General features: G+C 31.7%; 3 protein-coding genes across 3 annotated transcripts; 2 read left to right on the top strand and 1 right to left on the bottom strand.

Annotated features, from left to right (window-relative positions):
* Nucleotides 1–25809: 25809 nt before the first annotated feature.
* Nucleotides 25810–27690, top strand: LOC112714306 (large ribosomal subunit protein eL20). Its single transcript, XM_025765878.3, has 4 exons — nucleotides 25810–25978; nucleotides 26060–26175; nucleotides 26325–26388; nucleotides 27063–27690. The coding sequence occupies exons 1-4, from the start codon at nucleotides 25964–25966 to the stop codon at nucleotides 27402–27404; spliced, it is 537 nt and encodes a 178-aa protein (XP_025621663.1). The 5' UTR covers nucleotides 25810–25963; the 3' UTR covers nucleotides 27405–27690.
* Nucleotides 27691–36714: 9024 nt separating this feature from the next.
* Nucleotides 36715–43512, top strand: LOC112714305 (zinc finger CCCH domain-containing protein 58). Its single transcript, XM_025765877.3, has 7 exons — nucleotides 36715–37239; nucleotides 37425–37570; nucleotides 37836–37904; nucleotides 38130–38249; nucleotides 38433–38747; nucleotides 39005–39325; nucleotides 42289–43512. Exons 1-7 carry the CDS (start codon nucleotides 37164–37166, stop codon nucleotides 42697–42699), a joined length of 1458 nt encoding a protein of 485 aa, XP_025621662.1. The 5' UTR covers nucleotides 36715–37163; the 3' UTR covers nucleotides 42700–43512.
* An 8874-nt stretch (nucleotides 43513–52386) lies between these two features.
* LOC112718099 (uncharacterized) lies at nucleotides 52387–53460 on the bottom strand. Its single transcript, XM_025770000.2, has one exon. It carries the CDS (start codon nucleotides 53458–53460, stop codon nucleotides 52387–52389), a length of 1074 nt encoding a protein of 357 aa, XP_025625785.1.
* Nucleotides 53461–69520: the final 16060 nt, after the last annotated feature.

The raw sequence follows: 69520 nt of genomic DNA, 5'->3' as shown, positions 1-69520 counted from the left end.
CCTTGTTAGCAAAATGCTAGAAACCTCTTGTTGGTCCTTTTTTATTTGGTATCTCGGTTGGCTCTGTTATTTGTATTTTTCGGTTGGGTCCCTCTTGTTCCGTGACCACTTCATATTTAAAGCATGCATCCGTCCATACACGTACAAATACGCTACGCACATTTAACATTTTATGATTTTTACCATTAATATACTTTCTTCCTTAGTTGCTTATTGATACCGATTTGCAATATATTATTCTTAATTTCGTCTTGTCATGCTAAGTTGGTACCGCAATCATCAAGTTGCAAATTAAATTTCCTCAACTCCGTCGAAAATATGCAGTGTAATCTTCTTACGCTTTTAGGTTTGATCATTAATTAATTAATTATTGTTGTTACTGAACACACACAGTAGATACTGGCTAGCTTGTAGAAAGTATTTACTTTTTTAAAAATAGTTTATTAAAATTAATCTTTTAAAAATTATAATAATTATGTTTCATAAATTAAAACAAAAGTGAATTTTACTAAGTATAAGCTACAAAAAAAAATAATTTTCTAAAATAATTTTTAAAATTTATAATTATTTTAATTGGCATAAATATAATAAAAAGTAAGATTAAATATAAATAACTATTAATATATAAATTTATATTAGATTTTTTAATTTAAAAATATAAATATACATACATGATTTTTTTATTTATCAAATACAAAATGATGTGTTTCTCTTTTTCAAAAGCACAAATATATTTCTAAAGAACTCTTTTAAATTTTATCTATTTCGTAATTTATAAGTGCATTTTTATATGTATTTTTTTATTATACGTTCTTTATTTGATTGCATAATCATTATTTATAATTCTTTTTGTATAATTGAAGTTTATTTTTTTAAAAAAATATATATTTCTTTTAAATGATAACATGTTATAGTAAATAATGCTAGAGATAAATACTTTTAGTAAAAAACTAGGATATTATCTAGGGTTGACTAGCTAAAATGTAAGGTAATGAAAATGTTAGGTATGATAGATGTTATAATAGATAACAAAAAATAAGAATTTTTTTCATAAATTGTAAACCTTTATGAATCTTACATTAAAAAAAAACGAATCTTAACGTTAGCCTTTCTTTGTTAATATATTGAAAGTATTGGATTTAATGGAAATATAATAAAAATTATGTTATCGTATAGCTAGAAAACACCTTGTGTGATCATTATAAAAATCTATCTGTATCCTAATAGATAATTATGTTTGGACACATCTATCTTTTATTTATTTATTTAAGTTGAATTCATCTAGAAAAATTATGAATATTTTTACTTAATGTCATCACATTAAAGTGTAAAACCTATGTATTTAGTTTGTATTTTTATTTTTAATATTTTTTATTTTTTAAAATTTTATTAAAAGTTAAAAATTAAAATTATAATTTTCTTATTTTTAATGTTTCTTTTTTTTTCTATAAAATCCAAACAAAAAAATAATAAAAATAATACCAGAAAATGAGAACACAAACGTGCGATATATGATGTATATAGTAAGGGAAAACTTGAAGTAGTTTTGAATCGGGGGATTTTTTTTTTCAAAACGATGTAGTTTTAAGGTTTCGATGAATGAAAAATGTTTCAGGGACTACTATAAATTTTGGAGTGCAATTTCGGAGATGAATTTGAGTAATTATTAACTTCAGGAATTATTTTGAGACTTGAGTGTAACTTTAGAGACTACTTTGAGACTTAACTCAATATAAAATATATTAAACTCATAATAAATTATCAAATAACAGCTTATCTATTTTGTATGTTAAAGACACAAATTAAAATTATAAATTAAAATTTTTATTTGTTGAAAATATAAAAAAAATTTAAATTTTGAATACATTTGTTTTATATTTATTAAACATAAAAATTTAAAACATTTCACTAATAAAAAATTTATCACGTGTCTTTAGACTGCATTTGGAAGATAAACCGAGGCTGAGAGACAAAAATTAAAAAATAGAGACTAAATTAAATTTTTGTATTGTATTTAGTGTAAAGTATACAGGATGATTATGTCCCTATTTGGTTTAAGGTAAAAATAGAAATTGAAATACATGAAGTTACTAAAATAACCCTAACAACATTATTTTATGTCAATCCTTTCCAAGTTTTCAATTTCGCTTTCTGAAGCTGCCCTTCTTCTCTGAGCCCGCCGCCATCACCATCTTCTTCAGTTTTACCCCTCTTCCAGTCGTCCGTTTTTTCATTCTTCCTCTCCTTGAGCTTAAAGAAGCCAAGAAACTACAATTTCACTCCCGTCCATGAGCTCCATTGTCATCATCACTGCCTTTACCTTATGCTCGTCGCCAGCTTTACGCTCGCCTTCTAGTTGCAGTCATCGTGCTCGTGACATCGAAGAAGGCCGCCGTTGCCACCATTGGGTTAAATGATGCAGGAGAAACAGAAAGAAGGAGGTCGCCAAGAAAAGCTTCTTTGTTGCCACTATCGTCGTTACTGTGACCTTCATTGTCATCGAGATGCTTCACTACTGTGCTGCCGTCGAAGAAGGAGAGCTCACAGACTATCTGGACTAAATCAATTTTGTTTTGTCCTCTGTTTTGAAAAAAAAAAGATAGTGTTGGATATTAAAAAGTTAGATAGTGGTATTTTTGGAAATAAATGTTATTAAAGTTTCAGTTTCAGTTTTAAAAAAAATTAGTTCCTTATTTTTTTTACTTTATATTGAAGGGACTGAAATTTTGTGTCCTGAAACTGAAACTTTGGTTTTAATCTATAACCACCAAATACTATTGAGTCTCAATCCTCTAGTCTCAATTCTAATATCCTATACCAAACGTAGCTTTAGAATACATGTTTGTTAAATCCTCAACCATTATTAAAAAGATGACTATAGAACAACCACCTAATTAATTGTAATTGACTAAATGAGATCGTTAAATTTTGAAAGGAAACTTGTAAATTAAAATATTTCCACTTCTTAATTTATTTCACTATAATTTTTTTTATAGTATTCTTCAGTTTTTTTTGTGTCTGTAACAAAAACTAGAACAAACAGAAAAACAACCCAAAAAATTACATAGCAGAATCTTTTAACAAAATCTGCTTAAGGTCATCATTTGGCTGAATCCACACTGAATGAGAATAAACACTCTTAGCCCCTATCTTAGCCAGATAATTCGCAGCAACATTAGCTTCTCTTCTAATCCAAGTGAATGACACCTCCCACTTTTTACTTAACAACTCCATAATCTTCTCTATAATATCCATATTTTCTCCTGCAACATGGTTGATAATATTGTTCAACAAAAGATACACCTCCATAGAATCAGTTTCACAAATAAGGGAATCACAACCAACTTCCCATGCAATCATAAGACCATTTCAGACTGCCAATAATTCATTCCTGAAAATTGAATCAAAAGGCAAGCATCCCGAGCTACCCAACATCCAAGTGCCATAATGATCACGGATAACACACCTAAAGCCCGCAACAAGAGAGTCTGAGAGAACACTAGCATCATAGTTGACCTTAAGAACATTCTGGGGGGGTGGCTGCCACAAAAAATTCTGGACTGCATAATCCCAAAAGTTTCTATCCTTCTTCACCCTTTTTAACTCATTCACCAAGGTTCTTGCAAGGCAAAAGATTTTTCTCCTATACCAAGGTTCATTCGGGTTGAATAAATCATTACATCTATTCCGCCAAATCCACCAAATTCCAATGGCCACTATTTCCTCTTTACCATTAATAACGCTAGTAATCCAGGATCGGAAGTCAGAAGCATTAGCATATTCGACAATAGAAGGATCTAAAGAATTTCATACATGACGAGCAGTGGAACAATCCCAAAGGCAATGTAACACAGATTCAGACGCATGACCACATTTATTACAAAGGTCACTTACCGCTAAGCCCCTTTTATGACGGAAGACTTAGTGGGAATGGCATCATGCAATGCAAGCCAAAAGAGAAATCTGACCTTTTCCGGAATGAAAAGCTTCCATAGCCACTTCCAATTTCCGTCACCTCTCCAATGAAATTTCATATTTGCAAGCCAAGTGTACCCGCTTTTGGTAGTATAACCCTTCGACGCAGCTGGTTTTCAAATCCAACCTGATTTATTCACACTCCTTTCAGGAGGAAGAATAGTCCCCAAAAAGGATTTAATATCCTCAGGAATTGGGGTGGACAAGTTTTTAAAATTTCAAGTCCCATCATAGTAAACATCATCCAACTTAAGCAATAAATCAGAGACATGAACAAACGGAAGAAAGTCTGCAAGAATACCTAAAGGACTCCAAGGATCAAACCACAAGGACTGAAGGAAACTCCCTGTCTGCCACCCAAGACCCTCTTTGATGGTCATATAAACTTTGAAGATGCTTTTTCACACCAAGGAACCATGTTTAGCCGATTCCCAATCCCTATTTTGCTTCAGATATTTGTGAGAAAGAAGTTTCACCCACAACCGCTCCTTATCCTTCAACATTTGCCAAAACCAATTTACCAATAAGCGCCACATTAACACACTGTGAGTCTCTAACTGCAAGCCCTCCTAGATTTTTGGGAGCCACAACTTTCTCCCACTTCACTAAAGGAAGACCTTTGCTATCCGCATTACCTTTCCACAAGAATTGGTGCATCATAGAGTCAATCTTGTCATGAGCATAGGAAGGAAAAAGAGAAGTTTGCATTTGATAAAACCGGAATTGAAGATAGAACTAATTTTACCAAACACAATCTCCCAGCCTTGTTTAGCATGCACCATTTCCAACTAGCCAATCTAGCACGAATTTTCTCAATCACCTCTTGAACCGTCTTACGCGCAGCTTTATCATGGTCAATATTCACCCCCAAATATCTTCCCAAGTGTTGAGTGAAGTGAATGCTAGAAACACCAGATAAAAGATCCTTCCTTCTCTGAGAAACATTTTTAGAGCATTGAGCTTTTGACTTGGACAAATTCACCTTGAGCCCAGATGCCTTTGTAAAGATGTCCAAAGCTTCCATGACTATTTCAACTTGATTCTTAGTGGCCTTACAAAAGAGCAATAAGTCATCAGCAAACATAAGATGGGAGACTCTAGGCCCTCCTTTCGAAACAGCCACCGGAATCCAAGAACCACTAGAGACAAGGTGAGAAATAAGACAAGCAAGTATTTCCATGCAAATCACAAAAAGATATGGCGACATTGGATCACCTTGTCTTAGACCCCTCAGAGGCTTGAAACTTTGAAGCCTTTCCCCATTCCATAGAATGAACAAGGAAGAAGAGCACACACAACGCATAATAAGTCTGACAGTTGTAGCTGGAAATCCAAAATTCTTCAACGAATGCTCCAAAAAACGTCAATCAACTCGGTCATACGCCTTCTCAAGATCAATCTTGAAAGAAATTGTTCCTTTCTTGGATTTTGTCTTCTGCATGAAATAAAGAATTTCTTGAGCAATAATAATATTTTCACTAGTTCCTCTTTCAGTAATAAATCCACCTTGCAACGGGCCAATCACCTCAGAAAGGAATGGGCGAAAACTATTCACTAGAACCTTAGTTACAATTTTATAGATAACATTGCATAAGCTAATTGGCCTAAATTCCTTCATATTTGTTGGATTATCCACCTTTGGAATAAGAACAATCAAAGCCTCAAAGAAATGATCATCAATACAACCACCTACGAAGGCTTGCCTCACAATCTTCCACACATCTATCCCCACTACATCCCAATACTCTTTAAAGAAGATTATTTGGAAACCATTCGGGCCAGGAGCTTTAAATGAACTCATCTCCATGACCACTCTTCTAACTTCTTCCAAAGTGACATCCTCTTGTAATCTAAAGCAGCCATCTTGACTAAGCTGCGGAAGAGGGATATCCATCAGACCATCAATCCTCACCTCCTCTTTGGAACAGAACAACCGCTGAAAATACATGTTAGCTTCCGCTTTAAAGACATTCACATCTTCTAACCAAGTACCATCTTCAAGCATCAAACTATGAATCTTATTCCTCTTCCTCCTCACAATTGTTTCAAGATAGAAGAAACTAGTATTTCTGTCTCCAAACTTGACCCACTGATCTCTCGATTTCTGGAACCACAATAGCTCTTCTCTCAAAAGAATAATATTAAGCTCATTTTGAAGGTCTTTCTCCTCCTCCATTAATAAAACATTATCCGACTGCTCCAAAAGACTCTGCACTCTGTTAATGCGGATCTCCAATTCTCTTTTTTTAACAAAGATATTTTCAAAGATATCCGAATTAAATCTGAACCACATCACGAAATTGAAGATGAGTAATCCAAGCTGCTTGAAATCTAAAGGGACGACATTTATCTTCTTACTATGATTAACTGGCCTGCAACGAACCAAAATGGGCGAGTGGTCTGAGTGAAATCTCCCCAAAATCTCACAAAAAGCTTCAGGAAAAAGCAATCACCAGTCCTTACAAACAAAAACTCTATCCAGCTTTTTTTGAGACATTTGTTCCTCCCCGAACTTTTCTAAACCAAAAAAATTCCTTCCTTTAGTTTCCATGTCCATTAATCCACAAGAATTCATAGCATTCCCAAAAGCCTCTGCTCTATTCTTTTTGAAAATACCCCCTTGACTTCATTAGAATAAAGTACTTCATGAAAATCCCCAAGAGCAATCCAAGGGCCGTGAAAATGAGCAGCAATACCACTAAGATAATTCCAAGTCTCATCACAAAGATGCGCTTGTGGAGGCACATACACTGCACTACACATCCACCGAGAAGAACCATCAACAACTTCAAAGGTGATACAATGATTTTAACATCCAGGATTCTACACTGACCCTAATTTTTTTCAACCAACACCCAAATACCTTCACTCTGCCCTCTAGCCTTTGATATACCAATCTCACAGTAGCCCAAATCATCCCAAAAGAATTTCATCCTCTCAAAACAAACATGGGTTTCAAGAAGATTAGAAATTATGGGGTGAAACTTTCTAACGATTTCCTTACAATGAACTCGGGCTAATTTATTAGAAGCCCCTCTAACATTCCAAGATAAAATGCTAAAATCCATAAAAAAATAAGCAGATAAAGACAAGGCACCAATCAAAACTTATCTCAAATCGTGCCCTGCTTCTCACCCATTACCTCCTTTCCCTTGTCGCTCTCCTTTGCCGTGAACTCCTCTGATTTAACAAAAAGAACTTGAAGCCTTCCATTTTGCGGTAAATTTTGCAACGAGTTTGGCCTAACTCTCTTTCTCGCTGATATGGTTGCTGTTCTGCCATTATTCCCATCTTCTCCAATTGAAGCCAAAAGAGGAGAAGTCACAAGTTTCATTGGATATGAAGCTTTTGCATATTTATTCCAAGACTAATTAGCTACATGATCCACCTTCACACTTGGCCCACTTTTGTTTCTTTGGAAGAATACCTATGTTCTTTTTTATGGACATTTTTTGCTTAGGCCCAACAGCCTTCTTCACACTCTCCTTCTCTACTTTCTTTTTTCCTTTTTTTGACACTACTTGGGTCCACCCCTCATTAGCCTCCCCTTCTCCAACTGCATGAGTTTCGAAAAAGTCATGCAACGTTACAGGCTTGGATATCTCTTTAGATATCGCCTTTCCTTACTCTTTGTCATGTGCAATATCCGCAACCTTCAGATTCTCCTTCTTGGTTGCGACATTCTCGCCGAAAACAAACATAGCAGGTCCACTGTCGTCCGTTGCCGTATCTCCCTTTTGCTCCCCCTCCGATGCACTCCCCACCTCCACCATTATAGACACTCCCACCTTGCTTTTGCAGTCTACCGCAAGATGTCCATAACATCTACATTTCTCACAAATTTAGGCCAAACTCTCATACTCAACTTTATACACAAGATCGTCCACCTCAATCTCGTCAATGACTGGAGATCTTAGATCAATAAGAACGCAAGCTCTTGCAAATTTACCCCTCTCCGCCTCTTTAGTGGCAACGTCAACTTTGATAGGGTCTCCCACTATAGTTGCAATTCTACGCATGACTTTCTCTTGATAATAATGGATATTTAATCCTGTAATGCAAATCCAAACCAAAGTGTTTCCAAAGGATTCTTCAGCGGGTCGAAAAGAGATCATCCATGGCTTGACGGCCAAATAATGACCATCAATCATCCACGGTCCCTCGAGCTAGATCTTTTCTCGGTCCTCTTTCAAATCACACTTTACAAGAAAGTATCCAAAGCCAACATCGAGAACCTCGTACCCTCCCTTCAGTCTCCATACAAACTTAAGCCTATGGATGATAGCTGTGTAACTCACACGCTTACCCAAGACTTTGATAACAATAGAATTAATGTATGGCTCGGAAAATACTTTCTTACCTTCAGCAGTGAATGTAACCTTTGGTCGGGACGCTCCACCGTCTCTTCTTGTAACCACTGCCAAACGATCCCCATCAAGAGAATCATCTACAATCAGCGGTTTTGGTGCCACACCTCCAACCACCTTGTCTCGGAGTGAAATTTTCATTCCTTTATTTTCGAAATTACTACTGCAACCCTGATCAGCATGACCATGAGCATCACTCTCAAACTCCTTTCCTCCCGCAGAAGAACCTTTCAAAACATTCTGATCTCTTCCCGTCTCAACCCTCAGCTTCCCTTGTTCCCTCAACCCTTCAACTCCACTCCCTCTTTGCACTAACGTCTAGGCAACCCCACTCGCATCCTCTGCAACTCCGCTCACACCCTCTCTCATTTCTATTATTATTCTTCAGTTTGATAAGTCAAAGATTAATTCATCGCAAATTTAAGTTTATTGTTGACTAATAAATTGTTATATGTACAAGACAAAATTCAAATTCCTGAGACTTACTTAAACCGATTAATAAACTAATTACTAAACCAATTCAAGTTAGTTAATAGTTAATATATTTCACTATATAGAAACCTCTTTTATGTCATCTAAATTGTTAAGAATCATCATATCCAAATTAATAAATAGCAAATTAATGGTGCATTACAAAAATACAAAAATACAATAATAATTCCAACAGATTGCTAGTTTTAACCATTTTTTTTATCATGGTAGAGACTTATTTATAATAGTATAAGGAATAAAATGAAAAAATATATAAAAATTCAATAAAATTATAAAAATTAGTAAAATAATTAAATATAAAAAAACATTGATTTTTGTATTTTGAAAATCACAATTAAAAATGACCAGTTGCTTACACATCATTGTTATTCTTTTGTTATCAATTATTTTACAGTCTCCCCTGAAAGGGAAACAAAAAGATTATAGCCCCTTTGTGTATGAATATATGAATGGCTATATCACATGATGACCAATGGCTTAAAGTATTCAAAATGACAATTCACAACTCACCCTGAAAATGCAAAACAATTTCAGTCCCTTAATTAAGATAGAGGTTTTGCATGCAAATATGGCCATATTATGAGAGGATTAATTCTTCATTCACCAAATCCTCATTGTGTTCCGAAAGAAGCAACTAATGACTTTCACGCATCAGCAACATGTTATTAGCCAGTCACCAGCATTCTTACAATTGAAGGGACATACTCATACAAGTGCTTATGAAGATTTTGAATTCAAATAATGCAAATTATTGAAACACATAATAATATTATTGAAAGCGAGGGCTGCATGGTATTATATTTTATTCTTCCTTGTTTGTTCCATGTGAGGAACAACTATTTGCCAAGGCATACAATCTTTCGTTTGCATATTTAGACATATAATTCTTTATTTTATTTATTTTTACAATAACGAGTATTTGAGTATATTATAGGTTTAACTATTCTGTTGGTTTCTATAGTTTTGCAAAATTTTTAATTAAGTCTCTATACTTTTTTTCAAATTGAGTCTTTGCACTTTTTTTTAATTGAGTCCCTATACAATTAAACCAAATATTGTCAAGAGAGACCTAATTAAAAAATAAATTTGATCCAGGGACCAAATAAAAAAAAAAAGTATAAGGACCTAATTGAAAATTTTGCGAAACTATAGGACCAACCGAGTAATTAAACCTATATTTTATATGTAATGCTCTCTTTTGACAATACATGACTTATCATGTTCAGCCAACTTGTTTGTAATATTGGAAAATAGAATATATATTAAAATTTATTAAAATTTACACCATTAATATAAAAAAACTAAATATTTATTAAAAAATATGTAATCTATCTATTTATATTTATATATAATGAAAATATTGAAAAGATTGGTATCCAATTTTTTTTAAATACTTTTCATTATATATAATCATACAAAAATTATTATTTTCAATATTTGAAACCAAGACTTTTTAGTTAAATTATAAACTATTTACCATTTTAACTAATTCAATGTTTATTATTTTTATAAATATTTAGTAAATAAAAGAATAAATTAATTAATATGTTAGTACTTATTAATACACTAGCTAGTATATATAATAGAATTACAAATTGAATAACTATTCAAGTACTCTAACTAATTTTTTAACGAGATAGAAAATAATAATCTCAATCGACTGAGATCCGAATTGAATAACAACTCTATTTTTATTCAAATTTTTACTGAAATATATAAATTGGTAATTAGTGAACCACTTTACTCAAACTAAATTCTAGTAGCAGAATACAAAAGGTCAATTGCAACATTTCATCCAAAATCAAATTCTAAATCCACTTATAAATTATAATACATTCAACGTAATACAAATTGGAGATACAAAAATAGACACATTTTCTACAACAAAAGAATCAAAGTGAGTAATTACTTAATACATAAAGCAAATGTAGAAGTACCTTCAAAATTCTAACTTGGAGAATTCTAAATAGTAGAGTTTCCTAACTAAACTATGGCTTTCTAACCCCATTACTGGACCTTGTCCATTACTGATGTGAATTAGTCGGCAAAAAAATTTAACCCACCTATGCAAATGAACACAGGGTCCCAACTTGTGACATGTTTGGCAAGTTAAACAACTTTGATTTGATCTTTCTTCGTTTGACCAGGTTCAAACTCCGTATGTTTGGTAGTATTTAAAGATAAGTCATCTATTTTCAACGTATCTACATTGTTCTTTTAATTATTTGCGACTTGAACTTCCTTTAGCTTATTTTATCAACCTTTGAACTTCCTTAACTATGAATCTTTCTTCAAACATCTACCATTTATATATAGTCATAATTTAATCAACTTGCATTTAATTTGATTTTGATTTCTTCACAATTTTCACCTTAAAATCAAATTGACATTACTTTAAAATTTTTCTTTATAAAATTTCGCCTAAAATAAATGGTGGATACACTCAATCTAATATAAAGATAAAATACAAAAAATACAACAGTCTTTTTCTAACAAAAAAAGTAACTAATGATTTGATAAAGAAAAAAAAGTAACTAAAGAATGAGAGTGGTACGTGCAAAGACACTCCGATGCTTAAGTTAGCAGGGGGCTAAGCAGGTTTAAAGGTATTGGAACTTAGGAATACCTGAGGGGTGTCCGTGTATTTATAGTGGTGATCCAATAACCACCGTTGGAGTAGTTCCCCTTCTAAAGGTGGATAACCGCCCCATTATCTTAAGGTGGTTGGGATATTGCTTCTGAAAGTGGGTTGAGAGATTTTAGGGGCAGTTACTTATTTAAATAAGTGTTATCTGCTAGCTCATGTCTAGCCCGACCTCTTTGGAGAGGAGCCCATGTCAAGCTCGACCTCTTTAGACGAGGTCGGGTGGGTGGTGGAGGCCAATCTTTGAATTGGACTTTTTTCACTTATTTTAGACCTGGGCCATAGTGTTGGGTCAGGGTATGAACAGTGTCCCTACTCGAATTCGATCTCTTTGATTATGAGTCGGATTCGAGTACTAATTGAACTCGGGGTTGTTCAAGTCAGGAACCGACGTGATTTTTAGTTTGAAACCGATGTGATTCTAGGCTTCTCAATCGTCGTGTCTAATCAAACGTCGCGTCCATTTGGGGTTTCGCATTTACACATGGGGGCAGTTACATTGGTAACAGCGCATTTCTTTAGTGATTGCGTCTTTTTACAGTTGTGCCCCTAGCATGACTTTTCCCTCTTTTTTCTCTATTTTCTTTCGTCTTCGAAGTTTCTTGCTTGCACTTCTCACTCATTCAAAAGAAATTCCTTTAACCTTCCTTCTTTGGATGTTTCGTTGTTGCTGTGACTACTTCTCCTCAAGTCTACAGAGAAAGGTTAGTCTTTTCTTTATCTTCCTTTATTATTTGTGTAATGCTCTATCTCTGTGCTTTGTGTGTTTTAAGGAGATTTTCATAGTTTTTGCTACTTCCTTATTTGCATTATGAGGCGTTGGCGTTTGTTGTCGTCGTAATCTGGTGGTTCTTTTTTCTTGCTTTGTTTTTGGGGAAAAAACTGCTTTGTCTTTGGAAGCCCTGTTTTTGATTTTTTTTTATTTTTCTTTGTAGGTCTTATCACTTTTATATCTGCTTCCTACTTGTCGGAAAAAATGTCTTTCCGTGTCACTGAGACCCTTTCGAGATAGGTAGACAATTCTGTTCTTGATGAGAAATCTTTAGTAGACACTGACTACCTTACTGAACTTCGCATTCACCATAGGATCTGTAGTTTAGAGACCGATGAGCCTAAATACGAGTTGGTGGCCCCGGGTCCTGAAGACCGGGTTTGTTGCGGGAGGATTGCTGATTCTGACCCTCACTTTTTTTATGTATGATTGTCTTTTTACCTGTTTGGGAGTTTACTTCCCCTTTTCTGATTTTGAAATAGAGGTACTATCGCACTGTCGAGTTGCTCCTTCTTAGCCCCACCCCAACTCTTAAGGATTCATGAAAATTTACCAACTTGTCAGCCGAGAAATAGACTTCTCGACTTCTTTAAAGATATTTTTCTATCTTTTCCATCTGACCAAACCATTTAGTTCTCAAAATAATAAACAACAGTAGGTTTCCTTCCGAGCTATTCAGGGTCGGAAGCTCTTTTCGGTCTTTGATGAATCCTTCTATGACTTCAAAATTTTTTTTCTTGGGGTGTAGAGGGCCACCATCCTTTTTTCTTGAGTGATAACCATGATCCCCGATTTTTTCTTTATTGGTTGGAGGCCTCCCCTGTTGAGAAGTATGGTGTAGAGGATTTGGACGAGGTTGAGGAGACCATTGTGAAATTTTTTCAAGAGGTTTGGGAGAGGGCCCCCATATGGATACTAAGAAGTTTCTTATGGGTTCTCCGAGTTTTGTGCGTATCCAACTATGTAATTTTTCTTTGTTGTACTTGTTTCTGAAGATTTCCGACTTGTTGTGTTTTCCGATTTGTTAGTTGATTGCTTTTTATCTTTTCTTTTCAGAGATGGTGAAGAGTGAATCCAGTGCTTCCCACCAGAAAGTCCAGGACGCCAAGAGAAGGGCTCGCGGCTAGAGTCGGGGTTGCTGGCGTTCCTCCTCTCCTTCCTCATGATTCGGGAACCTCCTCTCGCCTTATTTTGGTAACCTCTGCCTCTGCTTCTCCTCTTCTTCCTCCTATCCCCCAGTCCGACCTTCCTCCGAACCTAAAAAAAAGAAACGCAAGACCTCGGAGTCTGGCTCTTCTCCTTCTGGAGAGGCCAATTTTGATGGTTCCAAATTCGTTCGGAAGCACATCTTTCCTCATAGCCAGATTGTTATGGATGATGCTTCCCTTCAAAATCATCTTGAAATTTTGGTTCGGGGGGTGTTCGGACTGCTGGAGTCTGCACTGCTCTTCTTCATATTTTGGACAAAACTCCTTTGAGTTCTTTCAGCTCTACCCAAAAAAACTGTGGAGGAGTTTTAGGGGAGGAAGGGATTAAGAGGAATTTGGATCTCTAAATTTTAGATTTTCACTTTGGAGGATAAAGTAAGATCTCCCACCATTGAATGCTTTCTCTCTTATGTTTTCTCTTGGTCCCATCTATGAAATAAACGATGATAGATCATATTTTACCTTCTAAAGTAAAATTCAAAATTTAGAGAATCCAAATCCGATTAAGAGAGGGAAAAAAATTCTTCTCATTGTTGAAAAAAAATGAAAAATTCCCTTAGAAAATATTTGTTGAGTTATTACACCTTATATACTATGTACTCTCTATGTACTCTCACTAAGTAAACCTATTATTGATAAAAAAAATAATCTAGGTAATAATTAAACAAATTTTTGTGTATTTAGTTGTTTTTCAATATCACTTCCAAAATAGGCGATCACAATATCAAAGAGAATAATGCTGAATTTGTAGTGTTTGTTCATCCGATGAGGCCTTATTTTTGATTGCACAAGTTACCATCAGGATCGTCAATATACCATGGTAACATTCCAAAAATGATAAAGTATGCTCCTCAACACGGTAGAATACCACCGGGTTTTTTTTGAATCATTTTCCATCTCAGGTTATGTCTTTGCTTCTTTCTTTGGTCCTTAAAGAATGATCATATTCCAAAATTTTGTTATGCTCTACAGGTTTTAGTACTGATTCACCCCAAATGAATGTCCAAGTCTCCCATTGCCGATTTCATCGTTTCTTTAAGGTTTATATTGCTTTCTCTAGTTTTTTTTTTCTCTATTTGGTTCATTGCTCCTCAATACGGTAAAGCACCACCAAAAATTCCAACACAACAAATAAAAACAAGGCTGTTGCTACTTGCGGTCAAACACGTCACCGTTTAAATAATGTCTCATGGTAATAATAAAGAAGTTTTGTGGTCCACAAATTTAATTTAACAGAATATACAAATTCATTTATAATTTTAGTTTTTATCTTTATTTTATCTTTATTTACTTTATCTTTACGTATTCTTTATGTACGCTTTTCGTTTTATTAAAATTTTTAGACAAACTCTCAACAAACTGTACAACTTTTAAGAAACACTCTTTCTAACATTTGTTGTTTGTGTTAGTGTTGTTATATCGCGAAAGCGTATTAATAGTTTTTTGGTAAATTTTGAGTCCATTCAACGAATCATGATTATATATGAGCTTGATTGAAAGTCATGATTTGACCGTCAATTAAATATTCAATCAATCAATTTCATCTTTTAAATTCATAACTATGATTCAACCCCAACTCTATACACTTCACTGTTTTCTATTAACCCATCTATGTCCTAAATAACAAGGTTACATGTAAGTTGGATTTGCTTTTTTTTTTTTAAGTTTTCCCCTCAAACTAGTTCTTTTTTCCTATATATTCAAAAATTAATATTTTTAGATACATTTTTGTTTTAAATGCATTATTATTTTTAATAACATTAAAAAAATAAAATAGACAATTAATTTTTTAAATATAATGTCTAATTTAGTAATTAATTTTCTTATGTACATAATATTTTTATATTTTTTTATATTATTTCTAATATAATTTTATTAATATTAAATAAAAACTAATATGTTTGATATTGCGAATGATTGTATTACCATAGTAGGAGTACGTACTCCTCGTTTAGTGCCCGACATTCTGCTAGGATTTTACTGCGTCGCCTTCATGGTTACACATTTCTTTGTCTTTTCTTTGTCAAACTCTTTTCCATCTTCTTCTGCTTTCTTTTCTTAATTTCTTTTCCACTTAACTACCTAATTTTCGTTTTCTCTCCCAATTCATTCCTCTTTTAATTCATTCCGTTTTCTAATTCACTCATTCTATATATCTTATTTCTCTTTTGAATCATTAAATACCAATTCTGATTTTTTCTACATGAGCAACAAATCACAGACTCAGAACCCTCATATACTTGCTATGATGGTGGATGATGCCAGCCTTCAAGTGGCACCCAAAGAAATATGAAACTGCGGAATTGTCGGGGTTTGGGGAGATCCTGACAATCCACAATCTTAAAGGGATTTGCAAATCCTACTCCCCCAATGTTGGTTTTATCTGTGAAATAAAAAATCAATTTCGACAAGTTGAAGGAAAACTAAGATCTTGTGGTTTCAAGGAATGGTTTATTGTGGATCCGGATGGATTATCAGGGGGGTTTGGCAATGGCATGAAGGGATGGTTGCACTGTTCAGATTTTACAGCATGGTAGATTCTTTATTGTGGCATCAGTTTTGACAGCTGGTTCTAATGATCCCTATGGTATTCTAGGTGTTTATTTCAATTCAAATGATCAACATAGAATGGCTCAATTTGCTGAATTAACTTCAGTCTCCCAACAGTTGGATAGTAAGGTTGTTTTAATGGGGGATTTTAATGCCATTTCTAATCAATTAGAGAAAGAAGGTGGGGGTGCTAAATCTCCTTCTTCTATTGAAACCTTTAACAGTTTTATTGATGATAATTTTCTTATTGATATTGGTATGGTCGGAAGACCATTCACTTGGTCAAATAGACGGAGGGGTGATGAGTTGATACAGGAAAGACTTGACCGATTCCTGGTAGGAGTTGATTGGCAGTAACTCTATCCCAATGCAACGGTTCTTAGACTGTCAGAATCAGGCTCGGATCACGCCCATCTTCTCTTAGACTCTAATCCGAAAACTGAGAGATCTAAATGCCGATTCAAATTCCAAGAAAGATGGTGTTCTAATGATGAAATAAGGCATATTGTTAGAGAGATTTGGTATGAACAGATTGATGATTCAGCCATGTATATCCTAGCTCAAAAAATAAAGCGTTGTCGGCATAAGATTGTCAGATGGTAGCAAGAATACAGCTTTGTTATCTAATTCGAAGGTGGAGATTGATTTACTACAGTCGGAATTAGAGAAACTTCGTTTAGTAGGAATTCATGGAGGCAACATCATTTCAGAAATAGAGGACAAACTTGAAAAAGCATTACAAAATGAGAAATCTTATTGGAAAGATAAGTCTAGAGTCAAATGGCTCAAATCTGGTGATCAGAATACAGCTTTCTTCCATCAAAAATTTAGAAAACCCAAAGGAATAGAATTTGGCAACTAACTGTCAGTGATGGTGAAGTGGCTACTTCAAATGCTGGTATTGCTTCTGTTGCTGAATCTTATTTCAAGGACATCTTTTTCTCTACTTGTCATGAGAACCCTGAACCTCTGTTTACTGATTTTGAACCTAAGGTTACAGCTCACATGAACCGTAGGCTTCAAAGACCAGTGACTATGAAGGAAGTGAAACGCGCAACATTTAGCATTCATCCTCAAAGTGCTCCAGGAGATGATGGTATGACAGCAAAATTTTTTCAAAGCTTCTGGAACATACTTAATGGTGATGTGTTTCGAGCAGTTAAGAGCTTCTTTTCAGGGGGCAGAATCTTGAAGGGTTTTAACCACACTCAGATCTATCTTATTCCCAAGATTTCTGATGCTAAAGATATGACTCAGGTAAGACCAATAAGCCTATCTTTAGTCTTTTACAAGATTATCTCCAAAGTATTTGTACATAGGCTTCAGGGTACGATGAATAGACTAATTAGCCCTACGCATAGTGCTTTTATTAAAGGCAGATTAATCTCTGATAATATCCTAATTGCTCACGAGTGTATGCATTACTTGAAGAACAAAAAAAGGGGAGTCGAAAATAAAATGGCGCTAAAATTAGATACGAGTAAGGTATATGATAGGGTGTAATGGCACTTTCTTTGGTTTATATTGGAGAAGTTTGGTTTTGACTCCCGGTGGATCATGTGGATTCAAGAATTAGTGACAACTGTTTTTTATTCTGTTATTGTGGAAGGACAACATTATGGTTTCTTCAAACCAAATAGAGGTATTCGACAAGGAGATCCTCTATCCCCCTATCTTTTTCTTTTCTGTGCAGAAGGTCTCTCCTTCTTGCTACACAAGGCAGAACAAAACAGACTAATTCAGGGTCTTCAGATACATAGGCGATGTCCCAAGGTCAACCACCTCCTGTTTGCTGATGATTCCATCTTATTCTGTAAGGCTAATCCTAAAGCATATTCAAATATCCTGCATTTATTGAATTCTTATGAAAGCATCAGTGGCCAGAGGGTAAATCTTAATAAATCTGCTGTATTCTTTAGCCACAACACTCCCTTTACTACTCGTATACTACTGGCTAACTCTATGAATATTAATCATATTGGGACTCAGGATAAATACCTTAGTTTGCCTTCTACAGCATCTAAATCGAAAAATACTTCTTTTAGTATGATCAAAGAAAAGGTTCGGAAAAGAATCCAAGGGTGGAAGTGCAATCTTCTTTTGTCAGGTGGTAGACACGTATTGCTTAAGGCAGTGAGAGAAGCTATTCCTATTTATACATTGTCTTGCTTCAAGTTGCCTGATGGTTTAATTTCGAAAATTCACTTTCTACTTTCTCAGTTCTGATGGGGACAAAAAGGTTCTGAAAGGCGGATGGCTTGGATTAGTTGGGACACTATGACTCGCCCACGAAAAGAAGGAGGCCTTGGATTTAAAGATCTCAGAATCCAAAATCTGGCGCTTTTAGGCAAACAGTTTTGGCGACTTATAACACAGCCTACTTCCTTATTATCCAAAATCCTAAGAGGTAAATACTTTAGCAATGGTAATGCTATAATGGTAGAAATTGGAGTCTTACCTTTTTGGGGATGGAGGAGCATATTGGAAGGCCGAAAAATTGTTGAAAAATGTCTTAATTTTGTTGTGGGTACTGGTGAGAATATTCGAACCTTTGAGGATCCTTGGCTGCCTCCTCCGTATCCTTTAATGATTTTTGACATGCAAAATAGACAGGTTATTTCTGAGTTGGTTCCAAGAGTTAAAAGATCTAATTACTGAAGATAGGAATTGGAATCAGAATCTCATTTAAGAATTATTTCCCCAAGACGTTGCAAACAGTATTTTGTCAGTTAAAATTCAGCAGAGTAAGGACAAATTGCAATGGGATTTGAACAAATCCAAGCAATATGATACATCTTCAGGTTATAGAATTGGCTATTTATTTTACCATCCGCCTCTGGAGTTTTGCCCTAATTATATGCAGCAGAAAAAGACGTGGATTGATCTATGGAAGTTGAACTTGCCTCACAAAATTAAGCTATTTATCTAGAAAGCTCTCCATAACCGACTTCCGGTGCTTGCTCGGATTCATCACCGCATCCCATCTATATCACCAATATGCCCCTGCTGCCATGAAGCAACGGAAACAGTCACTCATTGTTTGATCGATTGCTCTAGAATTAAAAACGTATGGTCTCAGAGTTATCTTCGTGATTGTCTCCCCCCTCAGAGTTCTAACGACTTTTGGACATGGTGGACTGCATCAACAGAGATACTTAACCCGTTGAAGAATGCTGACCGTAATCCTCAATTGCTTGCCATCATTTGCTGGAACTGCTGGAAAGCTCGCAACCAGTTGATTTTTGAAGGTTCTACTTTTATGCCGTCTACCATTCTAGCAAGCTCTGTCAAGTTGATCCATGAAATCCAAAGAACTCCCAGTTTAAGTCGTCATCTCCATAAGGTAAACTCTTAGTTGCATTCAATTATTTGATTTATCATTCTTTATTCTTTAAGATTTTTCTTTGTTTTTTGACCACGTACCGTTAGACGAATACTTTCAGTATAGTGTTTTTGAAAAATCTCCACCTATTATTATACTGTCCTGCTTTTGAACATCTTTGTATTTTATTTTTTAATAATTAATAAAATATAACCTACTATCTTTAGAAAAAAAAACCTAATATGTTTGATATCGTAACAAATGAGAAAAAATGTTTACTATCTTCTTATTTTATACTTAAAAGGTATTTGAAACTAAAATTTGATAAAGAAACTTAGAATTATTCTTCGTAATCTTATCATTCTTCTATTTTTTTACTGTTTTTTTAATTACCATATTTTAAATGAGAGATTGTGGAAGATGCTAGCTTCATTCACAATTAACAATTAAAGACAAAAATGACACCCCCTCCAAAAATAAATAAATAAATATGAGCTAGGGAAACTTAATAAATGTATTATCTAAATTTGTTTTTATAATATTAAAGTAATTATTATTTTTATATTTAATAATTTATTAATTAATTTATACATATTATATTATTATATATTTTAAATATGTATTAAAAAGATATACTGTAATTAGTAAAAAAATTAAATTTTAACTATTTAATAAAATTTATATTTATATTAATATCTATACACACTTAAAATTACTTTAAGAATGAGTGATACAATTAACTTAAATTATATTGATATAACACGTTTAGTGAAAACCTTATAAGTTATTAGTGTATATATATATATATATATATATATATATATATATATATATATATAATAGTTGACACGTACATTATAAAAATAGCATAATTTGGTGGTAAGGCATGCGGTTTTTTAAGAAATGAAATAGTGATTTGAATTAGAAAATGAGCCGAAATCTATCTTATTCACTTGTGTAGATTGTCAGAAAATAATTTTAAAAATTTTAATTTTTTTAACAATTCAATTTTTTTTATAAGCATACTTAAATTTTTACTAACATAGATATCGAAATCCTTTATAAGGATCGCCAATCATTTCATAATTAACGTAAAGACATTTTAGACTCATTCAATACCACTTCCGATTTCTTTACACAAGTCCATTTACACCAATCAGTTTCATGTACATTTTGAAACAATTATATTTTACAAAATATATACGTATTAATTATTTAATATCTATAACAATATATATAAAAGTTCTTTTTGGTCTTGACTCTTAAGGTTAAGGAAACAAATATTAGTGTTTTGAGTTGTATTTTTATTTTTAATTTTAAATTTTATAAAAAAATAAAAAAGTATTCTTTTACTGTTTTTTTTTTTACAAAATTTTAAAAATAAAATATACTAAAAACAAAAACAAAAAATAAAAATACAAAATAAATACATTTTTATTGCATGGTACGAAAATAGACGGATCCATCTGTTTCGTGATGGATGAACAATAAGCTGGTTTGGGCCAAAAAAAAAAAAATAGTCTTTAGAGAGAGAGAGAGAGAAGGGAAAAAATTGTGGGAGATTGAGAACAGGCAGCGTGTGTCTCCGATGGGCATTGGGGGAACCACCTCCGCCAGCTGCAGCGATGAAGGCAACATGCCTCCCTACTATGGAACCTTTCAAGGCGTCGCTAACTTCTATCCTCCTCAGCCCTCTTCCTCCCATAATTCTTACCAAGGATACACCCTCCTTCCCGGTATAACTCCAAACAATGACATTTTTTTTTTAATTTTTCTTAATTCTCATTAATTACCTTGTTTTCCACTCTTAACCATAATAATAATAATTTCATATGCTGTATATTTCATTGGCATCAATATCTGAATTTACGACTACCGTTTTCCCGTTTTCTGCTCATCGAAGAATGATAGTAGCTGCACAAAATTATTTGCTTTTATTTTAAAGAGAAGAATAGTATTTATATTTAGGTGCTGGAACGTTATTTTATTTTAATTGCGATTGTATCTCATCACGTACTAACTGATTTCACTTATATCTCATTACTTATTTTAATTGATTTCACGGCCTCACTACCTTTTTTTTCCATATTGTGCAAGTTTATGCTGTTCTTGAGGGACACCCCATAAGAGAACGCCGTCTTCCTTGCTGCGGACTTGGTCTGGGTTGGTGCTTGTAAGTTTTCTTTATCCTTACTTAATCGCTCTTTATCCTGTTCTGGTCAAGTGTATTCTTCTCTGTTTCTATGCCTTAGCTAATAAGTATTTTAAAGGAATGCCTCCTTCTGATCTGCAATGCCATTGGAGTGCAAATCACTGCTTTTGTGTATAGATTTTGTACTTGTCTTCTTGATTTGCCTCAACTCTGTTTGTTTGGCAAGTGTCTCAGGACAAAGCCAATGAGATAGACAAGTTGTGTCTCTGTCCTAGTTTCTGGATGGACAAAAATATTATATTTCTGTCTTGTTTCAATTACCAAGCCTAGCCTTAGATACCTTCATTCTGTATTCTTGTTACCTATGGGACAAATGGAATCGAGCAAAGTATAATGGGACACTTAGTTGTTAAGAAGAAAAAACTGAAAACAATTTAACAAGTTATGTTATTGCCTTGCAATGCTTTTGGGTAATCAAATAAGATGGAAAATATTTTGGCTTCAAGGAGCATATATATTATAACAAGTTAATTGGATGCCATTTGGTGTGATGCTCAACTGCCACCGCTCTAAGATTTCTTGTGATGATAATGTTGGAAATTTAATCGTCTAATATACTACCTACCGTCCTCCCGTTCTTCCTAAATGCTTTAACCTTGAATGCAGAAATTCAAAAGAATATAACAACATCTGAGCTAATTTTCGTAGGTTGTACTTTATTTTTCCAATGATTTTGATTATTTGACTTGTATTATAAGGTTTATACTGGGATTCTTTCTTGGGGGCATTCCCTGGTATTTCGGAACTTTCTTGCTACTATGTACGCGGGTGGATTACCGAGAAAAGCCTGGATTGATTGCGTGCACAATTGTTGTAAGTCTTCATTGGTATTTGTTTCATGCTCATTGTTTTATGGTTGTCTGGTTGTCTCTAATGCCATAATGGTTTGTAGTCATGCCTTATGAGTTATGATAATCTATAGGGGAGCTAAGAAGACTTCTGAAGATGATCGTCTTGTTTCACTTTTAATATATCAAAAATATCCACAGCATTTTCTGTTTTGCTCAACTATTCGTTATACTGTTAGAGATAAAACCATTCATGTGTCTCCTTCTATTAGCTTATGTTTTTGGAAGAAATGATTTCATGACATGGTATAAGAGCTTCTATGATCCAAAGGTCTAGAGTTTGATCATTAATAACTCTAAAAGAAAGAATTTCAGTATAAGGCAAATAAAAAGGAAAAAGAAGACCTATGCAAAAAATTTAAGTAAATCCAGAAATGGCTATTGCTTAAAGGATATATTAGCGATATAACCATTCATATTTTTTCCAATTAGTTTAAGCTTTTAGGAAAATTGATTTCATGACATATACTAAGCAGCATAAAGACGAGTAGCGAAAATTACATTTTGCTAATATGTTGGGGGTAATAGGACTATGATGTTAGATGCCAAACACCTAATTTCCAAAAGAATGCTCCTAGGTTTTTAATTCTATTTTGTGAAGAACATTCTTACAACTATTGATATGGAACCCGTGCTGCTAGTATGTCAAATTAGTTGTCTGATCCTATAATGAGTCAAATATTTCCAATTTTTTAAAATTGTTACATGAATTTGCCGTTTGTGCAGTGAATTTATTTCCAAGTATTCGTTTCTCCTTTCATTGAGTATTATTTGGAGTTGATCTTTCGTGTGCTCACTTGGACTATTTACTTGATTTACAGTCCCTCATAATTGTGATAGCCATTACCCTTGGCTCGAGTCATCGACATTTTGTTTGGTGGACATGAAGCATAAATTTCACTGTACAGCATGTTCTGCAAAACCTGTGGAACTTTTCTTCTTGTAATTCATACTCTTCAACTCATGCGAAAGTTGCACTTAGCAATTGGCTGCTGCGCCTGTAAATTGCAACTCAAAAACATTTTTCCATGTTGACAAAGTTTGGAATGAAAACAAAACAAATATATCCAACTTGTTCTAACTTCTTTCCCTAAACTTATTCGGATTGCTTAGTGCATTATCTAATTATTAATTAAAAGGCTCACAATAAGAGTTTCTAGTGGTTTTTCATTTGGTTGGGGTTAGATGGAAATGGATTGTTCACATGTTTTAATTTAATTTAGTTTTATTATATGGATAAGAATTCAGCATAATTTTCAAGGTATTTTTTTTTCCTTGGAATGAAATTTTAAGTGCCTAGAATTTTTACTCAGAACTTAAATTCGAAGTAATTAGTTAACCGTTGGTAATCAATCCCATGTTGGTAGATGTGGCTTAATTTTCAGCAAAAATGCAAAATACAGTGAGGGCGATTAAATGGTTGTTTGGGCATCATTATTTTGAAAAGAATTTGGATCTTCTCAATTTTAAATTTGTACTTTAGAGGGTAAAGTGTGATCTTTTACTCTTGAATAGTTTCTCTCTCATATTTATTCTTGATCCTACCTATAAAATAAATGGTAAAAGTTTACACTTTACTCTCTAAAGTGAAATTCAAACTTTAGAGAATCCAAATCCTTTTGAAAAAAGATTTTTTTTTAAGCGTGTTTGACAAATTTTTAGTAGTAAAAGTAAAAACATTAGAAAAATAAAAAATAATATTTTTTTGAGAAACTGTAATTTACGTCTTTTTTTAAAAGATCTTTTTTCCTTAAAAAAAGGTGTTTTTCGTGTAATAAATAAACAAAAAAATATTTTTATATCGTTATACCTAAATATAATTGATAGATAAAATTATATTAATAATAATTCTAACATGTGTTAGCTAATTTTTTTTATTAATCTGTTTAGATTCTATAGTCACCAAAAAAAATTTTGTTTAGATGCTATGAAGCATAGACTCGCAGTCACATATCGTGTATCTTTTAAATTTAGCTGTCCTAATTATTAAAAAGTACACTATATTTTTTGTCTCTAAAATTAATTAAAAATTAAAAAATTATACTTAAATTTTATTTTATCTTAAAAAGTTTTTAATTTTTATCAACTAATTTTTTAAAAAGTTTAGGATCTATTCAAAAATAACTTTTCAAGGACAAACACAACATTTTGTTATTGACTCTTATTTGCCAAGCATTATTGCTGTCAAGTATACAATTAATGATGCAAATTTTTTTTGATAAAATTAAATAAAATAAATTTACGAGTATTTTTTAAATTTTTTAGAAACTTTAAAAAAAATCCTTTTCTTTAAAAATAAAAAAGATACTATTCTAAATATGCTTGAACATATCCAAATATAATTATGTGTCGACATGTTCAATTTTATTTTTAATATATTTTTTTAAAATAAATTTAAAAATAAATATATATTATTAATACAAAAAAATTATCTAAAATATTTTATATAATAGAAAAACATTAAAACCAGTAAAAAATTGATTTTTTTTTGTGACTAATAAAAAATTAATTTATACTTTATATCATTTTTTGTGTCTAATAAAAATTTAAAATTAATGCGTCGATGATGCCATGTCATATCTTAAGCATGTGTTCGTGCTCTTCATAGTTTAGATTCATATATATTTTTTAAGGTGAATTCTACCGTACCCTCTTTAAAATAAAGAGTAAATTACCCTTTGTGATATATACACTGATTATTGGTAATTATCTTTCTATCAGAGTTTTAAGATTCACATTATCTTCTCTTTTCTTTTCAATTGACGCTATGTTTCTCTTGATACTTGATAACAATGTCATTTTCATCATCCCCACCAAATACACTTCTTCTCTAATTTTAAAATTCTAATTCCTTTCAAATCGAATCACCATTTTCAATCAATTAAGTTAGGATTTTGAACTTGTTCTTACGTTTTTAATCTCCAATTTTAACGAGCACAACTATCAATTTTTCAACTCTCTTCTTTCTAAGATTTTTTTCGTATTAGAAGATATTACGTTCGGAGAGAAGGAAGAGGGTATGGGTTTGTATGACAGATATGAATTTGCACCATAAATAAAATTCTTGTAGGTAATTAATGGCATGAATAATAAAATAATTAATTAATATTTGAGGCGAATGTGAATATTAAAATACTTATTCCATTTTGTCTTATTGTTATCTGATAATAATTTAATATTTTTTTGTGACAATATAATAGTTTAATATGCTCCCACCAATACATTATTCGAACCCCCGACACTTGCTTAAGCGGATTAGTGAGCTAACCACTAGACCAATCTCAACTTGGTTAAAAAATATTTTAAATTGTGCTGTTTTTGGTAGTGATAAATTTAATATTTAAAAGGATTTTGTTTCTGGTCACAAAAGAGAAGAAGCCCATTGTTATGAAACAAAAAAAAACATTTGGGCCTGGAAAACGGTCCAGCGGAGCTCCGAGTCAATGTGTTCTGAATTAGGGTTTCTTGGCGCCTCATATATAAAATGCCGAAACTAAAACCCCCTTGTTCCTTCGTCTTCCTCACACCACAGCCAGAAAGAGAGTTTCTCGCGTTCATCACGTACTCTCAGAAATGGTTACCTTCAGGGTGAGTCAAAATCGCACTATCTATATATCGATATCAACGTTGCTCGATTGAGTTGATTTTTGGTCCTTTGTTGCTTTGCAGTTCCACCAATACCAGGTTGTCGGGAGGGCTCTCCCTACTGAGTCAGATCAGCACCCTAAGATTTACCGCATGAAGCTCTGGGCTACCAATGAGGTTCGCGCAAAGTCCAAGTTCTGGTAACCCTTCTCTCTCTCTCTCTCTCTCTCTCTCTCTCTCTCTCTCTCTCTCTGTTCCTCCTATCTAGATTTTTGCATGATTATTTCTCCTGTTAGATTTTTCGGGTTTGGATTATGGTTTAGATTTTTCTCCTGTTGATTTCAATTAGGTATTTTCTGAGGAAGCTGAAGAAAGTTAAGAAGAGCAATGGTCAGGTCCTTGCTATCAATGAGGTAAACTCTCTCTTAGGAGTCAGTGTTTTAATGTTCTTAGATGTCGAAACTGGATTAGTTGTTTTTTAGAGGTAGAATCGCTTGTCATTTTGAAAGAGATGTATGATTCTGATAAAACATGTTTCTTATGACTTAAAAATAACCAAGAAAGTTCTCTACTACTGCTTAGGAAAAATATCTTAGTTCCAGATGCTGAATTATTGAGTTATACCAGTTCTTTTTTTATGTTAAATGTAGCGAATTTATATGTTTTTTTTTTAACTATTTGCAATGCACAAACATTGCAAAATTATCCTTTGATTGCCTTTATATCTCAAAAATGCATGTAAGGATGTTGATCCCTTGAAATCTTTATGCTCATCCATTGTAGGGCATGCATTTCTGATGAAAAGAATTTTTGATGTGTTACATTATTTACATCTATGGTGGTAGGATACTTCCACTAGGTTTCATAGGTCCGAATTCCTGTTTTTATAACCTCTCATATACAATGAGGCTTAGATCATTGTTATTGCAATATATAAAATGTACTCTTTGAAAGACGTATGCTACTTCTAGATGTAATTTTCCGAAAGTGGAAACACACCTATTAGCAATGGCCTGTTTATTGTTCAGTCTTTGTTGCATTAAGTATATATGTATGTGTGTGTGTTAATCATCTTTTTTTTCTCCAGATTTTTGAGAAGAACCCAACCAAGATCAACAACTATGGTATCTGGTTGCGCTATCAGAGTCGGACAGGGTACCACAACATGTATAAGGAGTATCGTGACACCACTCTAAATGGTGCTGTTGAGGCGATGTACAATGAGATGGCTTCTCGCCACAGGGTTAGGTTCCCCTGCATTCAAATTATCAAGACTGCCACCATTCCAGCCAAGCTTTGCAAGAGGGAGAGCACCAAACAATTCCACAACTCCAAGATTAAGTTCCCATTGGTCTTCAAGAAGGTTAGGCCACCAACAAGGAAGCTAAAGACCACGTACAAGGCCAAGAAGCCTAACTTGTTTATGTAATGTGGTTGACAGACGAGTTTACAAACTATTCTAGTATCACTATCAGGCATTTTGGGTAGAAGCGGTCCTGTTGATTCCTTATTACCAGATTTTGTTTAAGAAGATTTTAAACTATTGTTGGGTTCAAATCTTTTATGTTATTTTGTTGGACGTGATCTTTTTTGATAATTGAGTAGAATCAAGCAAGTATATATTGCTGTCGATGGTACACTTGCATGAAATTTATTCGTTATCAAGCCAGTGTTCTTTGTTGAGTACCACCATATATGGGATAAATTTGAGTTAATCTACTGCTTCAAGAATAGAAGTTCAAACTATAAATTTTCAAGGTATAAAGAAATTACTGATACTTTTAGTTTTGTTTTGGTATTTGGGACTGGAAAGTTTCCTTTGCTTAAATAGTTAATAGCTCTCAAGTGATTTTTGCGAAGAGAAATGTTTGTTGCATTAATATCCGAATTAGTTCCAAACTTTTTTATATTAACCACATTACTCCCGACTGAAAATGCGCGATATTGGTCCTCCTCAGGCCTCACCCCGAAGTCCCAAATACAGAAACCACGTCGTGTCCCACAGTCCTCTAATCTGTCCGTGATGTTCAGATGCTTTGTTGCCATGGTGTGTACCACCTTACGCTGGACAGTTGAATATCGATCACAAATTCACAATGCTACTTTGGTGGCAACAATGTGATGATATCTTGTCCCTTAATTCATCGCATGGGGTTTTGGGCCAATGAAACTGCCCGGGGACACTCTACCAATACCATGCAATGTAATCGATACCAAGTTAGCACACACCCAAATTCCAGTCTTAGAAATATCATTTTTTTTTGGGTGATCTTAGAAATATCAATTGAAGAGTACATATGGTATTTATGTATACAATTATTAACTTTGTTCCCTTCTTTGTGTAATGGTATGGTATGTATGAGCATGACAGATGGCACACGTCATATGGCCATGACTTCTTTTACAATTTCAACACATGAAATGCCAATGTCAACCAACCCCACCTTTTGAATTTGTGATAGGATCTGTCCCCATCTTTTGAATTTTCACTTCTGCCGAATATCAAGCTAATCTGTTATCAACTATTCAACTACCTTGTGTTGGAGGTGGTGGTGCCGATGGATTAACATTTTATTTATAGTAATGCTCTTTCTAAGCTCCTTTTTTTATATTAAAAAAGTTTATACAAATTAAAAACCCTCCCATTTCATCAACTTTTAAAAGTTTTCTATCCAAAGAACTATCATTGGCCTTAAAAGTATATTTAATTAGCTTGAAAACACAGGTGAAGATAGGGTAGTAATTAGGTTTAGGCCTGGTCTTTCTCCTCTAACATTCTGATTCTGTTGGTACCTTCAAAAATGCATATTTATTTCAAGCATGCACGCTTTTTCATCGTTTTGTTTTATGTTACTGCTCTTCCGTTCATTGACTGCACTACTGCTTCTAAGGGGGTGAATAATCAGTTTAGCAGTCACACCAGTAATAATGATCTCTTCATTTTCATCTAGGCTTCTTCTTGCATTTTTGCTCTTTATCTTTCATTTCACACCTTCTGAGCTAACAAGTAAGAATTTTAGCTGCCAATAATTAGTTACTTTGAAGGTTAAAAAAGGAAAAACAGTATTGGTAGGAAAACAGGATTCAATATATAGCAGTATTATTTGATAAGATAATGTGAATGAGGCTTAGCGCGGTCTAATTAGAAATGACCTTTAACATATCAGAAGGCATCTGACATAGAACTTCATGGATTGCTTCTGCTTCTTTGGGCTTCAATGGGATTCTTAATGCCTCTTGGGATACTAGCCATCAGAATGTCCACCTACATCAAGAATGAATGAGGAGACTCATCTTCTATCTCCATCTTACTCTTCAGGTTGAAATCTCTATAGCTAGTTTTTTGTTGAGAAATAATGTATTCATTAATAACTGCTTTTTCTTTTGCTGAACCATTTTTGTTATGTTTCTTTAATTTTCTTTTTGCAACGTAATCATTCAAGTTTTGATCTTTGCTCATAATGTAATAATGATCACTGTAACTTTAATAGTGGAGTCCTAAACATTTTTCTTATCCTTAACTTTGCTTTTAGACTACAAATTTGGCATTATTAAGATTTGTTTTTTAGTAACTAATTAACTATTATCAGATCATTTCAATTTTCAACTAGTGATTATTAGCACACCATTTTTTGTGAATGTGAACTAAATTAATGGACCAAGTTGTTTGAAATATATAATTGCCTGCTGTTATGTGTCGTCTATCTCAAATTTGCTGTTGTCTCTTAATTTTAGAAATAAATATTATTTTAGGAATATTATTTTAGAAATAAATATTACTTTAGAAATAAATAATATATTATATTATATTATATTATTTTTAAATTTCAATGTCGCAACAACAAATATCGGTCGACGGTTCCAATAAATTATTTTTTGATGGAGTTACACCATAAAATGTTAATAATATTAATACTTGCTCTAATATTTTGGAATAAAATACGGTTTGCAGTTTGCACCAATACGTTTATACTGTTTATGATGCCACAAATGCAAATAGTATAGCCGAATCACATTTTCAAAGAAAGTCAAAATTAGAACACTAGAAATAATATACACAGAAAGTCAGAAACGTCATTCTCTGTCCGAAATAAAGAATTTCGCGCTAGAAAAGGATAAAATAATAATTAAAAAGAAAACTCCAAAAAGAACTTTGTAACAGGTGGGAGTGGATCCTCTCCAGTGAATAAAAAACTGGATGGTGTGCAGTGTTTAATCTAACCATTCATCACTCTCTCTTTCTTATTTATTTCTGGTTCCACTTACAAAATCAAAGATGAAAAATCACACTGTATTTTGTCAAGTGTTAAAAAAACTAGAGAGGATCCATTTCCGTAATAGGCTAATAGCATTAGGCCATATTATTTCACACACGTGTTTTTAGAGGAGAAAGTACTCTTTTCCACTCAAACAAACATCGCATAAAAGGTAGGTCGCAACTCGCAAGAGTACTTTCTCTCAGCCAAGTAACCAACCACTTCCATCCTCATTTACCCATCAATCAATTTTTTTACTGTAATTTGTTTAATTTAATAATTTAATAATATATTTTATTTCATATTATTATAAAAAAATATTGAATATAATTAAATTTATTGACGGATTCGATAATAAATTCGTCGAATGAAAAAATTATCTTCAGATGCAGTTTTTCAATAATAAATTTATCAGTAATAATTAAAAAAAATTAGTACGATTATTACTGTCAGATTTAGGAAGAAAAATCTGACCATAAAGTAATTAAATAAAAGTGTCTTTTTGGTTTAAGAATCTGTATTATCAACAAATTTTTCTGACAATAAATTTGTTAGTAAAATTGATCCTATTCAATTTTGCAAACCTTTTTCTTTTCATATTTATTGGTAAAAGAGAGAGAAAGATAAATAAAAAAATGAGAGAAGAAGTTTGTTAATTTTAGATGAAAAAATTTATTTTAATTGTAATGAAAAATATTTTGTGACACATTTTAATTTGTCAAATTACTAATATAAAATATAAATTATAAATTATATATAGAGTGGAAAGGATAGAGAGAAATAGAAAAAGAAAGAGATGTAAATAAGAGAATTTATGAAGGGAGTTTACTACTTTTAAACGAAAATATTTTTTCTAAATTTTAATAAGAGTGTAATGTGACACATTTTAGTTATTAATTTAGTTAATAATATATAATATAGCTATATTTAAAGTTTAATTTTAATTTAATTTGAATGCAATTAGAGAATGTTATATTGTATATTTTAGTTGTCAAATTTGTAATTGGTCATTGATAATGATATATATGAGAGATAGAGAGAGTGAAGGAATGAAAGAGATAGATAAAAGAAGAGAGAAGAGGGAAAAATTCTTTAATTTTGGAGAAAAAGATTTGATTTCAATTGTAATAAAGAAGTGACATATAACACATTTTAGTTGTCAAATTAGTATTATATAATAAATTATTCTAAAATTTATATAAATAATGGTACTATTACAGTTGTTTGAGTATTTGATGCAAGTTATTTGTTAGAATTTTGAGTTTTAATGGCCTTAATATTAGTTTTATGTTGTGATTAGTTTACATTATGCTTGTGATTTGCTGTTATTTCTTTGGTTTGTCTATGAAACATATTTTAATATTGTAATTGATCCGAGGTGCATTGCAAATTATATATATATATATATATATATATATATATATATATATATATATATATATATATATATATATATATATATATATATATATATATATGTGACATATTTTTTTTAGTCTAGATTAATATTTTGCTGTTACATTTTTTATTATTGTTGTGTTGTTACATTTTTTATTATCTTGTTGTTTCGCTCTTTAGTCTTTCAAGAATTCAAGTGTTGTGTTATATTTTTTATTATTATTTTTTTAATGAATAATATTTTTTTTAACTTGTTTGTGAGTTATAGATAAATTTTAAGAAATTGTAAAATTTTAAATTTTGTTAGTTTAGAAATTATTAAATTTAAATATTTAAAATTATATATTCAATTTTTAAATAAATCGTTTAAAAAAAATTAAGTTTATCGTCGGATTTAACGGAAAAAAAATTGAAGGTAAAGTGCTTTAAAATTTCGTCAATTAAAAATTGATATTCACCGGTAATTAGTAGCGGACGAAAAAATTCGCCAGTAGACAATTATCGACGAGGTGTATATCATCATATTTATTCTACTATTAAATCCAACGGTAAACAGATTACTAACGGATTTTTTTAGTAAATTCACCGGTGAATCCGATGATATCCAAAAACTTTTTATAGTGTACATTTAAATATTGATGGCTAACTCATGGCCAAATACAATAAATTTTAATTTCTAATGGCTCTCTAGTATTTCTCAAAACACATCATTTAGGTGTAAATGACACATAAATTTTCGATGAATGGCACGAGAATTTTTTGCGAATGACATCGATATTTTTGTGGATAAACAAAGATATTTAAACGACCACAAGTTTAAAATCGACTCACTCAACAAACAAAATATATTTAAATGTGTTTAAGATTCAAAAAGCACGTTAAATTATTACAAATGGCACATAAATGACTACATTTCTTATTAATAATGCTAGAGAGACAATAATCTAAAATTATTTTATTTAACTTGACATCTATAATTTCATGTATATAGCATCTAAAATTACATACTTATTACATCTAATATTTTTATTTATTTCAAAGTAATTAATAAATGTAAAATAAGACAACTTTAAGCTGGTTTGTATTGTCTCTGAGACATTTTCTATCTCTTATATATATATATATATATATATATATATATATATATATATATATATATATATATATATATTAGTTTAAATCACACATGAATGACTAGATTTCTCGAATTCAATTCCATTCAATCAGTTCAATGATAAGAAAAATTAGTTAAGAAAATTTTTATGTCATAGTTAAAAAATTTCGATGTCAAAATTAAGAAACTTCTTAGATCACGATTACAAAATTTTGGTGCTATTTATAATAAATTTTGCATAATTCAAAATTCTCATTCCTCCTCCTTTTTATCATCGTCATCGTTGTCATTTTTCTTCTCCTTGTGTTACTGTTAAAAAAATTCGATGTTATTTTTCTGATAAATTTTGCACAATTTAGAACTCTTTCTTCTTCTATTCTTCTTTATCATTATCATCTTCTTCTTTTTTTCCTTTTTTTTTCTTTTTTCATATTCTTTTTCTTATTTCACCTTTTCATAGTTCAATACCACCCCACTAGTTCAATGATAAAAAAATTACATCGTTTAGATAAAAATGATACGATTAAAAAATTTCTATGTCATGGTTAAAAAATTTTGGTATCAAAATTAATAAATTTTCTGCACAATTAATAAAAATTTTGATATTATTTTTCTGATTAATTCTGCACAATTCAAAGTTCATCATCATCGTCATCATTATCTTCTTTTTTCTTCTTCTTTCACATTCTCATAATTCTTGTTTCATCATTTTAACAAGAACTTGTATCACAATTAAAATTTTTGATGCTATTTTTTGATAAATTCTGCATAACTTAAAATATTTTTCCTCCTCTTCATCTTTATCATTATTATTTTCTTTTTTTATTTTTTTATTTCACCTTTTCATATTTTTTTTGTTCTTATTAACAAAAATTAAAAAAAATTAAACGAAAAAATAGGTAATACTATAAAATTATTCGAAAGAGAGAAAAAAGAAAAAAATGCATTAACAACGTCAATAATAAAAGAAAAATAATAAAAAATATTTCACAAAAAAAAAGGTGCATAATTTATGTATTTGTTGTGTGAATTATTTTTATTGAATTTAGACTTAATCAGATTTAGTTGAAGAAAATGTTTAGATATGTAACCGAACAAACCGTTAATTAATAATCGGCAACAAAACTTAACTATGTTTGGTATGATTTAAGTTAAAAGTAGTGGCCATTTTATGGGATGCATAAATGAACTTACATGCTTTACATTAATTTATTAAATCCGTAACATATGAAAATTAATAATCAGAGTGAATTATTATAAAGAAACAGTGTGTGAAGAGGCTATAGTTAGGAGTTAGGTTGGGAAGTTTACATAACCGAACTGAAAGTTTTTTGTGTCTGAACTGTTTAGGAGAAAAAGATCCCATAATCCTTGTCACACAGTGAATTCATGTGACCTTTTTACTACCTTTAAGGAAGATCCTCTTTTATATGCCACGCGTAGCCAACACCGTCTGTCTGATCTCATGCTCTCCTTTTGGCCTATGCTGTCATCACCTCATGCCCACACCAACACAACACTATTACATAATAAGTTAATAACAACTTAATTAATTATTAACTAATCTGCCCATTATTTGTTTCCAATTTAACTAATATAACACCACAAGCGAAAGGACAGCTCTGTCATGTCTTAGAAATAAATGATCTCAAATATTTTTTTCTCAATTTTAAATTAATAACAAAAGATATTAAATAATATAAAATCTTACTTAATAATATCGATTAAAATAAAAAAATAAAAAAGATGTATTCTTATTAATTGTTCGTTTGTAGGTATACGATATTAAAATATAAATACTGAGATATAAAATTATATTTAATAGATACAATATAGATATAAATATTATATTTAAAAATATTAAATTAATATATTTTATATTTTTTAACATAATTTTATTTTTATTATTTTTATAATTATATTTTTTCTTAAATTCTTATATGAAATAAATTAAAATAATTAAACTTTTATATTTATTTTATTATTAAACAAAATATAAAAAATTAATTTTTATATTTTTATTTTTTATATTTTATTTTTAATATCATGTATTATTATCTTACCAAACGCAGCCATAATCTTGTTGTCTAGTAACTCTTACTAGGAAAAATTTAATGGCACTTTAGCCTTCTCAAAATTTCATTCTTTTTTTTTTAATCTTTTTTCTTTTTTCTTTTCCCCTCTCTGGCTCTCTCTCTCTCCCCAAAAATTCTGACACTAGCTTAGCTTGTTTTTTACCATCACCGCACGCATTCAGCCAATCCAAAACACACGGAGTTTCAACAAAATTTCCATTTTACAACTATAAGAGAAGAAGATGTTAGCTTTTTGAAATAGAAGAAGCTCAACACATCAAAGTGGAGCAAAATAAACAAATATAAATATATTAAACACTGCAGATAAAGAAATTAACCTCCTTGCACCTCCAGCTATGTTATCAACCACGAAAAGAATCACAACCATTCTACTCTTTATAGTTTAACATTGTCCTTGTTTAAATAAAATCAATACTTATTCTTGTATATTTGAATATTCTGACATTACGTTCCAATTAAATGTTCTAGATCACTGCAAAAATGTCGTTATCCACAGCTTCTGCCCTTATTTTCTGCCGTTCATGTCAATCCAACTCCCAAACAGTTCTTTCATGATTTCAGAAAGAAGATGTTAATTATATTGGATTAAAATAATAAATAAAATAATTTATTTATTTATATTTTTTATTCTATTTATAGTGGATTAAAATAGCAAATATTATTTTTTATAAAAAAAATAAATTATTAAAATAATATCTAAAAGTTTATACTATTAAAAATTACGAACAATAAATAAAAATTTAAATAATTTAAAAGGTGACAAAAATAATAATAAAACTCACAATTTTTTAGAAGTGCGAACTAACAAATAACATTGATATTTAGGAAATAATTTGTCTATTTTATCCATTTTTTTTAAATCTTTGAATAATTATTTGGAAGTTATATACAAAATATCATATCAAAATTAAATATTTAAACCTTTTTATTTTTTAAAAATATCTAGTTATTTGCAAAAACAAATGAAAGAAATACACTTAACATAAAATTACTAAATTTTAATGATAAAAATATTTTATCTTTTAATAATAATTATAAAAAATTGTTTCAATATGACCTTTAAAGCCTTTTGAAAATATATATTGAATATTTGGTTATTTTTATTACATTTTAAATCTTTTGAGTTTAAAATTTTTTGAAATTTATTTAGCACTCATATCTTTTGAGATTATTGTTTTTAACAATATAAATTTCTGAGTATTATTTTAATATTTATCCTAATTATTATTAATTAATAATCTTGGATTTATGTTCTAAATATAAAAAATTGATGCCAAAAACTTTTATCTTCTATGATATTTTTGTTATTAGAAATAAATAATTCTAGCAGAAAAAAACTGAAAATTTATAAAAGAGAATAATATGAATTGAACTCAACTTTTTTTTAATGAATTTGATAGGATGATCTAGTGAGTTGGACCGATTTTATTACTCATAGATAATTCTTTTAATTAGATTAAAATATCAAATAGTATAATATTTTAAATAATTTTTTTACCAAATTTTAGTCACTAAATCACTCTTTAAATTTTTATTTGCTCGATAAATAAACTTCCATATCAAATTGTTCGTTTATATGAAAAATTTAATAGAATATTTAAAATTATTAGAAATTATTATGTCTTTATTAAATAACAATAGAGACTGATTTATTTTTTGTTTATCAAAATTTAATAAAAAGATTGATTATATCTAACAAAACAAAAAACTAAAAATAATTTTTATGATTGAAATTTGTTAAAAATTAAATTATCTGATTAAAAAATTTTTGAAAATTAATTTGGGAAATTAACAAAAAAATGATATTAATAGTATAATAATATCGTGGAAGTGTGTTGGCGGGTGCATATAAATAAAAGCAACCAACAAACTCACAGACCAAAAAGAAGCCCCCCTTTCACACACACTCAGAGTAAAGAGCATAATAATCAGCACATACAAAGAAAGATCGAAAACACAAAAACGCTTTGAAACTGAAGGAGAGTGAGGAAAAAAATAAAAATAAAAAATATATATATATATAGAGAGAGAGAAATATAGAGAGAGGGAGAGAGGAACCAACCTACCTTAGTAGTTGTTAGAAGAAGCAGCAGTTCAAGTCGCTGTCTCTGTGTGTGTGTGAGAAAGAGAGTGTGTGTGTGTGTGAGAGAGAGATGAGAGAGAGAGAGAGAGAGAGAGCACTCAAGAAAATCTAACCCCATTTTTTCTCTCTCTACTTTCTCTCTCTAGAATCTGCACTCTGGAGCAGGGGAACACACCCCATTTCATCGGAAGAACCTTTTCATTCTCTGTTCCATCAGCTCCGGTTTCCTTGTGTCCGCGCAATGGAGCGGTACGGCCGGTCCAGCGAGGGTTCCCGGTCTGATCCATCGCCGGAGTGGACCGGAACTGGCCTCGAAGGTATGATATTATATTTGATATAATGCCCCAACCGCTCTGTTCTTTTCATTTTTGTTCCTAAAATAAAATATGAAAATCGTTTCCCCTTTTGCCCAAAGTTTGTGGCTTTCTGCGGTTGTGATTTGTGTTATAGGAGAATGTGGGGTGTTGTGAAGTGTGTCTGATCCTGATTTTGAAAAATGCAGAGCCGGTGTGGCAAATGGGATTGGGTGCTGCAGAGGAATCTTATCCCCAAAGGCCTGATGAGGCTGATTGTATCTACTATTTGAGGACTGGATTCTGTGGCTATGGTTCCCGCTGCCGTTTCAACCATCCCCGTGACCGTGCCGCGGTAAAATTGATCGTTCGTTTGATTTTTAAGTTTGTGGAGGGTTTTTTGTTGTGTTATTTTTGCGCTTGATGTGATCATCAGTTTTTCTTAGTGTAGTTTGATTTGATATTGGCTATGATCAGTGTGACAGTGTTGAGCTTATTGAATCAAAAGGCTTTTCGTTTGAGGGGTTCTCCTTTGAATCACTATTTTTTTTAATCAATTGAACTCTGAGATTGATATATTTGCAGTGATCTAATGATTTGGTGATATGTGAATGTTTCAGGCTGTTGGTGCTGCTGCTAGGACTGGAGGAGGGGAGTATCCAGAGCGAATTGGCCAGCCTTTGTGCCAGGTGCTTAATATGGTTCTGCTTATACTTTTGATATGCATTGAATTATTCCCTTTGACAATTGACCCCTGTGATTCCTTGTTTTATATGAAATGATGTGCCTGTGGTAATCTATAATTCTATTATATGTTGAGGATAGAATAAGCTTGAATTTCTGTTTTGACTCATCTTTGTATTTTAAGTTTTCTTTTGCGTGTTGATTATATCTGCTGATGCTTAAAAATGCAGTATTACATGAAGACAGGGTCATGCAAATTTGGTTCTTCCTGCAAGTACAATCATCCTAGGCAGGCTGGAGGCTCTGCTACCCCTGTGTCACTAAATTATTATGGTTATCCATTGCGACCGGTCTGTATTGATATATATATATTCTGCATAGACCTCTATGCATTATTATTATTATTATTATTATTATTATTATTATTATTATTATTATTATTATTATTATGTGAACCTTGGTTCTCATTTTTAGTCATAGGTCATGTCATATGGGCTTACTTTGAACTGACATTTTACAATTATTTTTGACAGGGTGAGAAAGAATGTTCCTATTATGTGAAAACTGGGAGATGCAAGTTTGGTGGAACTTGTAAATTCCATCATCCCCAGCCTGCTGGCATCCAAGTTCCAGCGTCATCACTGGTTCCTCCAGTTTCACCTTTACCTGTACCAGTACCTTCACCGTTATATCAATCTGTACAGCCTCCATCTGGTCCTTCATCTCAACAAATTGGTGTACTGGTTGCAAGACCACCGCTTTTACCTGGTTCACTAGTCCACAGCCCTTACGGTCCTGTGGTTCTGTCCCCTGCCATGGTCCCTTTTTCTGGCTGGGGTCCATATCAGGTAGGCTAAGCATTTTCTTGTCAACTCTTTTTCAGGTTATACTTGCATTTGTTTTCAAAAAATACATTTGAAGTTTTTGTGGTCTATTTGGATGTGCTTTTGAAAAAATAAAAATTGAATAAAAAACTAATCTGCTTATGTGTTTTCTGAGAAGAAAAGACGGCAGCCTTGGCTTTATAGTACTTTTTAGAAGGTTATCTGAATATATCATCTATCTGCTTTGGTTGAAGCTGTTGACTGTTGAGCTCTTTGTACAGGCTCCTGCAGCAAGCCCCGTCCTTCCTTCTAGTACTCCAACTAATGTTGGGTCAGCACAGCTTTATGGGATAACTCAGGTGCCTTCATCACCAGCTGCCTATGCTGGACCTTATCAACCTTCCAGTTCTTCTCTTGGTCTTTCAGGCGGTAGTCAGAAAGAGCAGTCATTGCCAGAAAGGCCTGATCAGCCAGAATGTCAGCATTACTTAAAGACAGGGGAGTGTAAATTCGGTCCATTATGTAGGTATCACCATCCACCAGACATGAGTGCACCGAAAGGGAATGTAATTCTTAGTCCTGCTGGCCTTCCGTTACGTCCGGTAACTGTTACCTCTGAACTTCTTTGCACTTAATATTGCGCTATGAATGATACATATTTTGTATTCCCATTTCTACCTTGTAGAGAAAAAAAAAACATGGCTTTCTCATTGATCCATCTTAATGTTTAGGCCAGATTGACGTATAATAATTTTGTTTCAAATAGCTCTATGTAGGATTTGAAACATGGTTTATCGAACCTGAGATTTAGTTTTCATTTTATCATAGAAAAGAATGTCCCAATAGGAGCAATTCTCCCTTGTTCTTGTTCTTTGATTAATATTTTAAGCTAATGTTTGCATGAAATAGTGTTGACAAGGCTTTGTTGTTGTTGTTGTTGTTGTTGTTTGCATGAAATAGTGAGCTTTTACCATTGTAGTATCTTGTTTAATGCATTCATGCTGGGTTACAGCACAACTGCTCTCTAAAATTTAGTGAATAGTAAGAATTTGATGATCTTGACTAAGGAACCTTTAAAATAGTAGGAAGATGGTTTGCCAAGATTCCTGTTCCTCCATTTTCATGGAAGTGGTTCAGTTAAGTATATGGAATGATGTTACAACTGCCTTCTGTATGAGTGTTTTAATCATAAGGTTGGGTATCTTTAAACTATTATGGCTTTATTCTATTGGGGATTCTTCTAGCAAAAGTTTAAAGCATGAACATAAACTTTTGGTTTAGGAGTGCCACTTTGGGATTGGTTTTACCGTTAATGAGTGGAATTCCCTTGATGTCGTCTTAGGTGTGCATCTTGTTTCTTTCTGTCATGATACCACTCCTCCCAAAAATTTAAACTGAAAAGAGGAGATACATGAATGATTGTATCTCTAATACGCCTTCTCACACAAGGGTCTCTTGGATTTACATGACTTTTTTTGCATAAGCTTTCTTTTCTCTTTTTATTTTTCTTATGCTATTTTTTTTCTCTTTTGGGAAATAACAAGGATCAAACTTTAGATTTCGGTTATAAAAGCTCTGGTATCATGTCATGATACCACTTCTCCCAAAAGCTTAAAGGAGGAGGCACGTGAATGATTATCTAACACTTTCTTTAGGTGTATACTCGATAAATATTAAGATCTGATTAATTGACTGTAACGAAGGGTTAAGTTCTCTTAGCATATCAACTAGAAGAAATGGAATGGAGCAGCATCTGGATAGGATGGAGTAATAGCTTGAGTTCTCTACTAAGCTTTATGGATTGTCGAATATGTGGATATGTTATTGTGTACTTTAAACTGTTGAAAAGTTATTCTGTACTATAAATGTTCGAAACTTATTGACACTTTTTAAGTATGTTTATATTACATTTAAATGCAATGCTTCTCTGACTTGTTTCTACTGCATAATTTTTAGGGATTTCTCCCATTAATGTATTGTTCATGAAGGGATATTTTAATCCCAATGTACTCCCTAAGGTAATTTATTTAGTCCTGCATATTAAAGTTGGACCTGCTACCATTAATGAGTTTTTGTATTCCATGTATATACTTTTTCGTCCAATGCGCACCTTTTTTTTTTGTAAAATATGGGAGTTCATTTTTGGTATCATATTTTGTTTAAATCATCATGAAGAGAGGAAAGTTAAATGGAAGATTTTGTCTTTCATGTTAAATATTATTTCCTCTTTCGGTAGCATGCATGATTGCATGCCCTTGTACCAAAATTTATGAACTCGTGTTTCATGAAAAAAATATTGGCATTGATTACTGGTAATGTTTTTTAAGATTTACAAGATTTCAGCTTATGGATATTGACATATAGTTTTTTTTTTTCTTTTTTTTTTCCTGCTTATCAAAGTATATGAATAGAATTTTAATAACATATATAAATGTGGCTGAGTAGGTACTGGCTATTGAAGTTCACTCAGGTGACTTGAACTTGTCAGAGGGTATAACAACTTGGGTGTATTTGTTATGATTGATATGTGTTACTAATTGCACCACAACCACAACCACTACACCTCCTTGATCCTCAACTTTACTAACAGCAAATGTCCCTCTGTCATCATCATCTTTCCCCTCTAACTGCTCCAAAACTGCATCTTTCACCTTTGATATCCAATGTCTACTCATGATCAAAGTTTTAGTTGATATCACATGAAGTCCTGAATCCATTGAAATCTGTGCTTTGCCATCTCTGACACGGTGATTCTGGTTGGTGTGCGTGATCTAGGTAATATAATAATGAATGAGAGAGGAGGTGGGGGGGGGGGGGGGGATGAGCCCTTTAGAATTTAGAGAGAAGGGGGTCACTGAAATATAGGGTTGGGAGTAGGGGTTGGGCCATTGGGGCATGCGAAAAGTGCAGCTAGTTTGGACTTAGCATCTATAATTCACCCTTGAAATATTACTTCTCCAAATGCTATTTTTTTTCCCCATCCTCTCTTTTATTTATTTATTTATTTCTGTAATACCAAAAGAAGCCTAGAACTTATGATTGAGTGTTTGAGCATTCATATTAATTATTTACCTAGTTTGTCTGCCTGAATCTTATTCATATCATGGGGTGCCTCTTGGGTTAAATATGAAAGACTTATGCATGCTTTATTTGGTCTGTGCACATCAGTTGCTCAGTCATTAACATTTCCTTGAAAAGTTGGGCATAGGAGCCTTGTGTTGTGTGATTATTCTAGAGATGGTCTCATGCTTTGTCATCTGTTTTGTCTCAGTTCTTCCCATTGTAGCTTAATTATTCAATGCCCAAACTGTCTGTGGTTAGATTTTATGTCTCCTTTGGATTAGAAGCACTTCCAATTCTCCATATTATAGACAGATAGCTGTGGTTCAAGAAAAGTATTTAATTTCTTAATTTTTTTTTTGTTTCTTTTTGTTTTTCATTTAACATTCCTTGGTTTGAACTAGCACTTGGTGATGATAGGTTCGGCTGTTCATTTAAAGTATTTTTTAAAATATTTATTTGACTGCATTCTTGATTGTCAAGCATCCAATCTGTGTTTGATCAGGGGGCATCACCTTGCACACATTACACACAGCGTGGAGTATGTAAGTTTGGCTCTGCATGCAGATTTGATCATCCTATGGGATTATTGAGTTATAGTCCATCCACATCATCCCTGGCTGACATGCCGGTTGCACCCTATCCTGTTGGTTCTTCAGTTGGTACACTTGCTCTGTCATCTTCAACATCAGAGTTGCGGCCTGAGCTCACCTCAGGATCCATCAAGGAGTCTGTTTCATCTCGGATACCATCTTCAATGAACACATTGACCGGATCAGTCGGCTTGACTTTGTCAACAGGTGAACCTGTTTCTCAATCAAGCAGTCAACCATCTGCTCAGAGTTCCAGTACATCAGCAGCTGCTGATACTGCCACAACTAGTACTGTCTCTTGCACCACCTCAAGCTCGAGCTAAGCAATGTGAATGCATACCTCATCCTTACCCCTTTTTTATATCTAAATTCTTCAACTGGACATCATTTTCAACGAGGTCCTCAGATACATTCTTATTTTTTGGTTATCCCAGTTCCAGATTCAGGTCTAGCACATGTCTATCCAATTACCTTCATGTTCATATAAACTTTTTGTGGCCATCCCATTGATCTTGAATAAGCCATGGCCAGCCTTGAGAATTTCATCAAAAAACCATACAGTCAAGTTGCTTTTGAATAACACCAAAAGAATCTGCAAGACCATCCACATCTCCAGTTTCTCTGAAGTTTGTTGTGCTCATTTATGCTTCTAATCTTTTGTTATCAGAAAAATTTTCTCCAGAATTAAATTGACCACATGTTTATTTCTCTTCGGCCAAACCCCTTTTTCGAATTCAATATCATCTTTTGGTTCAGCTTCGGAAAGCCTTGTTCAGTCTTATTCCCAACTTGTGTCTAGGGTTTGCTGTGAAGAGCGGTAATCAGGAGATAAAATGAGGCTACACATTGCTCTCTTATATGGTTTTGATGTTGTAAGAATCAAAAGCCTGACTTGGTACTTAAATTTATTACAGAATACATATATATGAAGAAAACACATAAATTGACACCTAGTGTGCAATAACCTTTCGTTTCTCTTTTAATATTGGTTTACTTGATCAAGCTTTGATCAGGTAATTTTTCAGAGGGGTTTTTTTTTTTTGTTTTTTTCACTCCCTTCCACCCTTGACTGAATATTTTGATATTTGTAAGATGATTGTATTATAAATACATTACCACTTTGCTTAAGTAGAAAAGGTAGCATGCAGCATGATGCACAACATCGAATGGAATTATGAGACAAATGAAATGCATATCTTCATTGGACAAGTTACCTGCGCGATCATTAGATAAGTAAGAGTAGCCATTTTGTTCAGGGACAGGGCTATGATGCACCGGGATAAATATGATATATCATGCATTAAATATAATAGGGGAAAGTATGCTTTTTTGTTTTTAAGGTTTTCGAAAATTTTCTAAAACATCTTTAATATTTAATTCGATTTAATTTTGTTCTTATCGTTTGAAATAACTTTCAATGATATCTTTACTATTAAATTTTAGACAATCAACTGTTAGTCAACATTTTAATTCCAAAGAAAGAAGATATTAGGAGGCCGGCGGTGGCCAAATCTAGTAGGTGATGCAGAGGCGAAGGTGGCAATGCGAGTCAGATCCAGAAGGTGACATAAGGTGGAGGTGAAGAGAGGAAGAGGGAGAAGGAGGAGTGGCGACGACACTCAGAAAACGAGGGCAAAGAGGAAGAGGCTGACGAAGGAGGTAGAGGTATGCGGAGAAGGAAGTAGTGGTAGAGGTAGTGGAAGAGGAGATACGATGAAGAAAGAAAAGAAAGCAGCGACGAAAAAATAAATTCTATTAGATCAACACTGTTAAATTATTTTCGTGTATTATATCCAAGTTCAATTTTCCATCTTATGTCCTCCTAGTGGGATTTTTTTTTAAATAAATAAAATAAATTTTTTATTTATGGATATAAGTAATTTGTAGTATTTTTATTAATTTGTACTCTACAAACGTGTTTATTTCGTTTACACTATAAATAAGATACAGTACGTAAAATTTTGAGCAGCTATAAAAGGATTTGCAACCATTTGTATTTTTCACAAATATTTCAATTCTTCTCTTTCGGTTTTCTTCCAAAAGTTAAGAAAAAATGTCTAGTGGTAGTGGATATATGGTTGTAAGTGTGTATCCCAATTGTCATATGAAAAATAGTGACACTGTGGTGATATTTGAGTGTGATAATTTTATTCTGTTGTACACTCGGAGAGTAAAAGTTCTTTGTCCGAGCTAAATAGTCTAATATTTTGGAGCATTGGTGCTAGCGGGAGAAAAGAGGTTGGAAGAATTGAGTATAGGTTGCTAGTACCGGTGGAAAATGGACTTTTTTTTTATTTCGTCTGTTTTGACTCCATGGCGATGAGTATGTGTGTCCCATGTTTGACATCAACGGGAGAATCATGGTGGAACAAGTGATGGAGCTTTTTGCGGAGGTTGATGATGTTGGTGGCGGTGGATCTGACCATTCGAATTTTGTGCAAGATGACCCACTTCTTGCACCACCACCGTTATACTGTACTAGTCCAGCGGAAGACATGGATGTGGACAGTAAAGAGGCATATGAGGAGTATGTTGCCAATAGCAATGATAGTAGTTCTTCTGAGGATGATGAGGAAGGGGAGTTTGTACCAGAGATTCTGGTCGACACATCAGTTCGGTATCTTTTGCCTGCCTTGCAACCAATTCCGGCCTTATCAATTATAACCGATCACTATCATACATTGCATCTGGATGCGATGCACGAGGAAACTCCATTTTCCTATATGGGTGGGGACGATTACAACATAGATGGTGGTGTGGAGTTTATGGTTGGCCACAGATTCAAAAGCAGAGAGCCAGTATTGCAAGGTGTGAAGAATTACAATATTCGTAGAAGTGTTGAGTACCGAATCGTAAAGTCGGATCAAGTTTAATTGTTGTTTATATTCTAATTTATCATGATTATTTTGGTTATAAATGCCTACCATGTATATTTTATTTCGTTAGGGAGGTGCTTAGATTTGGAGGTGCACATACCTGTTTAGCCCCCACCATGTCTTAGGACCATCGATAGTTGGACAATAATCTCATTTGTAGCTTGCCCCTCATACAATTCGGCCCATCAGCCAATATCTATGTTCTACAAGGGACAGTTAAGCAAAGCTATCACTTCATACCCTCGTACGTAAAGATCTGGATGACAAAGCAAAAGACAATTGTGTAGATATATGATAATTGAATAGAGTCATATAATAAAGTACCGAGGTTACTCCAAACATTGCAGAATTATTGTCCCAGAATCGTGTCTAAACAAGATATACATAGTATTATTTTATTTACACTATAAATAAGATAAGTAATAAAATACAAATCAATAAAAATGCTTTAAATTATTTATATCCATAAATAAAAAATTTATTTTATTTATTTTAAAAAAATCTCCTCTCTAGTGTAGAGCACAGCCAACCAAACTACCACATGTACTGCGGCACCAAATCAAATTTTCAACGTAAAGTCGTAAAGTTCAAAAGTGAAATTCCAAGTTTCCAACCATCAGCAGTGCATACTTATCTCTCAACTTTCAGGGTCTAATGTGTATGAGAAAATAGAAATGTCTTAATAAGATGGTACCCGTAGTAGTGATGTTTTTTTCCTGCGTGGTTTATGTAATGTACAGCTATTTTTTCATATATATATATATATATATATATATATATATATATATATAATGAGTTTAGTGTCGTGAACCTTCATGAATTGCACTCTCATTTTAAATGGGTAAGCTACTAAAAATGTTCTGAAAAAAATTTTTGAACGTAATAAAATTATTTCTAAAATATTAAATGATAACAATATTTTTTAAAAATTCAAAAATATATTATTTTTTATAAAATATTCCTTAAGATTTAACGTGATTATCTTTGAACCCTTCTTCTAAGTCCCAAGAACTAAGATTAGTATTTTTATTAAATAAAAATTAAACATAATAATTCGGTCCCCAGCAAATCATAGAATGATTCATTAAGAGAAGGAAACAGAAGTCAAATAAAAAAAATTAAAATAGATTTTTTATTTTAGCTTTATTTAATAAAAAAATTATTTATCAAATGCTTCCTTAACAACTAAATTTTTTTAAAAAAGATTTAATAGCAATTAACAATTTCAGAAGGACAAATTTCAATTCAAATAAATCAAATATAAAATTCTATCATTGATTCTTATTTGTCAAACATTGTCATTGGCTCCTATTTGTTAAACATTATTGCTGAAATAATTATAAATTATCAAAAAAATATTTAATAAAAATTAAATATTTTTAAGATAAAATTGAATTAACATATATAAAATTTTGGAATATGTTTGAAAAAAAAGACCACTTATGTAATGTAAAGAAAAAGGATATTTTTTGTTTTTAATATTTTTAAAAAATTTTAAAAATACCTTTAATTTTTAATTTGGTTATATTTTTTAAATATTTTAATTTTACCCATTTCATTTATTTTTTAATTTTACCCATTTCAGAAGATGGTGGTCTTAGAATACAAGTATCATTCCCATGGAAAAATTAAGCACCGGTAATCATTCCTTTGTTAGATCGATAATTTTGCCAAACCAATCCAATGTTTTATGTGATTTACTATTTAGTTACTTTTTTACTATTAGAATTATCTATACTGAAATTTTTCATAATAAAGGTAAATTTTTTATGTGTATTATTTACTATTTAGTTACTTTATATAGATCTCTCTCTCTTCATGTGCGTCTATGTTGTTCATTTGTTCATAGGGTACTTCTTGCTGCCAAAAGTTCAGGCAACTAGCCGAAAAGCAGCACACACTCACCCTTACATTATGACATTATGTGTCTCTATATAGAAAATATTAATGTAACTAAATACAATCATAGGTATATATTAAAATTGACAAGTAATATAAAATAATACATTAAAAATAAATAAAATTATACACAAATTTGTATAAAAATATATTATATAATAATTAATTTTAATAATTTATTTTAATATATAAATAATATTTTTAAATTGAATATAACATGTTATGAATTTTGCTGGCGATTGTTCTAAGCAAAGTCTTTAATGAGCTAAACATAAAAGTTGTTATATTATTGGTGGTTTCTATTGTAAAAATATTATTAGTGAAATTGATCATTAAAAGATTAGATTTAATTTTTATGGGTTATATATAAATTTTTTATATATATACCTAACAATATATTATTACATCAGCAAAAATGATTATTTTTATACTTATTAATTGAATAATAATCTAAATATATGATTTGATTTTATAAAATTTTGTTCATTACATTCAGTCAAAGTAAAAGATAAAAATAAAAAAAGGTTAAATTCAATATTAATAACTAAAGCTTCAGTTAGTTTATTCATTTTTGTTTAGATAGTTATTATCTTTATCTTACTAATGTATATCTTTGACAGAATAATTAAGAATTTATATCTTGTGTTAATATTACATTATCTTCTCACATATTTTGTGTTCGAAATGGATATATTATAATTATTTAAATGGCATGTTTTTTTTTCTTTTTTTACTTTTAAATATCAATTCAATTACCTATTCAATTACCTATATAGGACTTTTTTTTTCAAGATAATTCTTTTTATTCCTTGAATAATAAAGTTGGTCTAAAATCGGACATCACACATAATAATGCCCCACATGAAAAAGTTCTACCAATCAATTAAACAACTATGTAACCGAAGTAATAAAAGAAAAAAAAAATGTATAGAGAGTCAATAGTTTTAGTGTATAATGCTACAATAGACTTAAAAAGAAAGGTATTTTTAAAATTAAAAATCAGATTTTTAATTAATTATTTAATAATTATTTAAATTCAGATTTTGAAATTTAAAAAATTAGGATTAGTAGTTAAATTCATTCACATTACATATGGTCTCTACATCCAAATTCTAGCAGAGCCGTCACCCTCCATCTGCTATCTGCACCCACTCTGCGCCTCATAGTCCCCCTCTCTCCTCATAGTCGGCGGCAACCATCCGGAGACCAAGTAACCTAAACTTCAGCACCGCCGTCTCCCTCCTGAAGCAGCGTCATCTCCGTTTCGTGGTCAGCAACGTCCCGCCCTCACCGCGAATATAATACTTTCCTTCCCCTCACGTAACCATGTCGCCGACACTGCCGCAGACTCTAACCGACGCCGCCACGGGTTCCTGCATACGCCGCCAAAAGCTCAACGACACCGCTGTTTGAATTAACTGTGTGAGTATGGTAGATGTAACGTACGCGTGCTTGAAGACAATATCAAATAAAATACTCAATTGCTTACTTTTGATTCTCACTCATGTCTCCTCATCTGTTCAAGCTTTTTTTTTATTTTTTGTTTCTCCAGTTCTATGGTTACATCAAATCATAAGACTCATATGTCAAATTATACATTTTTTTAATAAAAATTAAATTGTTGGATGATCATAGTTGTTTCTTCTGTTTATTCATCATCTTCTTCTATTTTAATGGTCAATTTAGGATGATCATTTTAGTAGGTATGCGGATGGTTATTTTAATTTTTATGTAGATGATTATTTTGCTTGGATTGGATTTAATTATATATAATTAAATTATGTAAGATGTTCAATTCATTAGGTATGCAGATGATTATTTTTATCCTTAAGTGGATGATTAATTTTAGTAAGGGTGAGTGGCGTGTGGCAAGCCAAACAGCGACGGTGAAATGGGATGATTATTGATGAAGGTGGGAGTGGCCGCCGGTTGAAAAAGAAGAGAGTATTGGAGTGAAATGCTTTAGTAAATTAGGATTTCAGATGATAATTTTTTTGAAATAACTAATTGAATTTTTAAAAAATTTGAAATTTGAAATTAGGGAATTTGAAATTTGATATGAAATAACTAAATGAGAATTTTTGAATTTAGATCATCTGTGAAGTGATTTTTATTATTTATCTCTATTGGGCTAAATAACCAACCCATTATACACATTGACAAAATTCCTCATTGATTTCTTAATAGAATTCAAAAAGAAATAGGTAAGGTCATCTTTAAGAAGGAAAAATAGGAAGACAAACTTTCGAACAGTGTGAACAACTTCTACGAATAACTTCCACTTACTTTTAAAGATTTGCTCATTTCTGAATTTTCAAATCTGTTATGCTAGGTTAGACTACCTATATAGAGCTTGAATCTAGTATTTTCAGTTAAATTATCCCAGCCCTACCACCTGAGCTTAAATTAAAATAATTATATCAAGTGTATACTAAAAAGTAATATTAAATTAATTATTAATATAAAATATATATAATAATTAATCTTTAATGTGTATTGTTATGGGGTTTACCTGAAACCAGATTGTTAGGCTCAAATGGGAGGCTCAAACGTTTAAGAATGGGGTCTCCGACTTGTCCTATGTTAGGGAGCTGCCGTCCAAATTGTATGTTTGGATGGATAGGGGGTGGTACCTACAAGACACTCCGATGTCTAAGTCAGCAAAGAGGTTAAGCAGATTTAAGTGTATTGGACTTAGATTTATCTGAGTATGTTAGTGTATTTATAGGGGATGAACTAATAACCACCGTTGCAGTAGTTCCACTTTTGATGGTGAATAACCGTCCCTTTATTTTAGAATTATTGAGATCTTTCTTCTAAAAGTGGTGAGAGATTTAAGAAGGTAGTTACTCACTTGGATAAGTGACAATTGCCTGCTTGCGTTGATCCCGACCTCTTTGAAAAAGTCGGACGAGTGACAGAGGCCAACCTTTTAGATTAGGCCTCTTATCTTAATTGAGCCTGTCTTATATTTTAGGTCAGGGTATGAATATGTATATAATAATTTTTAATTAAAAATATTAATTGCAAATTAAATCACTCTTCTTTCAATGCATTAAATTTTCTTAAAGCTTTCTCTTTATTCTAAGAGAAAAGGACAATTTAGTCCCTGACCTTTTAAGCCTCAGACATTTTCGTCCCTGAGCATTGGAAAATACATTTAAATCCCTGACATTCCTAAAAATAAGACCGATCAGTCCCTCCGTCCATGAGCCACCCTCAGAGCGGACGGAAAATGCTGAGCTGGCTCCCCCTATGCTTATCTGACTCAACGGCGTTCCCACGTGACACGTTAGTGGGATGAAGGTTTTGAAAACGGGACACATAAGTCCCTCTCACTCAAGTAAAATGACTACATTGTCCTTAACCATAATTCTATCCTCACCGCCTCTCTCCTCTTCACCTGCGCAGCCCCCAACCCTCTTCTCCTCACTCTTTCTGCCTTCTCAACTATACACACACAAAACAAATGCATTCACACACATGGAAGAGAGATTCGAGAAGGGAGATGCGTCGCCGGTAGGGTGTGGGCCGCCGTCACGCCATCGTCAAGCTGGAGAGAGGAGCCGTCGCCGCCACGCCTCACCGTCGATCTCCTCTTCACCTGCGCAGCCCCCAACCCTCCTCTCCTCACTCTTTCTGCCTTTTCAACCATAATAAAAGAAGAATGGATTTTGGCTTTATAAATGAAACCAAACAAAAGAAGCCAATAATCTCAAGGGGGAAAAAATTTTCTGGCCACAATGATCTTATTTCCGGTTAAATAAAAATTAAGCTTTTTCATTGCCGTGTTTTCTTAGCCTTCCAACCATGCATCAAACAATTTAGTCTTCAAAAAGAACCAAAGAAACAAGAAGAATTTTTAATACATAAATATGTCGAGAAAAGCAAGAAATTCGATGGAGCAATTGAATTAAATTGTGAGAAGATGAAGGGAAGGGGTAACCGGCACAACTCTTCTCTTTCATGAGCTTGTAGATGAGAACGGAGATTCCAAGGGAGTGGACAGCTTCAGCGGCGACAAAAAGGTTGTCATGATCGTGAACGATGAAGCGGAGAAACACGAGCGCCGCCATGCCCGAAACGACGGCGAGAAAAGCCTTTACCTTCGGAGGCTGCCGCCGCACCCATGTGGTGACGGCGTGGATCGACTTTTTCGGAGGCCTCATTCCTCTTTTGAGTCTCAGAGAGAAGCAAAGAGTTTTCAACTTTTTTCCTTCTAAAATCTGAATTAGGGCGTAATTTGAGATTTATGCACTTCAACGGTTCAACTCTTCCTGCGCAGGTGAAGAAGAGATCGACGGTGAGGCGTGGCGGCGACGGCTCCTCCCTCCAGCTTGACGATGGCGTGACGGCGGCCCACACCCTACCGGCGACGCATCTCCCTTCTTGGATCTCTCATCCATGTGTGTGAATGCATTTGTTTTGTGTGTCTATAGTTGAGAAGGCAGAAAGAATGAGGAGAGGAGGGTTGGGGGCTGCGCAGGTGAAGAGGAGAGAGGCGGTGAGGATAGAATTATGGCTAAGGGCAATGTAGTCATTTTACTTGAGTGAGAAGGACTTATGTGTCCCATTTTCAAAACCTCCATCCCACTAACGTGCCATGTGGGAACGCCGTTGAGCCAGGTAAGCATAGGGGAAGCCAGCTCAGCATTTCTGTCCGCTCTGAGGGTGGCTCATGGACGGAGGGACTGATCGGTCTTATTTTCAGGAACGTCAGGGATTTAAATGTATTTTTCAATGCTCAGGGACGAAAATGTCTAAGGCTTAAAAGGTCAGGGACTAAATTGTCCTTTTCTCTTATTCTAAAGTGCAACTCCAATGACTTTTAACCTATTATTATCATTATTATTATTATCATTATTTTGGGAAAATTTTAGAACAAAAGGAGCACACATCATAATTTTGAGATTACATTAACAAGAAAAAAAAAAACAAAAAAAAAAACAAAAAATAGAAAAAAAAAAGGAGATGAGGGGCGCTACGAAACGTACAAGGTACATGCAAAGTACATAAAGTGTAGCGTACCGCCCTTAGTCAATCATCATAAGGACACCTCAACGCTGTAGTAATAAACTAATAATTGACTTGAATTTTTTGTATCTATTGTGTATTCATATTTATTATTATATAGAATAAAGTGTAATTCTTAGTTTAACTAAGAATAACATTTTATTCTATAATAATAAAACAATGAATACATAATAAATAGATATAGAAGGAAAAATAAAAGAACTAGAAGAGCGAGTAGGTCATTCCTAAGTGGACATCCCCCAAAGAAGGAATTGATGGAGAAGTAGTTGAAGGAATAGGAATAGCAGACTCACGAGTAGTCACTACTACTCCATAGCTTGGACTAGTCTCATTCATGATGGGACACAATGCATTCATGCAACCTTCTTGTTTGTCAAATATACCTGAAAGTTCACCATAATTATTACTCTTATTATTGCAATCCCAAGATGATTGTTGCTCATCCTGATTGTTCCAGAATATTCCTTGACCATCAAGTTCTTCACCACCATAGTAATCTGGTGCCATTGTTCTCACGTGCTTCAATGCCTCCATGGTGTTTGTGTTAATGCTGCTAACAACATTTTGGTCACTAGGAGCTGAAGCAGCACTCATGGAGGAGTTTGAGGTATTGTTGTTGGTGGGAGTACTAGAAGAAATAGGTCTGAAACAATTCTCTGGAACAATGCATTCCAGATAGCCAGAATTTGTGGAATCAGTGGCTGAGAAGAAGAACAAATTCTCATCGCTCTTCATCACCAAATTTGAAGGGTTCTCATCGTCGACAAGGGAAGTAATATCATCATCAAGTTGGTGAGACATGATGCAATTCTGATGAGTATTGTTGAGGAAATAATCTTGTGAAGGTGGCAAAACAACTTGTTGATGATGATGAGGATTATTATCCATAGAGTTGAGAAGATTATTACCATTGATGGTGTTGTTTTGTGTGGTTGTGTAGATGAAGTTTGTTCTTGCTAAGCCACCTTTGATGGAAAGAGCAGCTCTATCATAAGCAAGAGCAGCTTCATGAGCAGTGTCAAAGGTTCCAAGCCAGTGTCTCTCTTTGGTTGTAGGGTCTCTGATCTCAGCAGCATATCTTCCCCATGGCCGTCTTCTCACACCAAGAAATCTTCCTGGTTCTGCTGATTGCTGCTTTCTTCTACCTCTTCTCTCAGTGCCACAAGAAGATGAAGTGTTGCGTTGTAGAATAATAAGAGTTGATAATGAAGAATTATTCATGTGTTCTTCATGTCCTTTGAGGTAAGTCTGTGAGGTTCCAGAGGAGGTGGACATGGCTATAGGAAAGACAAGTGAAGTATTGAGTGTATAATAAGGTTAACGATAGATTATGATCGAATTGAAGTTGTGAGGGCTATTTATAAAGGCTGATTTTATGTTTCCTTCTACCTGTTATCTATCTTTTGTTTAATTGACAAATTTTAAATACTTAAAAATTATTAATTTTTTTATATTTTTAAATTAAATATTAATTATTTAACTTTTTTTACAATTAAATACCAACTGTTTATAAATAAATTAAAGGGACTTGGACATTATTCTACAGATGTCATTCATTCTTAGCTTTCAAACACTATTATGTAATATATATAGACTGTTCTTTCCTTTCCACCCACTTTTGTTTTGTTTTTTGGGTTGTTTCTATTAATTTATTATTAAATCTCAAAAGTCCTAATCATCCTTCATCCATTTAGTGAAAATCATGCCGGTCTAATGTATACTTGTGAATTCTTTTTGGACATTCTTAAAAATATTATCTAAATAAATATACTGTTTTTGCTATATTATATGAGTAAAAACACATACTCTAATTTAATAATAGAAAATATATATATATGTTAGGTCAGTATCTAGATTAAAGAAGAGTAACTACAAATTGTAAAAAAGGAGTAGTGTTCAAATAACAGAAATCATCACCGTTAAAGACTAACAAATGAGCAGCAGCGAAGAAATAATGATTCACTTCACTTTATAATTACTTTGATTCTATCATATTTCTTCTGAAAATCGTAAATTAGATCAACTTATAGTAGCGAGCTAACTATTGCATCATGTGTTCTCGCAAGGTGTTTATCTATGTCCCTTTTTTTTTTTTTTTTCTAAAATATCTTAATATTTAATTTTATTTTTAATATGTTTAGTTTGTGTCAAAATTATTATAGAATATTAATTTTATCTAAAATATTAAAGACAAAATAAAAAATATTCAAAAATAATTTTGATATAAATAAAAAATATTAAAAATAAAATTTAATCAAATAAAATATTAGAATTACTTTAAAAGTATATAAACGTTAAAAGACACCAAACATACTTTACCCCAAAATTAAGGTGCACACTACAATACAGATCTAAATTTACAGAGATTCTCGTAGAATAACTTTCCTTGCGACACGTGCATTTTGTGGAGCAGCTTGGCATGCAGCGCTGGCTCAGGAAATTGGCTTAGCTAGTTGGCTAGGCATAAATAATTTCTTTCTTAACGCAGGGGAAGGGGTACAAAGAAGGGTGTGAACCTACAAATAGTGGAACAATATTTTTCTTTTCTTTTTTATAGTGTAACCTAAAATTTAAAGAAAAATATTTGTTGTTTATTCTAATTCTTAGTAAAAACTTAAAAGTAGAAATAGATAAAACACTAATACTTGAACTAAATAAGTATATTAAACAAGGCTTAGTTTTGCCTAAGATATCTTGTGTGATTATATGTAATTTTAAATATTTTAATTTTGAATATTTTTTTCTGTGAAGTTTTTTTTAATTATATTATTTTTATTTAAAAAGTAAAAAAAACGTCACTTTATTTTAAACAAGTAAGATGTTTTTAGAAAAGTCAAATTCAAAAAGGTTTTAATAAAGAGAAAATAATACTTTTTTCTTGTAAGATATTTAAATGTTCAAAAATATTATTTATACACTAAAATTAGTCACTAAAATTAATCATTATATATTTATATATAAATATATTATTTATTTTATTTTCAATATATATTTTATATTTTAACATGTATTTTATATTGATAGCTGATTTTAGTGTACATCTAATATGATTATTAAATGATATATTCTTTTTTTATAAAAATTAAATAACATTTATTTTAGTCTCTTTGATTAAAATTCACTTTTATAACTAACATTTATATGATTAATAAAAGATTTCAAATAAAAAAATTAACTATCCAATTTTATTTAACTTTTTTTAATTACTTTGAACTTTTTACCAATTATAAAAAGTATAATTCAGAGTGCACTGTATTAGCTATAATTTTCACCGTAATAAATTGTATTTAATGAGTTAAAAAAAATAAATTAAAAAAAATTCTCAATTTGTCATGTCAGTTTTATTATTGAATGTATTACCTCAATTTTTATATAATACTGGTGTATACTTGTGTATGTACCCGTGCAATGTACGAAAAATATTTAATTTTTTATTTATATCTAAAATATTTTTAATAAAAATTAACATATTTAACTTTAAATTAAGCTCAATTTATTTTTTTATTAATGTGAATACTAACCAAAAATACATAACAAAAAAATTCACAAAATAATTAAAATAATTAAAATATATATATAATATACAATAAACTAATGTCTTAATTTTTATTAGAAAATGTGTGTACCCATTTTTTTTTAATGGAAAAACTCTGCATCTATGTATTTTTTACATGGTTGTTAACCAAGTGATTTCCTCCACACGTGCGTCTCCCACTACTCACTCGTTTGTCATATATGCGCTACATATAACGTGCTGCAACTTAAAGTTTTGCTCAACGTAAACTTTCTGCTACAACGTAAAGAAGGAGGAAAAGAAAAAAAAATACAGCAACAACAACAACAAAAGAATGACGATAAGGAGAAAACACGTAAAGAAGAAGGAACGCGAAAAAGAAGGAGGAGAATGAGGAGGAAGAGAAACGCAAAGAAGAAGAAAGACGCTCCGTGTGTAAACAAGTGTGAGAAGAAGAAGAAGAAGCGTGGGGGAGAAGAGAAGAAGCGTTGGGCAAGGGCGATTTCGTGTGTATTGGGCGCGTGTATTTCACGTTTCATTTAATGGTATTGAATTTTTTAGTGTTGGACCAACTTGATTACATGGTTACATGGATGTGTAGCATCCTTATTTTTTTAAACAACAAAAAATTTAATCTATGTCTTCAAGTAAATAGAATTGTTTCAAACCTCTGGAATACATCACTATGAAATCAGACTATGATATCCTTTTTTTTTGTCCAATAACCAGTCTTCTTCTCCACCGTGCTTGTTTAGCATTGTGCCTATTTATGTCAGCCATTATACTTAGGAGTGGCAGTGGAACGGGTAAGGGAGGATTTTCGCCCTAATCGATCTTGCTCCATCTTACAATAGTCCGCATAAAATATGTCTCACTTCTATCCATAGATAGTAAAATGTTAAACCCTAACCTGGTCTACGGGTACCCGCTCCATCCCTACTCGTTCCTATAATTATTAAAATCCAACAAATAAAATTATATTTTAAAATTTATATAACTATGATCACATACATAATATAAATTAAAATAAAAATTTAAATATGATACAATATTATTAATAATTTATTTTAAATAGATTATATATATACTGGAGTAAGTATTACTTAAACCTGACCGTGTCCCGTACCGTCCTACTAAAAACCCGTCCGGAGCGTGAGTAGGGACGGGAGTGGATATCCGTAAATTCAAGTAGTGTTGCCAACCCTAATTATACTCTTAAAATTTCTTGTTGCGATACAATTTGAATTAATCTTTTATAAAAAAAACAAAACAAAATTAAACAAATCAAAATATTATCTAACTCAAAAATTATATTAATTATAGCCATTAATTATATCTTTTAAATTTTTCTATTTTATATCTATAATTATTTTTTATATATAAATTTATATTCTTGGATTAATTATAAATTTCAAACTTTCCTACTTTATACTTGTATTTATTTGCTATTTTAGCTTTGATGTTTGTTTTACATGTTAGAATATATTTAATTATTATTTTTATACATGTTAGAATATATTTAGTTCATATATATTCTATATTATTATAGTTAAACAGTTATGATTATTTTCTTATATATTATTATATTTTAATGTTATTATAGCACTGTTTCCACTCACTAATGACGTGATCTCATATTTTTATTCTTCTAACGGATCTTTCATGTGCTACGCAGCTCAACTACGGAGTCATCTACTTCTGCTTCGTGACTTAGAAATCCGTTCCTTGTTCTTTCTGCTACGTGTCAATCTTAAGTTGCTTTTTATTCTATCTCTATAAAAATATCGCTGTACTATATAAATCACTTTATTAAAAATACTTTAGATATAAATAAAAAATTAAATATTTTTTGTACATTGCACGGATACATACACCAGTATACACCAGTATTATATAAAAATTGAGGTAATATATTTAATAATAAGACTGACATAACAACTTGAAATTTTTTTTAAATTTATTTCTTTTAACTCATTAAATACAATTTATTACGGTGAAAATTATAATTAATACAGTGCACTCTGAATTATACTTTTTATAATTGGTAAAAAGTTTAAAGTAATTAAAAAAAGTTAAATAAAATTGGATAGTTAAATTTTTTTTTGAAATTTTTTATTAATCACATAAATGTTAGTTATAAAAGTGAATTTTAATCAAAGAGGCTAAAATAAACGTTATTTAATTTTTATAAAAAAAATATATCATTTAATTATCATATTAGATATACATTAAAATTAACTATCAATATAAAATACATGTTAAAATATAAAATATATATTGAAAATATAATAAATAATATATTTATATATAAATATATAATGACTAATTTTAGTGCTAATTTTAGTGTATAAATAATATTTTTGAATATTTAAATATTTTACAAGAGAAAAGCATCATTTTCTCTTTATTAAAACCTTTTTTAATTTGACTTTTCTAAAAACATGTTACTTGTTTAAAATAAAGTCAAGTTTTTTTTACTTTTTAAATAAAAATAATATAATTAAAAAAACAAAAATCTTGACAGAAAAAAATTCAAAATTAAAATATTTAAAATTATATATGATCATTGATCACACAAGATATCTTAGACAAAACCAAGCCTTATTTAGTATACTTATTTGGTTTAAGTATTAGTGTTTTATCTATTTCTACTTTCAAGTTTATACTAAGAATTAGATTAAACAACAAATATTTTTCTTTAAATTTTAGGTTTTGCACTATAAAAAAAAGAAAAATATTATTCCACTGTTTGTAGATTCACACCCTTCTTTGTACCCCTTCCCCTGCGTTAAGAAAGAAAATTGCTTATGCCTAGCCAACTAGCTAAGCCAATTTCCTGCGCCAGCGCTGCTTGCCAAGCTGCTCCACAAAATGCACGTGTCGCAAAGAAAGCTACTCTACGGGAATCTCTGTAAATTTAGATCTGTATTATATAATACACCCAAAATTAAACATATATAGTTCCGTTCACGTGCAAGGAAAGGCCAAACTGAAATACTTGAAAATCTACCTTCTAAACTCATTTTTGAGACAATTATAATCGGTCAAAATAACAGATTTCAATTATATCTTTTAGATATTATCATGTTTCACATATTTATAGTTAGGTTTCTTTTCACATATTTGGTTTCGCATTTTTTTTTAAAGTAGCTCATGAAAATTGTTTTTAAAGTTAGCTTTTTAAAAGTTATCATATCTGCAAAATTAAATTAAAAATAATTTTTAACAAGTATAAATACTATAATTATATTTGGTGAAATAGTTTTTAAAAATAAAATTGAATAAAATATATATATATATAATAAAAAAATAATTACTTATATAGTATTATAATTAATGAGGATAATTTTAGATATTTATTATTATATAAGATTATATTAGACTTTTTAATTTTGATGAACATAATTTATTTTTAAAAAAAAAATTAGATACTGTTAAAAGCATTTTTAATTTTTAAAAACTGCAAGTATAAGCATATAAATTTTTAATTCACTAAATACAAAATAAAAAACACAAACTCTTTTATCCAAAAAGCTTTATCAAACTAAACTTAAGATGTTATATTTCTCAAGATACACGTACGAAAATACTGACTATTTTTAGACAACAATTTGTTCATAAAAAAAATTGAAGACACAATAAAATTAGTATAAAACATTCTAAAAGTATTTTATTATATATTTATTTTTTAATTACTATTTATATTATATTTTATATTCTTTAATTATTGTTAGAATAATTATATAATATCAAATGTAATAAAATAAAATTATAAATATTACATACATAGAAGTTAAATTATTATATTTAACATTATAACTTTCTCATATAAAAAGAGAAAGAGAAAGAGAGAGAGAAAGAAAGAGAAATACTTCTAATGTATAACTATGATATGCAGTGGTGGAGTTTAAAAAAAAAAATTAGGGGGGCAATAAACAATTTTAACATAAAAATTATATAATAATATTTATATAATAACATTTATAAATAGAATTATTTTTAAAATTTGTCAAAAATATGATAAGAAATAAATAATTTTAAAATAATATTCTTCAAATTTTGAGTGACTTAAAAATTTTAATAATTAAATCAAAATAAAGAAAATTAGTAATTTTTTAATATAAATAGCCAAACTATTATTATAAAAAATCATCTTTTAGAAAATTGTCTACATTAGCTTTAAAATAAGTAATTCATTGAGAGTAGGCTTTGTTGATCTTCAATTAACTAGTTGTTGTTATTTATTTGAAGAGTAAAGTATTGATTTTGTCCCTAACATTTGGGGTAAATTCTAAAGTTGTCCCTCACGTTTCAATCGTCCTATTTAAGTCTATAACGTTTCAAAATTGACTCAATGTTGTCCTGCCGTTAGGAATCCGTTAACAGAATTGACGGCGGGATAAAATTGAGACGATTTTAAAACGTTAGAGAATTAAATAGGACGAAAACGTTAGGGACAAAAACGATACATAAAAATAAATTTTAATTTAATTTTATCTTTCAATAATATTAATTTTTTACTGTATATAGTATTCAATTATTTTTTAATTAGATTTAAATAAATTACACTTAATCACATTACTTTTATTTTAAATAAATTTATTTTTTTATAATTTTAAAGAATTTTAATACATTAGAGACAAAAGGTATAATTTATATTTTATTGTATATATATATATTTTTTTTGTAAGTTTATATACTAGTCATTCTACAAACATTTCATGATAACTAAAAATTTTTAAGAGTAAAATTATAAATAAATTAATTTATTTAAAATAAAAATAATATGATTAAGAATAATTTACTGTGATTAAAAAATAATTGAATACTATGTATAGTAAAAAATTGATATTATTAAAGGATAAAATTAAAATTTATTTCTATGTATCATTTTTGTCCCCAACGTTTTCGTTCTATTTAAGTTCCTAACGTTTTAAAATTGTCTCAATTTTGTCCCGCCGTCAATTCTGTTAACGGATCCCTAACGGCAAGACAACATTGAATCAGTTTTGAAACGTTGGGGACTTAAATAGGACGATTGAAACGTTAGGGACAACTTTAGAACTTACCCCAAACGTTGGGGACAAAAACAATACTTTACTCTTTATTTGAAATAAAAAAATATATTAAAAACAAACAACAACAAAGCCTTGTCCCACTAAGTGGGGTCGCTTACATGAATCAAACGACGCCATTGTGCTCTATCATGTATCATGTCTACAGAGAGACCGTTCACATGTAGATCTCGTTTGACCACCTCATGGATGGTCTTCTTAGGTCTTCCTCTGCCTTTCACCCCTTGTCCATCTTCCATCTCATCCACTCTCTTGACTGGATGTTCTATCGGTCTTCTTCTCACATGTCCAAACCACCTAAGACGCGATTCGACCATCTTTTCCACAATAGGTGCTACTCCAACTCTCTCCCTTATATCTTCATTCCTTATTTTATCCAATTGCGTATGACCACTCATCCATCTCAACATCTTCATCTCTGCCACACTTAGCTTATGTTCGTGCTCCCCTTTAGCCGCCCAACACTCCGTACCATAAAGTATAGCCGGTCTTATATAGCAGTGCAATAGAATTTACCTTTAAGTTTTAAAGGCACTTTTTTGTCGCATATAAAACTAGATGCACTCTGCCATTTTGACCAACCTTCTTGGATCCTATGATTTACATCCTGTTCAATCTCTCCATTATCCTGTATGATGCACCCAAGATACTTAAAACTTTTAACTTGTCGTAGGATGTCTTCTCCAATCTTCACCTCTATATTAGGGTTTTTCCTTCTCAGACTAAACTTACATTCCATATATTCCGTCTTGTTTTGGCTTATGCGCAGACCATACACTTCTAGAGCTTCTCTCCATAACTCCAACTTCCTATTTAGGTCTTCCCTTGACTCTCCCATAAAGACGATATCATCGGAAAAAAGTATGCACTATGGCACGGGCTCTTGGATGTGCTCTGTGAGTACTTCCATGACTAATATGAAAAGGTATGGACGTAAGGATGATCCCTGGTGTAATCCTATATCAATAGGAAATTCCTCTGTCACACCACCTTGAGTCTTCACACTAGTTGTGGCCCCATTATACATGTCTTTAATTGCACGAATATATGAGATTCTTAATCTCCTCTTTTCTAAAACCTTCTATAAGACCTCCCTTGGTACTCTATCATACGCTTTTTCCAAATCAATAAACAACATATGTAGATCCCTTTTATTACTACGATACCTCTCCATCATCCTTCTTAGTAGGTATATCGCTTCAGTGGTAGATCTGTTTGGCATAAATCCAAATTGGTTCTCTGTTACTTGTGTCTCTTTTCTCAACTATCACCATTTCCCATAACTTCATGGTATGACTCATAAGCTTGATTCCTCTATAGTTTTCGCAACTTTGTATATCCCCCTTATTCTTGTAGATAGGTACCAAAGTGCTCTTTCTCCACTCGTCAGGCATCTTCTTTGACCTTAAAATCTCATTAAAAAGCTTGGTTAACTAGTTGATACCTTTTTCTCCAAAACCCTTCCAAACCTCAATCGGGATATTATCAGGTCCTACTGTCCTGCCATTTTTCATCTACTTTAGAGCCTCTTTTACCTTGAAGTTTCAAATCCTTCGATAGTAGTCAAAGTTTTGATCTTCCTCCCTTGTGCATAACCGACCAAGGCTCGGAAGAGTCTTCTGTCCCTCATTAAATAACTCGTAGAAGTAGCTCTTCCACCTTTCATTAATCTTCTCCTCTTAAGCCAACACCTCTCCATCCTTATCCTTTATGCACTTAACCTGATCTAAATCTCTCGTTCTTCTTTCACGACTCTTTGCGATTCTATATATACCTTTTTCTCCTTCTTTTGTATCCAAAGACTGGTAGAGACCCTCATATGCTCTTGTTCTTGCTTCACTTACAGCCATTTTTGTCTCTTTATTAGCCGCCTTATATTTTTCCCAATTATCTGCGTTACAGTATAAAGACCACTCTTTAAAGCACTCCCTTTTTGTCTTTATATTTTCTTTACACTCGCATTCCACCACCAGAACTCCTTGTCTCTTGGTCCTATTCCTTTAGATTCACCAAATCTTTCTTTTGCTGTTCTTCTAATAACTTCTGCCATCTCCCTCCACATCTCTTCCGCGCTTCCATTCCCATCCCACTTTGTCTCTTCTCCTACCCGTCTTAGGAAGCTTCTTTGTTTCTCATCTTTCATCCGCCACCACCTCGTCCTTGGATTCTTCGTATGATGTCTTTTTCTCAACTTTTGCTCAACGCGAAAATCCATGACGAGCACCCTATGTTGTGTTGTCAAACTCTCTCTCGAGATAATTTTACAATTAATGCAAAATTTCCGGTCGACTCTCCTCAACAAGAAGAAGTTGATTTGAGAGCTTGTCATGCCACTCTTATAGGTTATAAGATGTTCGTCTCTCTTTTTAAAACATGTGTTTGCGATGAGAAGATCAAAGGTTAAGAAAAAGTCCAAAATAGTTTTACCTTCGACATTGATCACCCTGAAACCATGGCCTCCGTGAATACTCCCATATCCAGTCACTTCTCTCCCAACATGGTCATTTAAATCTCCTCCTAAGAAAATCTTATCTCCCAAAGGTATGTCTTGAACCAAACTCTCTAGATCCTCCCAAAACCTTATCTTGTGTTGTTCGTCCGAACCCACTTGTGGTGCATAGGCGCTAATCACATGGAAAGCACCTCCCTCCACCACACGTTTGATAGAGATGATCCGATCTCCCACCCTCTTGACATCCACTACGTCCTTCTTCCACTGCTTATCCACAATTATTCCAACCCCATTCCTATTCTTCACATTTCCTGTATACCAAAGTTTGAAACCAGAAGTATCCAACTTCCTAGCCTTCGCACCAACCCACTTTATTTCTTGTAGGCACATAATGTTAATCTTCCTCCTTGTCATGGTGTTCACCACCTCCATGGACTTTCTTGTTAGAGTGCCTATGTTCGATGTCCCAAATCTCAACCTTCTGTCGCTCCGACCTTTACCTTTTACTTTGTGAACTAGCTTATTTACCCTCGTCCGTTCACGAAAATGCGAGAACCCTTACTCACTTAACACTACATCCGAGCACCGATGCAGCGGCTCTTATTCATTTGACACCGTACTCGAGCCATACAGCGCGTTGCTTCCGGGCAACGACTTAGCTTTAGCGCAATAATGTCTTTGATTCATGTCATGGGATTCGACTATATTTTTATGTTGGTTGTCGAAGACCTAACACAACCCTCTTCCTTTATCCGGACTTGAGACTGGCTATGTACCGCAAATATAATATAAACAGAGTTGAAATAAAAAAATATATTGAGTGAATAAAAAAAGTAAGACTTGAACACATAACATTTGAATTTATATAAAAAAAATTCTCGGCCCAATTGAACCAATCACATCAATTAATTAACAACTACACTAATAATTTTATAAAATATTTTTGGGAACTACGATCTCTCATTGTCTCTACTACAAAGATTCGTTGTTGATGATATAAATATATTAAAATTCAGTTATTAAATCAATCAATTGTAATAAAATTCATACTAAAATACGAAATAAATATTAAAAATATAAAATAATATACATATATATAAAAATATATTATGATTAATTTTTAATGTTCAGATAGATTTTTCTTACTCTTAAATCATCTTTTGACATTTTTGATCTTATACATATCGTTTCTTTCTCTTAAAAAAAAAATATTTTACCCACTTTGTTATTTTATTTTATTTTTTGGGAGAGTTTGGCTACTTATCATAGTGGAAATGAATAAAATATGTCTAATATGTTTCGTCATGTATAATAGTACAAATACAAGTATTATATATATATATTCTATATTTATTTTTAGGAGATATCACATTGATTTTTATTTATTATCCATTGTTGAAAATGAATTTTTATAAAGTTCGTATCTATATAACTCTTGAATGGATTTACATACAATATTTCATTATTTCGTATAAAATGACCAGTATAACTAATGTGATGCAACACTTGTTGTTAATGAGAAGTTGAACTTATTATTAATTGCAGGGAAGACCATATATAAGAGGAAAGCAAGTGCATGGGTTTGTCTAAACCATTGAATTTGGAAGAACAATTCATTATCTTTAACATATACATGCCATTCAATTCATAGAATGCACACATGTGAATCCTCTTATGCAAAATAATCAACCGTTTACATTGTGAGCTCTTTGTTTGCTTCATAAATTTCAAAGGGAGCAGTTGCTTTTGTCTCTGACCACACACAAAATTTTCCATGAATTAGATGAATCTCTCCCTGTCTTGTGTCACGGAAACAAACATCTCAAATATACTAACGCAAAGAAATTAAAAATAATAAAAATCTTATCTTCGTTCTCATGAAGAGCACCTTTTGTCAAATTTTTTATTTTGTTTCTCTCTCTCACAGCCTAACTTATATTTTTTGGGATAAATTTTAAATATTTAAAAATTATTTATTTTCATACTTTTAAAATTAAATATTAATTTTTAAAATTTTTTAATAACTTAGACAATACACACTCAATAAATATTATGTTTGGTAGGATAATTATAGTTATTATGATATTTTAAAATTTATTATTAAAATTAAAATAATATTTTTAATATTTATTTAACAATACTTTTTTATTTAAAAAATACTATAAAATATATAAAAATATTAAATTACTTTTAACAACTAACACTTATATGTTCATTGTAATATGATAATCACCATAAATTTCACTACTATACATGTGTGTGTGTGTTTTTTCACATGTCAATCGTATAGAATAATGTTAATTCTAGCTAGCTAGAAGGCTATGTATATATAGCACTATATGGCTGGGTTTTATCTTTTATGTTGTGCATAAATGATCATAGTCTGATCGATGCTGGTTCAGTCATAAGAGTGCCAAAGATGTGAATTCTTCATCCAATATATTATAATTTATAAGCACCTTTAATTTATTTCAGGCAAGCCTAATAATCTCATTTAGGACTTGTGTCTTCGGTTCTATAGTAGTCTAGAATTACATTTATAATTCTAGGCTTAGAAAGACGTTGAATGTACTCAATAAATAGATTAAAAAAAACCGTGGCATAGATGCTCTCACTCCCTGCAAGTTGGCATGTAGGTATTCAATCACCTTTGAGCAATTTTCAACAATATGATAATCAGAGATATAGTTATATATTACTTATCTTCAAATGCCACTAGACAAAAAACGTAGTCAAGAAAAGGCAACCAAAAGCTTTTTCTTTCTTTGTTAATTAATGATCGAAGCAATAGTGTAATAATATCATGCATGTTTGGTTTATTCATTTAAAAAACTTAAGGATAAATTATGTTTTTTGGCATTTGAAACCAGATTTTAAATATGCTACAGCTACTATACAAAAAAAAAAAAGAAAAAAGAAAAAAAAAACTCACACAACAGAATTTAACGAGGCTTGAGTTATGTTCTTAAACATATTAACATTATTAACAATAACTTTACAGTGCAGGAAAAGCACGCATGTCATAAAATTCATTATTCTAAAAATTTAAATTATTAAATAAAACTTCCTCCATCAATATATATGTTAATAGTTTTAGATTTTCTCTCTTTCATAATATTTATCATTTTAGTTATTTGCATACTAATAAAAATTTTCAAAATTAAGATTCGATTACAAAACAATTTATCACAATAATAATCTTATTTAATAACCAATTTAAAGTTTTAAATATTTTATCCTTCATTGTGTTTAACATTGATTAAAAGGTAGACATGACATATATTTAATAAATTTGTTAATTTAAAATATAAAATAGCAACTATATTAAATCAATTTTTTATTAAAATGGCAAATATTATAATTAGGTGAATGCTATAGTGTCTATCACTTTGTACTTAAGTTACTAAATGATGTAAATAAATTATATTTAATAAATTTTACATAATTTGTTTTTTATTTTAAACATTTTATTTTTTACTTTAAAAGAAAAGTTAGGCAATTTAGGCACCATAACAAAGGCATCATAGAACTCACCAATTTTTAAATCCCAAAACATATAAAATTAATTACCGAACAACCAAAACAAAGTATATTACAAATGGATTTCAAGAAAAACTACTGTAAAATTTACAATAATCATATTGGGTATATACTAAAATTAAATAGAGTAAATTATTGTTTTTGTCCCCAACGTTTGGGGTAAGTTCTAAAGTTGTCCCTAATGTTTCAATCGTCCTATTTAAATCCCTAACATTTCAAAATTGACTCAATGATGTCCTACCATTAGAATCCGTTAACAGAATTGACGGCGGGACAAAATTGAGACGATTTTGAAACGTTAGGGACTTAAATAGGACGAAAACGTTGAGGACAAAAACGATAAATAGAAATAAAATTTAATTTAATTTTATCTTTTAATAATATCAATTTTTTACTATACATAGTATTCAATTATTTTTTAATCACATTTAAGTAAATTACACTTAATCACATTACTTTCATTCTAAATAAATTAATTTTTTAATAATTTTACTCTTAAAAATTTTTAGTTATCATGAAATGTTTGTAGAATAATTAGTATATAAATTTGTGGAAAAAAAAAATATATATATATATAATAAAATATAAATTATATCTTTTGTCTCTAATGCATCAAAATTCTTTAAAATTATATAAATTATTTAAAATAAAAATAATGTGATTAAGTGTAATTTACTTACATGTGATTAAACAATAATTAAATACTATGTGCAATAAAAAATTGATATTATTTAAAGATAAAATTAAATTAAAATTTATTTTTATGTATCGTTTTTGTCTCCAACATTTTCGTCCTATTTAAGTGCCTAACGTTTTAAAATCGTCTCAATTTTGTCCCGCCGTCAATTCTGTTAACGGATCCCTAGCGACAGGACAACATTGAGTCAATTTTGAAACGTTAAGGACTTAAATAGAACGATTGAAACGTTAGGGACAATTTTAAAACTTATCTCAAACCTTGAGGACAAAAACGATACTTTATTCAATTAAATATTAAAATTAGTTATTAATATAAAATATATTAAAATATAAAATATATATTAAGCGGGTGGGGCATACTTCTATTGACTCACAGCTCATGCAGTGTAATTTTAATGTCTTTAATTTCCCGGCAATGACATTCTATTTTAGCGTTGGAAATGGCATGCCACTAATTAATACTATAATAATCACATCATCAAATATGGTCAAGCCGTTTTTGTTCTTTTTAGCATATTTCCCAATGCCACAATCAATGCCTTTGCCATCATCATCAAATATGGGTTCATGGTCCATTCATGACAATTTTCCGTGGACCCTTGCAAACTCTATAGAGTTGAAGAAGTGAAAAGGGTTTAGTAATTCTCAATCCTGTATAAGAGAGGTCACACTCGGAGACTCGTTCATGTTGTTTGATTAATTAATCATTTATTTATTCCTGAAATAGATTTCGGGTCGTTTTGATTCTAAGACCCTTGACTCTTCCACTGTAATAAAGATTGATCAGCAGAAAGATAGAGATTATTGGGTCCCCCATGTGACTCGCATAATATGATTGGTATTTAGTAGTATTGCATGGTATCATAAATCATTAAATCATAGACTCATGCTACACATTTAAATAATTACTGGTGGATAGTGACTTTCGACAATAAAATTGTCGGTAATTTTTTATAGAAAACCACAACAAATGAATGCCAAACATAACGTTAAATTTATCGTCGAAAGAATTCGACAGTAGACACATTTAATAGAAATGCTGCGTTTTAGTGATTGAACCTTGTTACTGTCGAAAATATCCGCCAATAAATTTAACGGTAATTGTGTTCTAAATTGAAACTGCGAACCCCTTCCCTTTCATTTTGAATTTCTTTTCTCTCTCTCCCAACTTCTTCTCTCTCTCTCTCTCCCTCTCTCTCTACCCTCTCACCTCTCAATCTCTCTCTAGCCGTTGTCGTTGCTGCGAAGGTTGCCGCTGCCAACGCTGCTCCAACCGCCTTGGTCGCCGTTGCTTCTTCGTCATCTCCTTCCTCTAATTCCATCCTTTCTCTCTCCATTTCCTCCACAGCTGAACCAAAACAGGACACCCCTGTTTGAGCAGCTCATGTTTCTTCATCATTTCCGATGAGGCACTGCTGTCGGCATCACCTGCTTCAGTGGTTGGCCTCCACTGCTGGTCCAACCCATCCCTCCTTCCTTTCTACTCTGGTGTAGTTCTTTGATTACATATTTTTGTCCTTTTTTCTTTTAATTTTTGTTAAGTTAGATTAATTTTATTTACTTAGTTTGATTTTATTAATTAGCTTAGTTAGATTAGTTGTTGTTAGTTGATTGTAGGTGGTTAGGTTAGGATAATTTGCTTTAAATTATTACGTTTTGATTGTTGCTGTTAAAAGTGTTTGGATTGACTTAATGTATGATGGATTTTATTGTTGTTGATTTGATGTGGTATAATGGATTAATTGCTGTTGATTTGATGTGAATTGTTGCTGATTTTCATGTTGTTAATTGTTTGATTGTGTGGCGATTTATGGTGTTACTGCTATTTGTTGAATTTGTTTAACTGGGAATTACAATTTGTTACCTTTCTCATGCTAAATTTCTAAGAAATGCTATTAGTTTTGTACGGTTAATGCTGAATTTTGTAAAGTTGACTTTTGTGCATCTTGGCGTTTGACATTTGATCTGGTGTGTGCACACTACTCTTGCTGGTTTCGAGTAAATGCTATATTTGTCGGCTTTTGATTTGCTAATTATTTTTGTTTTTACTGGTAA

This window comes from Arachis hypogaea, chromosome 10 (genome assembly GCF_003086295.3).
Source record: "Arachis hypogaea cultivar Tifrunner chromosome 10, arahy.Tifrunner.gnm2.J5K5, whole genome shotgun sequence".
Taxonomy (NCBI): Eukaryota; Viridiplantae; Streptophyta; class Magnoliopsida; order Fabales; family Fabaceae; genus Arachis; species Arachis hypogaea.
This window is presented reverse-complemented; position numbering and strand designations above follow the sequence as displayed.

Excerpts from the sequence above, each read along its gene's own strand:
- LOC112714306 (XM_025765878.3), top strand. Across the intron at positions 26,176-26,324 it reads CGCGCAAAGTCCAAGTTCTG|GTATTTTCTGAGGAAGCTGA; the intron begins GTAACCCTTCTC and ends GATTTCAATTAG. Across the intron at positions 26,389-27,062 it reads AGGTCCTTGCTATCAATGAG|ATTTTTGAGAAGAACCCAAC; the intron begins GTAAACTCTCTC and ends TTTTTTCTCCAG.
- LOC112714305 (XM_025765877.3), top strand. The coding sequence starts at position 37,164 with ATGGAGCGGTACGGCCGGTCCAGCGAGGGTTCCCGGTCTGATCCATCG. Across the intron at positions 37,240-37,424 it reads GACCGGAACTGGCCTCGAAG|AGCCGGTGTGGCAAATGGGA; the intron begins GTATGATATTAT and ends TGAAAAATGCAG. Across the intron at positions 39,326-42,288 it reads CTGGCCTTCCGTTACGTCCG|GGGGCATCACCTTGCACACA; the intron begins GTAACTGTTACC and ends GTGTTTGATCAG.
- LOC112718099 (XM_025770000.2), bottom strand. The coding sequence starts at position 53,460 with ATGTCCACCTCCTCTGGAACCTCACAGACTTACCTCAAAGGACATGAA.